At 35.6% G+C, this 72,089-nt stretch overlaps 2 protein-coding genes, 1 long non-coding RNA gene and 1 other non-coding gene across 10 annotated transcripts; 2 read left to right on the top strand and 2 right to left on the bottom strand.

Moving 5' to 3' along the window:
* Positions 1-28,426: 28,426 nt before the first annotated feature.
* Positions 28,427-42,553, bottom strand: LOC113916254. The gene is made up of 3 exons (XR_003517893.1): positions 42,513-42,553; positions 41,941-42,072; positions 28,427-28,649 (listed from the first exon to the last, which is right to left on the bottom strand). It is a non-coding gene; the product is annotated as an uncharacterized LOC113916254 (long non-coding RNA).
* A 161-nt stretch (positions 42,554-42,714) lies between these two features.
* Positions 42,715-67,010, top strand: EIF5A2 (eukaryotic translation initiation factor 5A2). Of its 6 annotated transcripts, XM_027584050.2 has the most exons (11): positions 42,715-42,861; positions 43,583-43,782; positions 44,317-44,421; positions 50,522-50,653; positions 51,209-51,300; positions 56,232-56,422; positions 57,260-57,340; positions 62,517-63,151; positions 64,728-64,820; positions 64,948-65,136; positions 66,749-67,010. In XM_027584050.2, exons 2-5 carry the CDS (start codon positions 43,618-43,620, stop codon positions 51,266-51,268), a joined length of 462 nt encoding a protein of 153 aa, XP_027439851.1. In that variant the 5' UTR covers positions 42,715-42,861; positions 43,583-43,617; the 3' UTR covers positions 51,269-51,300; positions 56,232-56,422; positions 57,260-57,340; positions 62,517-63,151; positions 64,728-64,820; positions 64,948-65,136; positions 66,749-67,010. The 6 variants fall into 6 exon arrangements, with proteins under 6 accessions (XP_027439851.1, XP_027439849.1, XP_027439852.1 ...); XM_027584048.1 differs by lacking the exon at positions 56,232-56,422; XM_027584051.1 differs by lacking the exons at positions 56,232-56,422; positions 57,260-57,340.
* Positions 50,084-50,224, bottom strand: LOC113919099. Its single transcript, XR_003518829.1, has one exon. It is a non-coding gene; the product is annotated as a small nucleolar RNA SNORA67 (small nucleolar RNA).
* On the top strand, positions 63,073-67,010 carry RPL22L1 (ribosomal protein L22 like 1). Of its 2 annotated transcripts, none has more exons than XM_027584058.1 (4): positions 63,073-63,151; positions 64,728-64,820; positions 65,015-65,136; positions 66,749-67,010. In XM_027584058.1, exons 1-4 carry the CDS (start codon positions 63,143-63,145, stop codon positions 66,891-66,893), a joined length of 369 nt encoding a protein of 122 aa, XP_027439859.1. In that variant the 5' UTR covers positions 63,073-63,142; the 3' UTR covers positions 66,894-67,010. The 2 variants fall into 2 exon arrangements, with proteins under 2 accessions (XP_027439859.1, XP_027439860.1); XM_027584059.2 differs by having other exon boundaries at positions 63,109-63,151; positions 64,731-64,820.
* Positions 67,011-72,089: the final 5,079 nt, after the last annotated feature.

Below are 72,089 nucleotides of genomic sequence, written 5' to 3'. Positions count from 1 at the left end.
CAAGTAGATAGTGTACTCTACCAAAACAAAGAAGAAAACCACAAGAGTAAGACATGGAATTCAGCAAAAGGGAAGAAAGAAAGATAAATCTGAGGACACAAGTCATGGGTGGACAGCTAACATCAGGGCCAAGAAAGCAACTGATTCAAATTGAAGTAAGGAAAAGAATGTTCCAGGGGAAAATAGAACTGAAAGATTCTCTGATGTGTTTGGCCATATGAAGAATAATTTTGGATATTTAGGGGGAAAAAATAGTGACAAACACATAGAAAACTAAACAAATGAAGATATGGGGCAATTATGAATTTCTGGAGATAGAGTAAGGTATAAGGAGTGGTATAAAATGGAAACATCAGGGTGGGGGGATGGGTTAGCCGGGTGATGGGTACTAAAGAGGGCATGTACTGAATGGAGCACTGAGTGTTATATGCAAACAATGAATCATGGAACACTACATCAAAAACTAATGACGTAATGTTGGTGATTAACATAACATAATAAGGGCGCCTGGGTAGCTCAGTTGGTTAAGAGACTGCCTTCGGCTCAGGTCATGATCCTGGAGTCCCCGGATCGAGTCCCGCATCGGGCTCCCTGCTCGGCAGGGAATCTGCTTCTCCCTCTGACCCTCTTCCCTCTCATGCTCTCTTATCTCTCATTCTCTCTCTCTCAAATAAATAAATAAAATATTTAAAAAAAAGATTTAAAAAAAACATAACATAAAATGTAAAAAATGGAAACATCATAGTACACTACTTGGCTCAGCAGTGAATAATTATTTACATAATTATGTAAAACACTGGATAATTGCTACAATTTTGTTTCCAAATAAAATTTATAAAGTACAACATTATGAGATATATGAAAAGAAAAGGTGAGAAAGTGTGAGAAAAAGCACTCAATTATTATCATAGTTAGTTGTCAACATATAAATCCATAAAGCAAAAAATATTAGTATAGGCCTATGTGTTGGTAATTTTCCCTGTGCTCTTGCAGATCTATTGTAACCCTTTCTAACCTGCTCTGTGCCTCAGAAGGCTGATCTCTTCAGACTATCATCTGGGTTCCTTGTCTTTAGCTTCTAGTTGGGTTTGCTTAATGGGATGTATTAGTGGGAAATGGGAGGACAGGAAGAACTAGAAAGTAGGCTATTTGTTCCTGTAGCTTCCACCCTCCCACCCTAGGCTGGGCAGTGTCTGCATTCCACCACCTATGGTCACAGCTCTCCAAGGTGGGCCCTCTCTTCCACCTACTGTTCTTACTGTGTTCTGGTAATTACTTCTCTGACCTTGCCCCTGTCAATCCTAGAGTTGATAAGGGCATCCTACTATTATTAGTTCCACTAATACAAGTCCCAGGTGTTTTATCATCCCTTCCTGCTTCCTTAACTTGGCCTTCTCCTTTGTAAATCATCTCTTCATTAAACTTCTTTAACCATCTCTTTTTCTACTGGGACCCCGAACAATACAGAATATGAATTAGAATATGAAAATTAAAGTTTTAAGGGATAGCTAAAAACTTTTCAAGGTTCATCTATAAGGAGATGAATGGGTGGAGAGGAATGGGGCAAGAAACTACTGTGAGTGGTTTTTTAATATGTTTAATATAAGTCTTGTATTACTATTGACCTTTATAGACTTCCATTATTTTATAAAAATAAAAACAATAATTCAATAACATTTTAATGTAAAATATTAAATCTATATAGCACAAAAGCGGATGAGATTATATATACACAATAGATTTTAGATAGATGAGATAGTCTGAGAAAGTAAAAGGGGTAGAAAGAGAGGGAAATAGCTGAAGAGAGAGGGAGGGTAGGAAAGAGAAAGAACAATGTTAACAGAGGTTGATGGTTATCCATGGATGGTAGGATTTCAGGTAGTGTGTGTGTAAATATGTGGTTTAAGTTGTTTTCATTGTGCATGTATATTATGTTTGTAATAGGATAAAAATAAATGTGGGAGAAACTAACTTTCTTTTAGAAATAGATGGTGAGAAAAAGAAGAGAAAGGGGTCTGCAATCTGAAAAACAATATGAAGCTTTATTACAATGGGAAGCATGTGACTAAAAGAAAAATAGAGAAAGAATTTTGTAGACTAAAAGAAAAATAGAGAAAATTTTAGGATGAGAGGAGGATAAGGAGAGCATGGCAAAGTTTGTTACAAAAATCACAGATAGTGATATTAGGAAGGAGGAGACAGAAAGGTGAGAGAAAAGTGAAAAATTAATGAAGATATGGAAACATTTTGGGCCAAAGAATAGAAAAATTGAGGTTGCTTGTATCAAATTAACTGTCCATTTTCAGCAGAGAAAGTGCTAGATGAGTTCATACCCAGAGCAGGAATCCTGGAGATAAATGATTCCTGGACTAACCCCAAGAAATCAATTGCACCCCAATGTTCATAAAGGGTGCACCCCTTGATTATAAAGTTAACAGCTGAGTCATTTTGGGTAGGTTACATAATCTTCTAAAGTGTCAATCATTTGCTCGTATGTAAAATTAAAATTAAAATGGCACAAATTTTGCTTAAATTATAGGATTTTTTGAAACAAAAATAATTGTTTTGAAATTTTTTACCTGAAATTTGCTCTAAAATATGCAAATAGTTTAGCCAGCAAATGGTGTATTAATGAGCTCAGGCTGCCATAACAAAAAACCATAGACTATATGGTTTAAACAACAGAAATTTATTTCTCACAGTTCTAGAGGCTAAAAAGTCCAAGATTAAGTTTCCAACTGATTTGCTTCCTTGGTGAAAGCTCTCTTCCAGACTTGGAGATGATCGCTTTCTCGCTGGGTCTTCACATAGCAGAGAAAGGGCCCTAGTGTTTCTTCCACTTCTTATAAGGCACCAACTTTATCAGTATAGTGTCTCACCCTTATAACCTCCTATCACCTTTATCACTTCTTCAAGTCACACTGGGAGTTAGGGCTTCAACATATGAGTGGAAGGAGTGGGGAGTCGGAGAAGACACAAACATTTAGTCTATGGCAAATGGTAAAGAACTTTTATCTCCAGGATAAAGGGGAAGAGTGGAGTGGGGAAAGGGCCAACTAGCCTCAGAGGAATTAACATGTGGAATTAACATGTTTTAAAATTAGTCTGTTTTGAAGAATGAAATGTAACCCATTTTTGTTTTCTTTTGCTGGTGTAGCCATTAATCACACTTAAATACTTCCCCAAAGAACCTATCCACCCATTTTTAAAGGACTCTACTTAAAAAAAAAAAGGACACTTTTAAAAGGGGGAAAAGACTGGAGGCAACCTGTATGGCTAGATACTAGAATTTAGGGTTGCCAGATAAAATACAGGACACTCAGTTAAATTTGAATTTCAGAATCTCATGCAATATTTGGAACAAACACATACGAAAAATATTATTCATTACTTATCTGAAATTCAAATTTTACTGGGTGTTCTGTATTTTCATTTGCTAAATCTGGCAATACTAAAAAATTATTACTATAAAAGTGTGGCACAGTACAAATACATAGGCTGGCATAATAGAATTAAAAACCCAGAAACAGTCACAACTCCAAAAAAGTAATTAATACTTAACAAAGTAGGAGGGGCACCTGGCTGGTTCAGTCAGTAAAGTGTGCAACTCTTGTGAGTTCAAATCCCACACTGGGCATAGAACTTAGTTTAAAAAAATAAAACAAACAAAACCAAAAAAAAAAAACCCAACTTTTTATTTACCTAAAGAATATAAAAACACTCATTCAAAGGAATACACACACCTCTATGTTCACAGCAGTATTATTTACAATAGCCAACATGTGGAAGCAGCCCAAAGCGTCCATGGACTGATGAATGGATAAGGAAGAGGTGGTATATATAAACAATGAAATATTATACAGCCACAAAAAAAGAGTGAAATCTTGACGTTTGCAATGACATGGATGGAGCTAGAGAGTATAATACTAAACGAAATAAGTCAGTCAGAGAAAGATCAGTATCATATGACTTCACTCACATGTGGAATTTAAGAAACAAAACAAACAAGCGATGGGAAAAAATAAGAGAGAAAGAGAGAAAGAAAAGGACTCTTAATTATAGAGAACAATCTGATGGTTATCAGAGGCAAGGGGGGTAAGGGGATGGGTGAAATAGGTGATGGGGATTAAGGGGTGCACTTGTCTTGATGAGCACAGGGTGAGGTATGGAAGTGCTGAATCACTATATTGTACACCTAAAACTAACATAACAGTGTATGTTAACTAACTGGAATTAAAATAAAAATTAAAAAAAATACTTAACAAAGTAGGTATTTCAAACAAGGGGAAAGTCTATATAACTTGATAAATGTTACTGAACATATTTGCTAGTTAGGAAAAATAGTTAGATGACTACCTCACACTAACCAAAACAATTAGGCAAATGGAAAAGAGTGCTAAATTTAGGAAACAACTAAAAGAGTCAAAAGAAAATGTAGATGAATATTGATCTCACCTTGGGGTGTAAAACATCTTTCTAAATAAAAGCAAAAGGAGAAAAAGTAAGAGAGAAAAAAAAGATAGCTTTTTCTACCTAGGAATTAAACACTTGTGTATGTCTTTTACAAATACATAACAAAGTGGGGGGAAAATGGCCAATTATATAACAAAAGGCAAATATTCTTGATGCCTAAAAAATAAGGTGCCATTTTTTCCTGTCAAATCTATCAAAAATGGTACCACTGAGGTTAGCAAGAGTGCTAAGAAAACAGGGCCCTGATACACTGCTTATGAAAACATAAGTTGGTAAATCTAGGCAAAATATTTTTTAGGAATGAAGGAAAAGCAAAAGCATTTTCAGATGAAGAAAATCCAAGAGATTAATATTGCCGTTAAACCTACTCAAAAAGAAATGCTGAAGACATTTCCTTAGCATTTCTTTAGGCTGAAGGAAATGATACTAAAGCGAAACTTGGAACTTAAGGAATAAAGGAAAAGCTAATGAATTGGTAAATATCTGGGTAGATATTTTTTAAACTATTTCATCTTAAATTCCTTAAAACATGTACAACTGTTGAAAGCAAAAGACATAACATTGATAAGGTTTTCAATGTATAGAGAAGTAATAATACATACATAGAGGTAATAATTGCATTATAACACAAAAGCAGGGGAGCAGAATGACTTATATGGTTTTAAGGCTTATACATTTTACTTGAAGGGGTAATATATTAATTTTAAGTAGTCTTAAATGGTTAGGTATGTATATTGTAATGCCTAGAGCCATCACTAGAAAAATAATATAAAGAAATATAGCCAAAAAGCCCCAATAAATAAAATGGAATATTAAAAATAATTAAGTATATAAAAGAAGGCAGGGAAAAGAAAATAAAAGAAATAAAAGAGATGGGGGGGGCACCTGGGTGGCTCAGTTGTTAAGCATCTGCATTCTGCTCAGGTCATGATACCAGGGTCCTGGGATCGAGCCCCGCACTGGGCTCCATGCTCAGTGGGAAGCCTGCTTCTCTCTCTCCCACTCCCCCCTGCTTGTGTTCCCTCTCTCGCTGTGTCTCTGTCAAATAAATAAATAAAATCTTAAAAAAAAAAAAAGAAAAGAGATAGGAAAGACAGAAAACAAATAATAAAATAGTAGACTTAAATTCAACTACATTAATAATTATAATAAATGTAAATGTCTAAATGACCAATTAAAAGACAGACTGTGAGACTGGGCATAAAAATAAGACTTAACTATGTTCTGTCTACAAGGTATCCACTATAAATATAAAGACACAGATAGACCGAAAGTGAAAGAACTGGAAAACTGTATCATGCAAACACTAAAAAAAAAAAAAAAGGCTATAGTGGCTATATTAGTATCAGATAGACTTCAGAACAAGAAATACTAAGGGAGATAGAAGAGATATTATATAATAAAAGGGTCAATTAGCCAAGATGATACAACAATCCTAAATACATATGCACCTACAACAAGTTTCAAAATATATGAAGAAATAGAAATGAAAGGGAAAAACAGACAAATCCACAACTATAGCTGAAGACTCCAAACCCTTTTCTCAGTAAATGATAGAACTAGTAGACAAAAAAAAAAATCAGTAAAAAAAAAAATGACATTTTAAAAACACTAATCAACATTTAAAAAACACTCTATGTTACAACAGAACACACATTCTTTTCAAGTGCACATGAAACACTCACCAAGATAGATTGTATTCTGGGCCAAAGAACATGTCTTAAAAAATGAAAAAAATTGAAATCATACAAAGTATCTTCTCTAATCAGAAAAAATTAAGCTAGAAATCAATAACAGAAAATGACTTTTTAATACCAACTGCTAGTGAGGATACAGAATAACTGGAACTCTTACTCATTCCTGGTAGGAATGCACAATGGTAGAGCCATTTTGGAAAACAGTTTGGTGGTTTCTTATAAAGTTAAATATATACTTAACATAAGACCCAGTAATCTCACACTCAGGTATTTATTCGAGAGAAATAAAAACTTATGTTTACGTGAAAAAATGGTGCATAAATGTTTATAGTGGCTTTTTTCATAGTCATCAAAAACTAAATACCCATATGCCATTTATATGATGAATGGATAAAGAAACTATAGAATACTACCCAGCCATAAAAAAGACTGAATAACTGAAAATGTGTTAAAAGATAAACTGGGGCTTATTAAAAATTTTAATAATTTGAGGGCACCTGTGTGGCTCAGTTGGTTAAGCGACTGCCTTCGGCTCAGGTCATGATCCTGGAGTCCCGGGATCGAGTCCCACATCGGGCTCCCTGCTCAGCAGGGAGTCTGCTTCTCCCTTTGACCCTCTTCCCTCTCGTGCTCTCTATCTCTCATTCTCTCTCTCTCAAATAAATAAAATCTTTAAAAAATTAATAATTTGAGCAAAAATCAATTAGAATTGGGCAGTGCCAAAAAGGACGTGGTTAGGGGTGCTCTACCAACAGAAGCAGGAGCAAGACTTCATAGAGAAGATGCAGAAACAAAACAAAAAATTATTTGATTGGCTATAGGATTGCTTTATTTGGGAAAGCCTAGTTGGCTGGTTGTGATTGGCCATCCTCAGATTTTGATTTCTCACCCTCTAGGCATTTACAGACCGAGGTTTTGGTTTGCTCATATAGACTGCCAAGGCATTAAAGCCACCGCAATCTGATGGCGTCCTTGTTTAATTAATTTAACACATGCAACGACATGGATGAATCACAAATATATTAGGCTAAATGAACAAAACCAGACTCAAAAGGCTACATAATCTATGATTCCACTAATATCTCTAAAAGGATAGGATAAGACAGGACAGGACAGGACAGGAAATCAGAGTATGGTAGTATGTGCAAAGATCAGGGTCAGTTTGTGAACGGGCTGCATAAGAGAATCTGGGAGAGTAACGGAACTGTTCTTTATCTTGATGGTAGCGGTGGTTTACTGGACTATGTATTTGTCCAAATGCATAGAATTGTATACCAAAAAGAGTGAATTTTACTGTATATAAAATTTAAAACATCAATTTAATGTTTTTAAAAATTTGGATAAAATAAAAGGCAATGAACTTCTTATCTTCTCAGGTTACTTGAGGAGAGATTTTTTTTTTCCATGTTTTCTGCCTATGGTCAGTTATCAAAACATGAACCAAAACCAAACCATTTAAGCCTTGTTTATTCTGTTAACTCTAGGTGATTTGCAGCAGAAGAGGTATATGCCAATCATCAAAATCCAGAGATAATCCTAAAGCACAATTTTAGCTTCTCTTCACAGTCTCTGAGCTACACTCAAAACCTCTTTCCAGAACTGCCAAGGAGGCTCGATTGAGTTTCAGCATTATTTCCAGACCTCCCCAGGTGGAGCCATTAATAATCAGTGAAATGGCCCAAAAAGAGCACTGAAAGGAACATGAGTTTCAAAAATCTGCTAACTGCATCATCAATCTCTGAATGATTGAGAACTGAATATAAAGGCCATGGTACCGCTGCTCATTTCATACACCTACAACACTCTGAAGCAGAAATCAACCCTCTAACAATGACTTCATGATATTGCATAACCCTAAGGAGACCAGGGTGAAGCTGGCTCAGTCTGGAGCTGTGTTCCATCAATCTGCAAAGTCAGGAATGTCTGTATTCAGAGCCTCTGACAACCAGTTCCAGTTTAGACTTGTTCCCAAGGGACACAAGTGATTATTTTTATCTCCTAATGTTATAGTTTAACTAATTCACTAATGATTAAGACAATTGTAAAGACTAAGCAGACCCCACTAGCTAAATGGCTACTGCGCTGTAGTTAACATGCAAAGGGTGTCTGCTGCCTGCAGTTAGCTAATAATGCATTATAATTAATAGTACTTGGGAAAAATGTCCTGTCAGCGGGAGCCCTGAGGTTGTTTTCCTAATGCGCCAAGATGATCTCCATCAGGCCTTCTCCTGTTTCATCAGATAAGTGATTGTGCTGTCCCTACTCTGATTCTTTTAATTCTAAAAGTAATTTGGTTCTGACTCCAAAACCTCACAGAATTTTCATTAGCATTTTCTTGAACTGACATGTGGGTTGCTGTGGTGATAAAAGTGAATAACCACCTTCTTATTTACCCATCTCCAATTCTGCCTTGCAAAAGCACATCTATCTCAGCAGGAGGCCTTCAGCAAGCAAAACCCTGGGGAAGTCAGGACAATGATTCATCCACCGCAGTATAGATTTCTTCATTTGCTTGCACTATCTCATGCTCTTCTCACGAATTGTTTTTTTATTTTTATTTTTATTTCCTTGTGTATAGGATTTGCTTTGCCTCACTATTCTTAATTGGTGCATTTTGTGTGTAGGGAAACCAATTTTGGATGTCCTAGGCAATTAATTATTACATCACCTAACACCACTTTGCTGGAACAAGAAACAGATGATGATGAAATCAGAGCAGTTCAGTGAAAGCCAAGAAAATAACAACAAATAATAGTGTGACAACATAGCCCATGGCCAAAGACCCATCTTCATCTCCCACCTCATTATTATTTTTGGAAATTCAGTGCCCATCTCCAGATGCCCCTTCCCATCTCTGCCATCCGCCATTGCCCACCCACATTCCAGCACAGGGGAGGGATGAATGAGGTACATGTCCCTCACACCACACATTCCAAAAGCAGAAAGCATCTAAATCATGTAAATATGATAGAACTATCAGAAGGGAAAAAATGTGAGATGAGTTATATATATATTATGAAGTAAGAATCATTGTTCTATCGGCTCTGCAAATTATATAAATTTTCATTTTTGTCAAGTTAGAAATTAGGTACAAAGGAAACCTCTAATAACTTTGGCATTGGATCAGCTAACAGAGAGTCTAGCTGTGCGGTCTGTGTCATGGCTTAGAGTGTTCTCTGAATGTCAATCAGGTCAATAGTGTTAATAGTGGTTGATAGTGTTGTTCAGGTCTCCTATTTCCTTACTAATGATTTTTCCTTTACTTGTTCTCTGATTACTGAGAGAAGTATTGAAATCTCCAACTGTAACTGGATTTGCCTAGTTGTATAACCTGTGCCACCACCATAAGTATTCCTCCCTGACATTTTTTACCATTCTAAACTCTATGGTTATTATAATTGCCATTTTAAAAATAAGGAAACTGAGGCACAAGGAAGGGTAAGTAAATGTACAAGGCCACTAGGATTTCATATTGAGGTAGTTTGACTCTGGAGTCCTTGCTCTTCACCCCCATGATATGCTGCTGAACTCTGTCTCATCTATGAATTTCAAGAGCAGGTAAGATGAGGCCATGACTTTATGTGCCCTTTACAAGGTATTCGTGGTACAAGCCAACTTCCGGGGTTGCTCAAGTGCCATCCTAGCCTCCACTCTCTCCCATCTCCACCACCACTCTACACAATCTTATCCTCTTTTCAAGGAGCACTGGAGGGGACACTCTAAAGGTGTGTTGTCAGGAAATACAGCTTTCAGTGGGTCCAAAGAAGGTAAAAGACCTTGCTTTGGCATGTATGACACTATTAACCACTATTAACACTATTGACCTGATTGACATTCAGAGAACACTCTAACCCATGACACAGACCACACAGCTAGACTCTCTGCCAGCTGAGTTATGTCTTTCTTTCCAGCTTCTCTCAGTTCTTAGCTACCTTAGCTTTATTCCCTTCCAGGATGTTCATGTGGATAGGTCTGAATCCTACCTTAAGAGGGTCTGCCTGCCCTGGAGAGGCCTGGAGGTAGGGAGATAAGGCCAGCATTATTCTGGGGTTTAGCAAGTCCTTGCATCTTTTTGTCATCAGTGTGGTAAGACCTTAAAGGTCAAGTAAGAAGTGTGGGCTTTGAGAAAGGGGCAATGAAGACCTATTCAGATTTGGCCTTAGGCTAGAAAGGCAAAAGGAATCCTGCTTCACTCACAGTTCACCTAGTTTAGCAAGGCAAGGATGTCTTGGGGTCAACAGGAGTTGCGGTCAAAGTTATACAGGAAAAAGCAATGTGTATTCTCCTGGAATATGGCTTTTGTATATGGATCTCTTAGGGAGAGTGGTTGGCCACCTCTGTTTTCATCAGAGAAAAATCTAAACCATAAGATTGCTAATGGGAATGGAATAACCATTCCTAACCAAACAAACGTAAATGCTTATTCAGAATATGGCTAAAGAAATGTTCCATTGTATGCCTCAGAGATTTTTTTTTTTTTTTTTCAGTCCTGAGGGTCCTTCCAGTTCAGATTAGGGCAGTCTTTGGGTCCAATGAAAGACAAGCTGAAATCTCAGTGAAGGCCCATGCATTTGATATCTTGAAAGCAAGAGATGACCCACGAGTCTCTTTAGTCAGTTGAGGAAGGACAATGAGATCTAAGTCTTAAGATCAGTGTCTGGCATATAGTTAATGCTATATGAGTGTTATCGCAAAACTAATAAGACACTGGTCACAATACCAGAGTGATAAATTATTTTTCAATGAGGAAACAGAGTTTTAAAGCAACCTGGATACTCCTGTTGACCTGACCTGACCCCAAGGGAAGCCAAACCAATATGGTTCTTAGTGAACAAGGAATGCTAGCAAGTGTGGGGAGTTGTTATGATTTAAGTGTCTGGTAGCATTAGGTTCTGAGATTGTTTCAGACTGGAACATTCCTACTATAGTTATGTTAGTATATTTATCAGGCAAGAATGATGGGCCTAGAAGGTCATCTGGTCTGCACTAATCTATTGTAGCTATTATAATAATGCTATAATAATAACTTGGTAAGTACTTCCTATGTCCTTTATAAAGATAAATATTCTCTCATTTATTCTTCACAACAATCCTATAAACTAAACACTATTACTGATAAGGAAACGAAGATTTAGAGAGATACACATGGTCCCTTTGGGATTTTGCCCTCATAGTTTCCTTGCCAGGAACACACATTTGTCAGTCACCTGATCACTCCTATTCATTCCTCAAGACTTGGTTCTAGTGTTCCCTACTCCAGAAACCAGGCCTCAACTCCCCTTCTTGGAGATGCTTCTGAGCTAGGCATCCTTCCTCTCTTCCTCCAGTTCTCCGCATTACCTCTGCAAAGCACTTGCTACATCATACTAAACTGTTCTCAGCTGTCTCTAAGGCAGGCTGCATCTTGTTATGACTAAATCTTCTTTCTTTCCAGAGATGCTCAATATCTGGCAGAAATTATTATTCAGTAGAATGAGTACTGTGACTGGTATTGAGTAGATGCTCAAGTATCTGGGGAATCACAAATTAGATGATGGTAAAGCCTTTAAGTATTAAATGAGTGACTGGACTAAGGGCTCTTTAAGGTGCCTTCCAATCCTGAGATGCTATAGTTTTGAGACTCAGATTTGAGCCTACCTGGCTTGAACAGATGATGTCAACCTTCACTGAGAAAAGAGAAGTGGTTTCAAGAGGAAGTTAAGGAAGTCAGTTCTGAATTCAAATGCCCCCCCACCCAAAATTGCCCCCTCAGATTTGGTAAACTCATCTAAAAGTAGAAGACCCAAACATTTTCTTAAAGGAAAAAAAAACCCCACAATTATTATAATGCTATATACTATATGACAACACTTCTAATTTTCAAATGTAAATCTCCACATAGTTCTTTTGTATAAATAGCACAATGTAAATAATATCCTCAAAGAATAAGCTGCTTAGTTGTATAATACAGATTATATCCTGAAGGACATGAAAATACTATATAGGAAGAGATAAGAGGCCACAGATTCAGCCCCTCTCTGTTATATACAGATGGCTGCTACAGCAATAGCCGTGGGCTCCTGCTAGGTTCCATTCACAACCCTCATGCACTGTTGACTTCTATTGATTATTCCTGTGACCTTCACCAAGGTGCCTCATGAAGTAGTCATTCTTTTCTGCCATCTAAGGGCTTCCTGAATTGTAAATCAGTTCAAAACTGATAAGCACTCATCAATTTCCACTTAAACTCTGTTCCAAAGCATAGTTGTTTCCCTTAGTCCAAAATCTGTCATAAACCTTTCACCCTAGGAAACCGATGGTGAGAATTTCTCTCAGTAGTAAGCATATTTGTTTCACTTAAACCTTGGAAACAAGCTTAACAAAATGTAAAATGTTCCTTTTGTCTTGTTTTTAATGTCTCTTTATTGCAGGAAAAATATTTTGAAGGATCTCTGGTAGAATGCTGGTTTTGATTGCCAATGCCATATTCTAAATTTTACCACAAATACTGATTGATTCAAAAATAGCAAAAAAGACTGGTCTCCAATTATCTATTATAGAGCCAAGTTTAATCTGAATATTGTGGGCATATAAAATTCATTTGTGGAATTGAATGCAAGATAATACACTCATGTTCTGATGCAAATCTATAATTTCAAGTCGAGTTTGCCAATAACAGTGTTACTGTAGTACAAATTCAAAGTTTAACATGTCTATGTTCACGTGCTTTCCAAACATATTTCAGAGTCCACTTGTAGTACAGATAAGCTCTGAAACCTGCTATTTTGGATTTTATCCAAGGAACTCTCTGCAACTAAAAAGGGGTGTTGTTATTTTAATCACTTCTCCTTAAGTAGTCCATTTCTTTTAGCTCTAAATGTTGAAAACTAGTTCATTAAATTGAGCCAAAATCTGCCTTCCTGAAATGTCTTCCATTTTTCAGGTGAGAAAACCTTCCAGGTAAAAGCTTCAATGGCCCAATTTCAGGCTATTATAAAGAATGATTTTTTGGGGGGGAGGGTGGAGAGGGGCAGAGGAAGAGGGAGAGAGAGAATCCTAAGCAGGCTCCATGCCTAGCATGGAGCCTGATGCAGGGCTTGATCTCACAACCCTGAGAGCATGACCTGAGCCAAAATCAACAATCAGATGCTTAACTAACTGAGCCACCCAGGCATCCTAAGAATGACTTTCTAACAATTCAAAGGCTTCGGTGGACAGTGAGTTCCCTATCAACATGACCACTACATGAATTGAGTACACATGAATTGCACGTACACTATGTGCAAGACACTTTTAAGTGCTTTGCCTATCTTCAATCTTCTATCACAACAACACCTTTAAGTGAGTACTATTATTTATTCCACTTTACAGATGAAACAGGCACAGGGATTTTAAACAACACACCCCCAAATCACACATGCAGTTAGTAAATCAGTAGACCCAGGACTCAAATCCCGACAGTCTAAATCCACTGACCATACTGCAAAGCCCTGTGTTATGGGATCACCACTTGACACAGAGAATTCCAGCAGCAGAGGAGGTTTGAATTAAATGACATTTGAAGTCTTTTCCAACCATGAGAATATGTCACAGAGAATTTTCATGCAATGAACATTTTCACTTAACCACTCCTTCCCCAGAATCTAGAATAGTTAATCTCTCTAATGTGCTCCCCTGGATGCTTATACTTCCTCTATAATGACACCTATCCAATTACTTTATAATTACTTATTGTGTTTCTCCCACACAAAACTAAACTTCCTCATAATAAGACTATTTCTACCTTCTTAATCATTATATCGTGAATATCTAACACAGTGCCTGGCACAAAGTAGGCAGTCAATAAGTATTTGTTAAATAAGTGAATAAAAAATATAATGAATCAATGTGGTAACATCCCATTTTTCTACAATTTAAATTTTGTCAAGTCTTATTGCAGAACTGGACTCTAGAATGAAGACTAGAAGAAAACAGATACACACTAGAAGTTAAGTGTCTTTATTTAAATATTTAAAAAGCATAACCCATGTAATGTATGGTGATTAACATAACATAATTAAAAAAAAAGCCTCACCCATATCCCTTCATGCTTACTGTATGTTGCTTACTAAAATATATGTATATATTTAAAAATAGGAGATTAGTTAAATAAATTACTATCTGTTCACCCAGTAGAATATTAGACTTCTGTTAAAAATGATGTTGAAAATTAATAGTTAAAGACATAGAAACACATTCTCAATGCACCAATTTTTTTTAATTAACCAGTAAACACACTTTTTGCTAATGTGAGAAAAGAAAAAAAGAAAAAAATTAAATGGTATATATACATAAATATTACTGAAACGATGTGTTATAACCCTAAGTAGCAGTAATGCTTTTCTCTGTTACAGAATTAGGGATGAATTTTTATTTTTTGCAGGCAAAGTTTTTTTCTATTTCATTTATCTCTATTTTCTAAATTTTCCACAATGAACATGTAAAGAGGAAAAATAAAGGGCTGTAGGTTTGGTTTTGTTTTTTGCTAATACAAATGAATTACTTATATAAAATGATTAGGAATGGGTTCAACTTCTACCCATGTACTCAATTATCTCTTTTTTCTCAATATTTTAATTGAAATACCACATGTGGGCTTGTGTAAGAGGAAGGGGTGGCTCTTGGGAAATATTTTTCAAAGTGGAAACAAAGGCACAGACCATCCTCACCCAAGCTTGACTAACACATTCAGAGCTGCTGTGCTAGCATGACTTTCCTCATGGTTTTGTCTTTCTCCATGCATTGTAATAATTATACTAACACCCATGAAGTGATTTAAATAATCAAGCAATAACAAATCCTTTCTAATAATGTACCACTAAAAAGAAAAATGAGAGCTAGATGCAGAAATGGAAAAAAAATAAACAGGTGTAAAGTAGTGATGGTTCTTGGCCTAGAACTACATATTTTAGGGGGGAAATTATATACAAAAATTCTAGGCAAAAAAAGATTTTCTAGATGTTTTCTTTAGTTCTTCTTATTTTATCCCTCCAGTGATACCGGATTTGGCAACTTCTGAAAAATGTTATGCCAAGATTCTAACTTCTTAATTTATTCCTTTGCCGTAACAACAAGAAAGAAAGGGTTTTGGAAAGAGACAAGGGAGCAGGATAAGAGAGAAGAGAAAAGGTGGTGAGCAATGCTGGCTGCTGGCCTTTGTAAAAGAATCCAATTGTCAACTGATACAAGTGATGGTTAGGAAATATTTTTTTAAAAAAAGGAGGGATGGGGTGCCTGGGTGGCTGTCGTTAAGCGTCTGTCTTCGGCTCAGGTCATGATCCCACGGTCCTGGGATCGAGCCCCGCATCCGGCTCCCTGCTCCGCGGGAAGCCTGCTTCTCCATCTCCCACTCCCCCTGCTTGTGTTCCCTCTCTCGCTGTGTCTCTCTCTGTCAAATAAATAAACAAAATCTTTAAAAAAGGAGGGAGGGGAGCATGTGTGAAGGAGGGTGTGCCTGCAAGTCATTGAAAACTGGTCCTCTTCCCATCTATTTGTGGAAAGGGTTGAAGTTTGATGACCAAGATTGGGTGTAGGAACAGAAGGTGGTGGAGGTGACACTCCAAATGACAGCATGAGGTAATCACAGGATAAACAGCTCCATCTCTCTATACCTTGGAGTCATATAAACAATAATCTGGGAACCAGGTCCACCCACCCTGAGGACCCATCTCTGTATAGATAGGAAAGTTATGAGGTCCCTTTCTGATAGATTGGACTTAAAATCACTCACATGAGATGTTCAGTTTGCTGGTAGCTTGACTTGACTTGAATAGATTTGGGGCATATGCCTACCAACTACAGATACTGAAATTCTCCAGAGTCTCCCCAGGGTAGAGCACTCCTTGGTGAGATATATACTGAGTATTTAGGGAGATTTCATGTAAATGGCATATTATTTCTAGTTTCTTGATGAACTACAAAATCACTCTTGCCTGCTTCCCTTCTCACTGAGCAACTTTTTTTTTTTAAATTGGCATCATCACATACCATACTAATTTACCTGTTCATATGGGACAGCTCTCCACAACAAAGATATACCTGGTCCAGAATGCCAGGAGTGTAAATGTTGAGAAACCCTAGCTTATATGCATATACGACTTCATTTATATTTTTTCTGAGTGCATTTTACTCACTTGTAAATGGAAATAAAAATACCTCCAAGGTATTTTCTGATACCTAAAAATATACATTTTTTACTCAAGACCACCTACCTCATATGTAATAATAGTAAACATTACTAAATATTGGACCTGGATATCAAAGTGTAGTTTATCTTTGTGCTATATTACAATCTTGGTATTTGCTTGATTTCTATGGTTCTACTTACACTCCTGGCTCCCTTTGTTCCTGAGCATGGTAATTGTACTCCTTGACCCTCATTTTTTTTTCTGCCTGGGTTCCTTACCTATTCTATCTGCTAATATTGTCTTCCTTTGTGTCATCATTGGACCCTCACTGTTCCTTGGCTCTATGTGAAGCCCAAGGAATAGTGTTAGAGCTTGAAATTCCTTCATGCATTACTGAATTTTATGTATACAATAGAATAAATTTTGATATAATTCTTTTATAATTATTTAAAATGAACTTTTCTTATTGTTTACTTAACATAGCTGCTCATTGTTAAAACTTCTAAAAAGATAGCAACAAAGAAATTTGAAACATTTAATATCCAAACCTAAAAATATCTCTGTCATTATTTTGCCTTTTTTCTTTTTTCTTTTTTTTTTAATATTTTATTTATTTGAGAGAGAGAGTGAGAGAGAGAGAGAGTACATGAGAGGGGGGAGGGTCAGAGGGAGAAGCGGACTCCCCGCCGAGCAGGGAGCCCAATGCGGGACCCGATCCCGGGACTCGAGGATCATGACCCGAGCCGAAGGCAGTCTCGCTCAACCAACTGAGCCACCCAGGCGCCCTTGCCTTTTTTCAATGTATATTTTTTCTTCCATTAAAAAGTGTTGTGATGCCAACACTATTCTGTAATTTTTTCCCATCTAATAATACATTGGGAACCTCTTTCCATTCTCTAGCATCATCTTTAATAGCTCCATAGTAATCCATTGTACAAGTATATTAATTTGTTTAACCAATGCTGTATTGTTGGGTAATTAGGCTGCTTCCAATTTTTACCTTTTATAAATATGTCCTTCCAAATATTTTTAAAGCAAATCTTTGAGCATTCTTATCACATTCTTACCAAAAACTGGAATACATGAATCAAATGACATGCAAAAGTTTTGAGTTTTGACATACAGTGTCAAATTGAATGAGAATTTTCCTCAAATTAATGAATTTTTTGGTTAGTGGGAGTTGATAAGCCATGGACATTCTTTATCCAGGTTGGTTTCTCACTATAGTGGCCTCTCATCACGTATCTGTGAAATGAAAGCCAGAGTAAGGCTAGCAATTGGTGGTGATTAGTCAGTACTGTTACCCCTACTGTAAACTAACTTTGAGTAATCCTGAGATTCAATTCCACTGAACTTTAGTGAATATCACATAGTACTAAAAACAACGTGGAGACTATAAACGGCCTACCTTGAAAGTGTTTATAATGGGGTGCCTGGGTGGCTCAGTTGGTTGGGCGGCTGCCTTCGGCTCAGGTCATGATCCTGAGGTCCTGGGATCGAGCTCCACGGCCCGCTCCCTGCTCGGCAGGGAGCCTGCTTCTCCCTCTCCCTCTGCCTGCCACTCTGCCTACTTGTGCTCTCTCTCTCTCTCTCTCTGTCAAATAGATAAATAAAATCTTTAAAAAAAAGTTTATAATTTAGTGTTCACACATAATTATTACATAATATAAAATGTGATAAGTTCAATAAGAAAATTACTAAGTGCTATGGGAAAAACAATATTTCTGAGTAGGATATTTGGGAGGTTTACATAAAGGAAATGACATTTAATCTGGACTTTGATAAAGGTAAGGTCAGACTTTGGCAGTGGGCAGAAAGGCATCTTGGGTATGAAGACATACAAAGCAAAATGCCCAAGGGCAAGAAGATGTGTGACATTCATAACAAAGGGAAGGGGGGCAGCAAATGAGAAGTTTCATGAGTATGGTTAATGCAAGGCAATAATGGTAGATACACCAGGGAAGCAGACTGATAATCAAATTTTAATACATTGCTGAGGAGTAGAAACTATTTGGAGGGAAATGGGGATTAATGAAGGGGAGAGATATGCTGCAGGAAGGTTAGCGTGTCAGCAATGTGGATTACAGAGGCACCTGGTATTGGGAAGTACTGTAGTAGCCCTGTAAGAAATAAATATGGACCTGGAAAGGGAAAGAGGCAGATAAAGAGGCAGACTGTGAGACAAAGAAAATGCATAGCTGAAACTCTTCAAATTACATAGGATATAATAATAAAAGCAAGAGTGAAAACTGGCAAAATCAAAAAGCTGGATTTATAGTCTATGTTCCCCTGCACACACACCCAATTTTTTTCCTAAATAAACATCCAATTGATTGTCAACAGACTGTTCGCCTGCTTATTTAGTTTTATTTGAAAAGCACCAGCACCACCTGGTGACAATAATTCAGCCTGCCCCTCCCCAACAGTCCTGATTCCTTCTTTACTTTGTTGTTTTTTGAAAAAAATTTCACACATACGTAAAAGTTGAAAGAATACTAAAATAAACGTCCCTATACTATCATCTATATTTACCAATAGTTAATGTTTTGCTACACTGGTTTTATCTTTTTCTATATGTGTTCATATACTAAACCATTTGAAAATAAATTGTAGACACAAAAACATTTAAGCTCCAAAATTTTCTGCATGAATCTCCTAAGTAAAGGATATCCTCTACATAAACACAGTATTGTCAGCTGAACTGAAAAATTAACAATAATTTTACATCATCATATAATAAGCTTTATATGTTCAAATTTTCCCAATTTTCATAAAAATGTATGTTTTTAATCCAAGATCTAATCAAGATTTATGCTTTGCAATTGGTTGTTGTTTCTAAGGTCTCTTTTAATCTAGAACAATAGAATAATTTTCACTGCCTTTCTTTTCCACTTCCCATGACATTACCATCTTTAGAACATCCAGACCAATTAACTTATAGAATGTCCCATATTCTGAATTTGTCTGATTATTATCCCCATGATTAGGTTCACAGTAAACATTTTGGCAAGAATAATTCATAGGTGACTCTTCAGGAAAACTTAATGTCAGCTTGTCCTACTACTGATGTTGCTAAGTTTGATCACTTGGTTAAAGTGGTGATTGCAAAATTTACCCCATATAATTAATGTCATGAGTGGAGTGTTACTTTGAGACCATGTGAATATCTTCACCCCAACAAACTTTTACACAAAGGTTTTCACATACATTAACATTCCGTACCTAAATCAGTTATTACACTGGAAATTGCAAAATTATTATTTTCTATCTCTATCATTCTTTTGACATTATTAAAGAGAAACAAAAATAAATTAACCTACCTATAAATCAAACTGATAAAATAAGAAAAGAGAAAATACTGATTCAAGCATATTTTGACCAAGTACTCCATACATCTTTAGTGAGCTATATTTCAAAGACAAAAAGAACTGAAAAAGAAATTTTAAACTTTACTTAGTTGGTACAATAATCCTATAGGTACTGTAATTCTGAAACTTTTTATGTAATTAGAGAATAAAACAAATGGGCAGATATATTCATAAAATTAGGACCCAGGATTTCACTGTAAGAGCAAAAAAATACACATATAAAATAAAATCAGGTGAGGAAAAATGCTATAATATTACATTTGAATTAGAATTATCAATATTAATTCATGATTTAAGAAAAAAATTACTTCTTAGTTAAACAAAGATACTTCTTAGTTAAACAAAGATATTGCAGTAATGATAGTATAGCCAACACCTAGATCTTGGTTTCTCATGTGCTTATTAGCCATTTGTGTATCTCCTTTGTGAAATGTCTGCTCAAATCTTCTACCTATTTTTATTAGATTGATGGAGTAAAAGGACTTCTTTCTGTATTCTGGGTAAGAGTTCATTATCAGATCTATGTTTTGTGAATATTTTCTCTCGTTATATGGCTATATTATTTATTTTCTTAACAGTTTTTTGTTTTGTTTCGTTTTGGAGGGGGTTGTGTGTGAAGGGGATTGGGGGGAGGAGCAGAGGGCGAAGGAGAGAGAGAATCCCAAGCAGGCTCCACACCCAGTGCAGAGCCCAATGTGGAGTTCAAACTCACAACCCTGAGATCATGACCTGAGCCAAAATCAAGAGCTGGACACTTAACCAACTGAGCCACCCAGGCATCCCTTAACAGTGTTTTTTGATGAACAGTTTTTAATTATGATGAAGTCCAATTTACCCATCTTTTTTCTTTTATGGTTACTGCTTTTCTGTGTTCTGCCCAAAAAAACTTTTGCCTACTCACAAATCAGATATTCTTCTAAAATCTTTATAGTTTTAGTCTTAAGAAGTTTTTAAATTTAAGTAAGTCATTTGAATTTCTAAAAAAATCTTTATAGTTTTACTTTTTAGTGTTAGTCTCTGATCTATCTAAAATAAATTTTTATTTATGATATGAAGTAAGCATGAAGGTTAATTTTTCTATATGGATATCCAATTATTCCAAAATAATTTTTTTTAAAAGATTTTCCTTTACCTATTGGATGACTTTGGCATCTTTGTGAAAATCAAATAGCTGTATAAGTGTGAGTCTAATTCTATTCTGTCCTCTGATTTACATGTCAATTCTTATGCTAGTACCATACAGCTTTGATTACTATAGCTTCTTCATTCTTTCGAAGCATCTTGAAAAAGAACAAAGTACTTTTTCAAGATGCTTCGAATATTGTAGATCCTCTGCATTTCCAAGTAAATACTAGAAAAAGTTTGTCAATTTCTACCAAAAGCACGGTGGAACTGTGGCTAGACTGTGTTGAATCTATAATTAGTTTGGGAGGAACTGACATTTTGAGTCTTCCAAACCATGAACATAGTGTATATTTCCAAATAAACTAATCCTTTTCCTCAGCAATGTTTCATAGTTTTCAATGAAAATATCTTGCATTTCTTCTATTAAACTTATTCCTAAATATTTTAACTTTTTTGATGCTACTGTGAGTGAAATTAACTTTTTATTTTCCAGTAGTTTAGGGTAATATACAAAAATAGCATATTAACCCTATATCCTGAAATTTTGCTAACAGTTATTTTGTAGATGCCTTAAAATTTTCTATGTAACACCCGCCCAAAAAACAAGACAACAAAAAACAAAACAAAACAGGTTTTCTCTTCTAATCCTTATGCCTTTTACTACTTTTTCTTGTCTTGTTGAAATGGCTAAGACCTTAAAGACAATGAGTATAAAAAATGAGAATGGGTATTCTTGCCTCGTTCTTAATCTCTGGGAAAGCATTCAATATTTCACCATTATGTAGTACTGTTAGTTTTTCATATATGCCATTTTCATATATTCCATTTATCAGATTGAGGAAGTTCTATTTCTAGTTGGCCTCTTAAAATGAACTGGAAAGTAGCCATTCCTTTATTTTCTGAAGGAGTTTGTTAGGATTGGTTTTATATCTTCCTTAAATGCTTGCCAGAATTAAACAATAAAACCATCTGGGCTTGGAGTTTTTGTTATGGGAAGGTTTTTAATATGAATCCATTTTTAACAGAAATAGGGTTATTTAATCATGTGTCAATTCAAGTTTTCTTTTTCAAAGAATTTGTCCATTTTAACCAAGCTGTCAAATGCATTGCTTTAAAGTTGTTAAAAACATTCTCTAATTATTCTGTTAATTTCTTTAAAGTTTTTAGTGATCACTCCTCTTTAATTCCTAATAATGGTTATTTTGGTCTCTTTTTCTTAATCAGTCTGGATAGGAGTCTATCAACTTTGTTGATCTTTCCAAAGAATAAACTTAGGCTACATAAAATTTCTATATTGTTTTTCTGTTTTGCCCTTTCATTGATTTCTTCTCCAATCTCTAGTTTTTCTTTTTTTTTCTACTTATTTTGGGTTTACTTTGCTCTTCTTTCTCTGGCGTCTTAAGACAAAATCTTAGGTTGCTGATTTTAGACCTTTCTTCTTTTCTAAAATAAACCTTTAAAGCTGTAAATTCCCTAGCTGCATCCCACAATTTTTGATATAGTTCATTTTCATTAACATTTACTTTGAAATATTTTCTAATTTTCCTTGGAATTTTTCCTTTGACCCACAGATAATTTCAAAATGTATTATTTAATTGCAAAGTAATTGGATTATTCCACATATCTTATTGTTATTGGTCTTTAATCGCTTTCTTCTCAAAAAATATTTTCTGTGAAATTTCAATACTTGGGAGACTTTTTTACTTGTTTTATGACCCAACACACATTCCATCCTGGTACACTTAGCAATGTCCACTTGAAAAGAATGTGTATTCTCCAGTTATTTTTGTGAATTGTTCCACTAATGTCAGTTAGGTCAATGTGGTTAATAAGAGTTAGTCAGATCTTCTATGTCTTTCCTGATTTAAAAAATCTATCAATTACTGACAGAAAGGTGTTAAAATCAACTATAATTGAGGAGTTGTCTATTTTTCCATCTAATTCCATCAAGTCTTATTTCATGGTTTGAAGCTCTGTTGTTATACACATACAATTGTGATTCTTATGTCTTCCTGATGAATTATCTCTTGCTTGATTATAACATCTCTCTCTTTATTGCAGTACTATCTCTGAATAATACTTTTCCTTGAGTCTACTTTATCAATATTAATATAGCACCTGAAATTTTTGTTTACTTATTGCATCATGTATATTTTTCTATTTTTACTTTCAAAAACATTGTGTGTGTCCATGTGTGCATGTATGATATTCATCTATAAATATATATGTCATGTAATATATATATTTATCTCCTCTCTTGGAGATAGCATATAGTTGGGTCTTGCTTTTTTACCCAATTTGAAAATCTCTGCATTAGTTGGAGTGTTTCTAGGTGTCTTATTATAATTATTGAATGTGATTACTGATATGCTTTAAGTCTACCATTTCATTACTTTGCTTTCTGCCTGTGCTCCCTGTTCTTTGTTCCCCTATTCCTCCTTTTGTCTGTTTTTGAATGAACCACTGTAAAAACACACAAAATCATTTAATTTATCTGCTCCCTTTTACTTATACCACTTTCCACTAAACTTTTAATGGTCACTATAGAGATTTCAATATATATCAGTCTACTTAACATCAACATTGATCACTTCATATAAAATGTAGTAACTATACAATCTGTGGATTGCCTCTTTTTTTAACAAAATTTTTTAAATTTTCACAAAGTCCAAATTGTCTATTTTTTTCTTGGTGTCATATCTAAGAAATCATTGCCAGATCTAATGTCAGGAATTTTGTCCAGTTTTCTTCTAAAAGTTTTATAGTTTTAGTTCTTACATTTGTGTCCTTGACCCACTTTGACTTAATATTTGTACACGGTGTTAGGTAAGGGTCTACTTCATTCTGCATGTGGATATCCAGTTTTCCCAGCATTAATCAGTAGTTCTAATAATACTTTTATGGACTATTCAGGATTTTCTATATATAAGATCCTATCATCTGTGAACATAATTTTATTTATCCCTGCCTGATATGGATGTCTTTTATTTATTTTTCTTGCCTAATTGCTCTGGCTAGAACTTGTAGTACTTGAATAGAAGTGGTTAAAGTGGACATCCTTGCCTTGTTCCTAATTTTAAAGGAAAAGTTTTCAGTTTTAACTTCAATAATATACAAAAACTCTCCTCCTTTACAACTCTATCCTCACCTCTTTCACTTGTTAAGGTCACAAAACGGTATCTTTATACACTGTGTGCCTTCACACAGTGTATAATCTAATAATAATAATCTAATATAATCTAGTATCATCTAATAATAATCAAGTATAATCTAGCATAATCTAATAATTCTTTTAAATGCATTAATATCTTAAATTACATAGAAAAATATATGGAGTTACAGACCAAAGTTGTAATAATACTAGCTTTTAAACTACTATTTTTAAATGTATTAGTCTCTTCAATCATGTAGAGAACAAAAAGTGGAGTTACAAACCATTGTTACAATAATACTAGTTTTTTATAATTTCTCAGGTATTTAGCTTTACTGAGATCTTTATTTCTCCATATGGCTTCAAGTTACTATCTAGTGACCTTTCATTTCAACTTGCAGTATTTCCTTTAGCATTTATTGCAGGGCAGGCCTAATGGTAACAAATCCCCTCAGCTTTTGTTTATCTGCTAATGTTTTAATTTCTCCCTCACTTTTGGAGGGCAGTTTTGCTAGATATAAAATTCTCGGTTGACAGGATTTTTTGTTTGTTTGTTTGTTTGTTTTTTAGCACATTGAATATATCATCTCACTTTCTTCTGTCATGGCCTCCGAAGTATCTGATGATAAATCTACTGATAATTTCATTGAGGAGCCCTTGGATGTGACACGTTGCTTCTCTCTGAATGCTTTCAACACTTCTCTCAGGCTACTTTCAATATTTTCTGTCTCTGTCTCTTGAAAAGTTTGATTATAATGTGTCTTACTGTGGGTCTCTTTGAGTTCATCTTACTTGGAGTTAGTTGAGCTTCTTAGATGTTTATATTCATGTCTTTCCTTAAATTTGGGAAGTTTCAGCCATTATTTCTTCAAAGATTCTCTCTGTTCCTTTATCTCTCTCTTCTCTTTCTGGGACTCCCAGAACATGTATGTTGGTCAACTTGCTGGTGCCCACAGGTCCCTTAAGTTCTGTTCATTTTTCAATCTTTTTTCTTTCTGCTTCTCACACTTGATAATTTCCATCATCCTATCTTCAAGTTCACTGATTCTTCCGCCTGCTCAAATATGTCCTTCAATCCCTCTTGTGAATTATTCATTTCAGTAATTGTACTTTTCAGTTCTAAAATTCCATTTTGATTTCTTTTTAGATTTTCTATCTCTTTATTGATATTTTTATTTTCATACATCATTCTTGACTTTCCCCACAACTTCCTTTAGTTCTTTAAGGATCTTTAAGACAATTGCTTTAAAGTTTTGTCTAGTAGATCTGCCATCAGGGACAGTTTCTGATACTTTCTTTTTTCCTTTGAAGGAGCCATATTTTCCTCTTTCTTTATATGTCTTGTGATTTTTGTTGCTGTTGTTGACAATTGGGCATTAGAGTCTAAAAATGTGATAACTCTGGAAATTAGATTCTCCTCCTCCCCCCAGAGTTTGCTGTTTTCTGTTTTGTTTTTTAATGTAGGCAGTATCTATGCTACAGATCATATGTCTTTGCTGAGCCTGAGCCTGTACCTGGGCATACATGGTGACTTTTCTAATTTCCACCATAACACGATTGCTTTTGAATGTTCATTTTTAATGTCTGGCTCCAAATAGAGGAACAAGAGAAAAATTAAGAGGAAAGGTGCTGGCCCTTTAAATCCCCTGGATGTCACTTCAACTGTAGGACGAAGGGTTTGCAACAATGAAGGAGGTGAAATAACAATGGCCGCCCAACTCTTTGCCCACACTTCTGAAATCAGTAGCCCCAACCTGTATCAGAGAACAGATACATAATGCCGGAGGTGACAGGGTCCCTTTTGCCCACTGTGGCTTCCACAAGTTGCATGCAAGCTGCTCGGGGAACATGTTCACAACTGCCTGCCAGGGGTCTGGGGATGGGGGGATGGGTCGCTACTACTGTACTAAGTCGAAATTGACAGAACTTAAATGAAGTTTACTGTCTGAGCCTTCCTCTGGAAGTTGCAATCCTTCAATAGACTACAGCGTTCTAAAATAGTTACATCACACAGAGTCTGCCAATGCAATTGTTGTCTAGATAGAGAAAGAGATTCCTGGTGCTTCCTACCCTTCCAACTTCCCAGAATCCTATATGGAGTTCTTAAAACTCAACAGTAAGTAAACAAAGAACTGAATAAAAATGTAGGTAATGGATATGACCAGACACTTCACATTCAAATAAGTATATGAAAAGATGCTTAATACCATTGGTTATTAGGGAAAGAAATGCAAACTAAATTTATAATGAGGTACTACTAAACACAAAATAGAATGACTAAAATAAAAATATCTTACAATTCTAAATGCAAGTCTCATTCATTGCTACTGGGCATGCAAAATCATACAGCCACTTTGTAAAACATTGTGGCCATTCTTTCAAACAAATGACCCAACAACCCCATTCCTAGATATTTACCCAAGAGAAATGAAAACTTATGTTCATACAAAATCTTATATACAAATGTGTATAGCAGTTTTATATTAATCACCAAAACCTAGAAGACATCCTTCAACAGATGAATAAACAAACTATGGTATAACCTGAAAACGAAGTTCTACTCAGCAATAAAAAGGAAAAAAGTATTGATTCATGCAACTACATTACTAAGTGAAAGAAGGCTTAAAACCTTATACCAGTTTGTTTAGATTTATAGTGATTTTATAGATTTATAGTGAATGTGATTTATAGTGAATATTTTCTTTCCTTCTGGGCATAGGGAGCTCCAGAAACTGCATTCACTCTTTGTTTATGTGACTGTCTCCCAATAGAAACTCCGGATTCCTAGGCTCAAGCAAGATTCCCTAGTAGACAACAGTTTGAAAATGCAGTTACAATTCAGTGCTGGAGGAATCAAGTGCATCCTGTAAAATTTCACTGGGAGAAGACTCTTGGAAACTTGCATTTGAATTCCTCCAGACTTCATCTGATGTGCCTTTTCCTTTTACTAATTTTGCTTTGTATCCTTTTGATGTAATAAATCATGAAAATAATGACTTCAGAAGCCTGTGAGTCCTTCTAGCAAAACACTGAACCTGAAAGTAGTCATGGGGACCACGAATGCCGTGTGCATGCATGTTAGTATACTTATACTTATATTCTAGTTTTGTCTACAGAGAGCCTAAAAGCAGGAAGCATGCCTTATAGCAACAGGATCTTGAGCTAGAAATAAATACCATTTGATTCTAGGGCCAAACAGGGAAAAATACAATATGAATCTGTGTATCATATAATCCTAGAAGTAAAGAAGTGCTTTAAAAAAAAAAAAAAGAGGATGAGGAGATGGGGGCATATCAAAAGGACACAGGCTCCCAATGGCCAACACTGGAACAATTTAAACAACAAAATAATGATAGTGTTGATCATACAGCAGTGAGTAAAATAAATTATCCATGAGATCATACTGATGTAAATAAAATAAGCAAACAAAGACAAAGAGAAGGGACAAGTCTTTTTATTTTTTTAAGATTTTATTTATTTGACAGAGAGAGACACAGCGAGAGAGGGGACACAAGCAGGGGCAGAGGGAGAGGGAGAACCGGACTCCCCGCTGAGCAAGGAGCCCTATGTGGGACTCGATCCCAGGACCCTGGGATCATGACCTGAGCCGAAGGAAGACACTTAACGACTGAGCCACCCAGGCGCCTAAGACGGGACAAATCTTTAGAGAAGAATTTCAAATAATAAACAAAGAAAGATGAGGGAAACAGAAATTCACCATTAAAATAACAACAATTCTCCAATTCACCAAGAATAATTGCTGCAGGCAAGATCCACAGATTAATGCTATAATTCTAGGGCAAAATTTTAAGGAGAAACAGAATATGTGCATAACCTTGAAATATCTACCCCCACGTTTATCAAGAATTGTGGTGCTTTTTAACATATGTCCAAAAATTCTTTGATATTTCTCCCATCAAGACGTGGAACTTAATTCCACTTCTCACATGCTAGATTTAGTGATTTGCTTCTATTGAATAGAATACAGAAAGAGAAAAATATTAACTTTATGGCAGAGAAACCTGACAAGCATTACTTTAACCAAATATTCAAGGTTAACATAACCAATAATAAGTCATGTTGGTATCATGTGCTCCTAAAATGATAAGAACACTTTGCTTCTATAGCATTCTTCCCTCTAACTCATAACCGAGTCTCATAATGACAAAATGTATTAAAATGTACCCATGGGATTTTAATTTATGGAGGTGAATAAGTGATGACTTGAAGAGGCTAATACCATTGAAAGAATTTATTACTTACAATTCCCAAGAGAAATGGATAGCCCATGCCAAGCAGGACCACAAAAGGAAGCACCACACTTGGTCAGGAGGCAGAAGTAGGAGCAAGGTGGTAGCATGGCCTAAAACTATTGTATTTTCCATGGAACAGGCAAGATAGGACAGAAGAAACAGCTTAGGACTGGCTACTTCAAATAACTTCAACTGGCTCTGAGCCATAGGAGTGGTCTGGTACCTGGCCCTGGGTGATTTAAAGTGGAGGAAATATTGGCTTGGTATGTGAAAGTTAGATAAAGGCGGTAGTTGAGAGTACAGACCAGAATAGGTTGGAGGGTTTATAGTATGATTTTCATGTACCTGTGAATGCTAGATCAAAGGGGAGATGCAAAGAACTCTGGCTGTTAGTCTGGCCCTGTGATCTACAGATGCCAAACAGATGAATACAGGATCTAAGAAAACACAGAACAAAAGATATTATATAAACTCATATTGAGGAACATTCTACAGAATACCTTGAGCAGTACTCTTCAAAATTATCTAAGTCATGAAAAATAAGAAAATACTGAGAAACTGTCTCATATTGGAGGAGACTAATAAAATAGAAGGGTATGGTATGCAAAATTGGATCTTGGAACAAAAAGAAAATCAAGAAAATTTCTACTTTCATAACAATACCGTACTAATATGAATTTCTCAGATATATGTACAATGATTATATAAAACATAAACATTAGGTTAAGGGTGTATGGAAACTATTCTATCTTCATAACACTTCTATAAGTTTAAAATTCATTCAAAATAAAAAGTTTAAATATAAATAGGTAAAATAAAAAACTTTGCCTTGACTCCATATTTGGCTCTATTATATTTCTCTCCTTCCTTTCTTGACAAAAATCCCTTGACAAAATTACCTGATCTTGAATTTTTTTATAATGTCCTTGTTGATAGTTTTTTAAGCACAAAAACTATTCAAGAGTTTTAAAAATAATTTTTCAATTAATTAAAATTACCAACTCAAAATCCAGTTGTTCCTTAAGAGTTTTTTATTTAGGTAAATTTACATATTGAAATACACGTCTCCACAACATGATGACTTTTGATAAATGCATATATCCAGGTAATCCACATTTGTCTAGATATAGAACACTTTCATCACCAGAAAAGTGCTCTTATGCCCCTTCCTAGGCTATATACCACTCCTCTCCCAGATTAAGTAATTTTTCTGATTCTTTTCCACCATAGATTTGTTTTGCCTATTCTGGAACATCATATAAAGTACATTACAGCATGAATATTTTGTGTCTGGCTTCTTCCATTTAGCAGAATGTTCTGGCTTCTTTCACTCATCCATATTGTTGTGGTTATCAATAGTTTGTTCTATGTTATTACTTAGTAGTATTCAATTTTATGAATACAACAGTTTGTTTATCCAATAAACAATGATGGACTTTTGGATTATTACCACTTTTTAGCTATTATGAATGAAGGTGCTATACATTTTCTGTACGAGCCTTTTTGTAGACATATGATTTCATTTTGAGGGGTAAATATATAGACTTGGAATTGTTCTCTATTATGAGAAACTGTCAAACATTTCCCAAAGTGGTTGTACCATTTTATAACCTCACAAGTAATATATGGGAGTCACACACCCTGACCAACATTTGGTCTTTTAAGTCTTTTAAATTTTAGTTATTCTAGTGTGTCAGTAGTGGTTTTTCATTGTAGTTTTACTTTTGCATTTCCCTGATAACTAGTGATAAGTACTCATGCACTTACCGGGCACTCATATTTTCTTTTGTGAAGTAGCTATTCAAGTTATTTGCCCACTTTTTATTGTTTGTATTTATTATTTAGTAGGATTCCTTTGTCATTTGCCATATACTTTTAATAGACTTTGTTTTTACAAAAGTTTTTGATTTACAGAAAAACTGAGAATATGGTACAGAGAGTTTCCATATACTCCTTCACCCAGTTTCCCCTATTACTAACATCTTACATTAGTATTGTACATTTGTTACAATAAACAGACTGGTATTGTTATATTATTAATAACTAAAATCCATAGTTTACTCAGATTTCCTTAGGTTTTCATTTTGTTTTGTTTTTCTTTTTGTTTTTACCTAACATAGATTGCTGTTGCAGAATCCTATCCAGGCTACTACACTGCATTTACTTGTCATGTCTCCCTGGGCTCCTCTTGGCTGTGAGTGCTGTGAGTTTCTTAGATTTCTTTTATTTTGATGATCTTTACAGTTTTGAGGTGTACTGGTCAAGTATTTTGTAGGATGTCCCTCTAAAGGAATTTGTCTGATGTTTTCTCATGATTAGACTAGATATATGGGTTTGGAGATGAAGACCACAGCGGTAAAGTGCTGTTTTCTTCATACCATATCAAGGTACATATTATTAATATGGTTTATCACTGCTGATATTGACCTTGATCACCTGGCTGAGAGAGTATTGTCAGATTTCTCCCCTGTAAAGTCACTCTTTTTTCCCCCTTTACACACTGTACTCTTTGGAAGGTAATCATTTATGCAGAGTGGAGAATTAAGCTCCTTTAGGGCAGAGCATCTACATAAATCATTTAGAATTCTTCTGTAAGGGATATTTCTCTCTTTTCCTTCACTCACTTCCCTATTCAATCATTTACTTATATCCCTATAGACTTGTGATATTTATTTTCTTGCTAACAGAGCAAGAAGGTAGTTTTATACATTGTAATAGTTACATTCTCTTGTCACATCTGCATTTCTTCCTGGATCCCCCCAATCTCCTAAATGATTTCTTTTAATGCATACATTATGTTTCATTCTAGTGCTGTGAAGCTGTATGGGTTTTAACAAATGCATAATGTCATGTATCCACCATTACAGTATCATACAGAATAGTTTCAGAGCCCTAAAAATGTTGCCTGTCTTCAACTATTGAACTCTCCTTCCTTCCCCAAAAGCCCTGGCAACAACTGATCTTTTGCTGGTTGTATAGTTTTGCCTATTCCAGAAGGTCATGTAATTGGAATCATTTTCAGACTGGATTCTTTCACCTAGCAATATGCATCTAAGGCTTATCCATGTCTTTTAAATGGTTAATGGTTTTGTGGGGGGTTTTGCCAGTAAGTAATATTCCATTGTATGAAAATACCACAGTTGATTTATCCATTCACCTGTTGAAAGTATCTTAGCTACCTTTTATTTTCTTATTTTCTTCCACTCTGTAACTTGACTATTCATTTTGATAAGAAATTTTATATTTGATGAAGTTTAACATATGATTTTTTTCTTTTATGGCTATTGCTTTCTATGTCTTCTAAAAATTCTTTGCCTACTCCCAGGGTACATAGATATTTTCCTATATTTTCTTCTATAAATTGTATTTTATGTTTATGTCCACAATCTATTTTCAATTCATTTTTGTGTAGCATATGAGGTAGATACCGAGTTTCACTTTTTTTCGCTGATGTAAAATTCATGTAACAAAATCTATCATTTTAAAGTGTACAAATCTGTGGTATTTAGTACCTTTCACAATGTATGCAACAACTGCCTCTATTAATTTATAACATTTTCATCACCCCAAAAGACAACCCTGTACCCATTAAGCAGTTCTTTCCCCATTCATTCTTCTTTCCAGCCCTGGCAAACATTATTCTGATTTCTATCTCTATGGTTTTACTTAATCTGGATATCTCATATAAATGTAATTACAGAATATGTGTCTGGCTTCTTTCCCATAGCATAATTTTGAGATTCACTCACACTGTAGCATGTACCAGTACTTTATTCCTTTTCATGGTTGAGTAACACTTCAATGTATGTATGTACCACATTTGTTTATCTATTCATCTGTTAATAAGACTTTTGGGTTGTTTCCACTTTTTGCCTATTCTGAATAGTGCTGCTATGAAATTTGTGTACAAACATTTGTTTGAGTATCTGCATTCAATTCTTTTGAGTATATACCTAGGAGTGGAATTGCTGGTTTGTATGATAATTCTGTATTTAACTTTTTGAGAAATCATTAAACCACTTTGCACAGTGGCTGCACCATTTTACATTCTCACCAGCATGTACTGTGTTCTAATTTCTCCACATTCTCATCAATACTTGTTTCTTTTTTAAGTTATGGCCATTCTAGTGGGTGTGAAGTAGTATCTCATTGTGGTTTTGATTTTCATTTCCCTACTAATTATGTTGAGCATCTTTTCATGTGCTTTTTGGATATTTCTATATTGTCCTAGGAGAAATGTCTATTCAAGTCTCTTGCCCATTTTAAAAAATGGCTGTCTTTTGCTATTTGAGGTTTTTTTTTTTAATTACTATAGCTTAATAATAAACCTTGAATTTCTTCAACATTTTCTTATTTTTATAAATTATTTTTGTTATTATAGGTCCTTAGAATCTCCAAGTAAGTTTTAGAATGATCTTATCACTTTCTATACAAAAATCTACTGGGATTTTTATTAAGATAGTATTTAATCTATGGATCAATTTAGGAAGCACTGACATTGTAATAATATTATGCCTCATGATCCATGAACATGGTATATTTCTCCAATTGTTTAGGTCTTCTTTAGTTTATCCTCAGAATACTTTGAATATTTTGTAATTTTCAGTATCTAGGCCTTATGCATATTTTATTTGTAAGTATTTAAATATTTAGTATTATAAAGGTTCCCTCTTTTAAAATATTTAATTTTCCATTGTTTGTTGCTAACATAGAAACACAAGTAACTTTCCTATTGGCCCTATATCCTCACTTATTAATTCTAATAAACACACTTGTTAATTCTAGTCCCTGTTTAATGGATTCCTTGGGATTTTCAACAGAGTTGATCATGACATTATGAATAAAGTAACTTCTGATCTGTATACATTTTATTTCTTTTTCTTACCTTGTTGCACTGGGTAGGATCTCTAATACAACATTGAATAAAAGTGGTTACAGTGAACATCCTTCCCTTGTTCCTGTCCTTAGAGGATATAGTAGACAGAATTCTAAAAATGTCCCCCCAAATTCCCATTCTCCCATTATTCAATCAAATACTAATCCAGGTACTGCTGTGTAGACTCTGAAGATGGAATTAAGGTTACTTATCAGCTAACCTTAAATTAGGAATATTATCCTATTAGGCCCAATGTAATTACATGAGCCCTTAAAAGTAGAAGAGAAAGGCAGAAAAGTCAGAGAGATGCTGAAGAAGTAGCAAAGGAAAGTCAGAGAGATTCAAAGCACTAGAAGAATTTGACTTGCCACTGCTGATTTTGAGGATGGAAGAAGTGGGCCATGAGCCAAGGAACACAAGTGGCTTCTACAAGCTGAGAACAATCTCCAAGTGACAGCCAGCAAGAAAACAGGGACCCCAGTACTACAGCTGTGTGGAACTGAATTCTGCCAACCACCTGAATGATCTTGGAAGCGGATTCATCCTGAGGGCCTCCAGAAAAAAACACAGCCCTGCTGGTACTTTCAATTTGGCCTGCTAAAATCCAGGGCAGAAAACAGAGCCACACTGTTCATGGACTGCTGATGTACAGAACTGAATTTTTAAGTAGGTGTTATTTTAGGGCACTTAATTTGTGTTAATTTTGTTATGGCCACAATAGAAAAGAAATATAGAGGGAACATATTCAGTATTTCACTGCTGAGTATTATGTTAGTTGTTGGTTTTTTTCATGGATGTCTTTTTTTTTTTAATGTATGTCAAAAATCTAATTTTTAAAAAATTTTTTTATTGTTATGTTAATCACCATACATTACATCATTAGTTTTTGATGTAGTGTTCCATGATTCATTGTTCGTGCATAACACCCAGTGCTCCACGCAGAATGTACCCTCTTTAATACCCATCACCAGGCTAACCCAACCCCCACCTTCCTCCCCTCTAGAACCCTCAGTTTGTTTTTCATCATCTCTCATGGTTCATCTCCCCCTCTGTCTTACTCCCCTTCATTCTTCCCCTCCTGCTATCTTCTTTTTCTTTTTTCTTAACATATGTTGCATTATTTGTTTCAGAAGTACAGATCTGTGATTCAACAGTCTTGCACAATTCACAGCACTCACCATAGCACATACCCTACCCAATGTCTATTACCCAGCCACCCCATCCCTCCCACCCCCTACCACTCCAGCAACACTCAGTTTGTTTCCTGAGATTAAGAATTCCTCATATCAGTGAGGTCATATGATACATGTCTTTCTCTGATTGACTTATTTCACTCAGCATAACACCCTCCAGTTCCATCCACGTCGTTGCAAATGGCAAGATCTCATTCCTTTTGATGGCTGCATAATATTCCACTGTGTATATATACCACATCTTCTTTATCCATTCATCTGTCGATGGACATCTGGGCTCTTCCCACAGTTTGGCTATTGTGGACATTGCTGCTATAAACATTGGGGTGCACGTACCCCTTCGGATCCCTACATTTGTATCTTTGGGGTAAATACCCAGTAGTGCAATTGCTGAATCGTATGGTAGCTCTATTTTCAACTGTTTGAGGCACCTCCATACTGTTTTCCAGAGTGGCTGCACCAGCTTGCATTCCCACCAACAGTGTAGGAGGGTTCCCCTTTCTTTGCATCCCCGCCAACATCTGTCGTTTCCCGACTTGTTAATTTTAGCCATTCTGACTGGTCTGAGGTGGTATCTCATTGAGGTTTTGATTTGGATTTCCCTGATGCCGAGTGATGTTGACCACTTTTTCATGTGTCTGTTGGCCATTTGGATGTCTTCTTTGGAAAAATGTCTGTTCATGTCTTCTGCCCATTTCTTGATTGGATTATTTGTTCTTTGGGTGTTGAGTTTGATAAGTTCTTTATAGATTTTGGATACTAGCCCTTTATCTGATATGTCATTTGCAAATATTTTCTCCCATTCTGTCGGTTGTCTTGGTTTTGTGGACTGTTTCTTTTGCTGTGCAAAAGCTTTTTATCTTGATGAAATCCCATTCACGGATGTCTTTTATTGTGTTAAAGAAGTTCTTTTGTATTCCTAGTTTGCTGAAATTTCTCAGGAATGGGTATAGAATTTTGCCTCAGATGCTATTTCTGTATCTATTGAGATGATCATATAGTTTTTCAACACTTTTCTGTTAATGTGGTGAATTACATTGATTTTTTTCTTTTTAATTAATATTTAGGAAAGTTATGATAACAAATGGAGCTTTTCATATAAGGATATAAAGGAATAGGTTTGTGAAAGAACCTTTACTATGGCATGTCAAAATTATTTATGCTGAGTTGATGAATACTGATGCTTACTTTTTTAAATAACAGCTTTGAGGCATAATTCATATATCATAAAATTCCCCTTGTAAAGTATACAATTCAGTGATTTTTTTTAGTATATTCAGAGTTATGCAACCATCACACTAATTTTGGTACATTTTCATCACCCCAAAATGTACCCACTGGCAGTAATTTATTCTCCTCTCCATCCAGGTCCTGGCAACCAATATCTACTGTCTGTTTCTATGGACTTGCTTAGACACTTCATATAAACGGGATTATTCAATATGCAGCCTTTTGTGACTGACTCTTTTCATGTAGCATAGTTTTGCAAGGCTCATCCACATTGTACTACTATTAATAAGTACTTCATTCCTTTTTATTGTGGAATATTTTCCATTATATAGGATATAATGGAATATTATATGACTAGGTGTGGAATTGCTCAAATGCTGACTCTGTTTTTAACATTTTGATAAACTGCCAAGCTGTTTTCCAACGTGGCCGCACTATTTTACAGTCTTCACTAGCAATGTATGAAGGTTCTAATTTATCCACATCCTATCAACAGTTATTATTGTCTGTGTTTTTCATTTCAGCCATCATGTGGGTGTATAGTGCATTTTGCTGGTAACTAATGATGTTGATAATCTTTTTATGTGCTTAACTGTCATTTCTGTATCTTCTTTGGATAAATGTCTATTCAAATCCTTTGCCAATTTAAAAAATTGGGTCATTCATCTGTTTATTAAGTTGAAGAGTTCTTTATTATATTCTGGATACAAATCTGTTATCAGACATATAATTTGCAAATATTTTCTCCCATTTCATGGGTTTTCTTTTCACTTTCTCGATGGTGTTCTTTGAAGTACAAATATTTTTTAACTTTGATGAAGTCCAATTCATCTTTTTAATCACTTGTACTTTTGGTGTCAAATCTAAAGAAACCAGTGCCTAATTCAAGGTCATAAAGATCCATTTACTACTACACTGGTTAATTTTTAAATATTGAACAAACCCTTGCATTCCTGAGGTGAATCCCTCTTGACTTCTTCATCATAATGTATTACCCTTTTTTATATATGGTGGATTCAACTTGCTAATATTTTGTTAAGGATTACAGCATCTATCTTCATGAAGAATATTGGATTGTAATTTTCTTGTAATTGTCAGGAGTTGGAAACAGATTTATGCTGGCCTCAAAAATGAGTTGGGGAATGTTCACTTCTCATTTTCTAGAAGAGTTTATGTGAAATTGGCATTATTTCTTCCTGAAAATTTTGATAGAACGCAGTAGAAGATATCTGGATATTTCTTTATGAAAAGGTTTATGATAATGAATTTAATTAAAAAAAATAAAAATAGGGCTATTTTGATCTTCCATTTTACCTTGTGTCCATTTAGATATATATTGCATTTTTCAAGGATTCGTCCATTTCATCTAAGTTGTTAAAAATATTGCCATAAGTGGGTTATAATACTACTATCTTTTTATTATGTATAGGATCTATGATGATATCCCTTCTGTCATTCCTGATGTTGGTCATGTGCATATTCTTTCCTTTTTTTTTTTTAATTTACCAGTCTAGCTAGGATTTTATCAATTTAACTAATGTTTTCAATAACAAACATTCATCATTGGCTATTTCCTCTTTTTTTAAATACCTCATGGATCTCATGCTGATATTTTTGTTTTCCTTCCTTCTACTTACTCTAGATCATGGGTTTGCAAACTACATCTCACAGGACAAATCTAGCCCACTTTTTGTTTTTGTAAGTAAAATTTTATTGAAATAAAGCCATGCTCATACATTTATATTTTGTCTACGCTTTAAGTTGAGTAGCTCCAATAGACAGTGTATGGCCTACAAAGCATGAAGTATTTATTGTCTGGCCTTTAACTGGAAAAGTTTGCAGACCTCTGCTATAGATTTACTTTGCCTTTCTTTCACTAGCATAAGGTGGAAATCTATGCCATCGATTTAAAAATTTTCTCCTTTTCTAAAATAAACACGTAAAGCTATCACTTTTTTCTCTAAAGGTATTTTAACTATAGCCCACAAATTTTAATATATTGTATTTTTGTTATTCAATTTAAAATATTTTTCTCATTTTCCTTGTTTTTTCTACTTTAATCGACAGGTTACATTCAAATATCTTAATTTCTAAACATTTTCAGTTTTTAAATATATTTTATTGATTTCCAGTTTAATTCCACTAAAGTCAGCCAATGGTTTTGGAAAATTGATCAAGCATATTTTGGATGATGATCAATGTGTACTTGAGTTTAATATATTCTACCAGTTTGAGGTTCAGCACTCTAAAAAAGATGTCCATTAGATCAAGCTGGATTATGATGTTCAGTTATACATTCTTAATGATGCCGTGTCTATTCTTTCATATATTTCTGAGAGAAGTATTTTAAAATACCCAACTATGATTGTAGACTAGGCTATATATTTAGTTCTTTCAGTTTTTGCTTCAGGCATATGACTAATATACACACTTAAATTAGATTTTCCTAATGATTTGATCCTTTTATTATTATGCAATGTCTCTTTTCCTATTATGTAATACTCTTGTCTTGAGGTCTACATTATCTGGTATCAGTAAAGCCACTCCAACTTTTTAATGCTTACTGTTTGGCATCTTTTTTAAATCCCTTTATTTTCAACCTATATGTATCTTTATTTTTAAAGTGTATCTGATAGACGGCATATAGCTGGGTTCTCCAGTCTGATAATCTCTGCCTTTTAACTGGAATGTTTAATCCATTTATATTAATGTAATTATTGATATGGTTAAATTAAATCTCTTTGTTATTTCTTCCTATTTGCCCCCATCTAATTCTTTTGAAATTGATGACATATATTTAATCTAACATATCCAAAATATCATTTCAACATGTAACCAATGTAGGACATTATTAGATAGTTTATCTTTTTTCAACTTTATTGAGGTATAATTGACAAATAAATTGTACGAAAATTAAATTGTACATCATAAGATGATATACACATACATCATTTTGAAATGATTCCTTCCTCTAATTAATTAACACACCCATCATTTTTCATACTTAGTTTTTGGGTTTTTTTTTTTTTCTTTTGGTGAGAACATTTAAGTTCTACTCTCATACAATACAGTGTTATCAACTGTAATCACCATGTTGTACATTAGATCCTTAGACCTTATTTATCTTATAGGTGAAAGTTTGTACCCTTTTACCAATTTCTTCCTATTTCCCCACCCCCCATCCCCTCGCAATAATATTCTACTCTGTTTCTATGAGTTTTTGATTCCACTCATAATAGAATGTAAATGCAGTATTTGTCTTTCTCCATTTGGCTTACATCACTTAGAATAATGCCCTCGAGGTCCATCTGTGTGTTGCAAATAGAAACAGTTTGGGGTCTTACGTTCAAATCTCTAATCCATTTTGAGTTAATGTTCTGTGTGGTATAAGATAGGAGTTCAGTTTCATTTTTTTGCATGTGGCTACCCAGTTTTTCCAATACCAATTGTTAAAAAGATTATCCTTTACCCATTGTATATTCATGCCTTTGTTATAAATTAATTGGCCATATAGACATGGGTTTATGCTGGCACCTTCTCTAGTCCATTGATCTATGTATCTGTTTTTATGCCAATACCATAGAGTTTTGATTACTATAGCTTTGTGATAGAGTTTGAAGTCAAAAAGTGTGATGCCTCCAGCTTTGTTCTTGTCAAGATTACTTTAGCTACTTGGGGTCTTTTATGATTCCATGCAAATTGAAGGAGTTTCTCTTTATGTGAAAAATGCCATTGGAATTTTGATAGGATTTGCATTGAATTTGTACATTGCTTTGGGTAGGATGGCATTTTAATAATACTCATTCTTCTAATCCATGAACACAGAAATATTTCCATTTATTTGTGTTTTCCTCAATTTCATCAACATCTTATAGTTATCAGTGTATAGGTCTTTCACCACTTTGGTTAAATTTATTGCTAAATATTTTATTATTGTGATGCAATTAGAAATGGATCATTTTCTTAATTTCTCTGATAGTTCATTGTTAGGGTACAGAAACACAACTATTTTTCTATATTAATTTTGTGTCCTACAACTTTACTGAATTCATTTATTCTAACAGTTTTTTGGTAGAGACCTTAGGGTTTCCTATATGCAATATAATATCATCTGTAAATAGAGATAATTTTGCTTCTTTTCCAATATGGATGCCATTTATTACTTTTCTTACCTAATTCTCTGGTTAGGACTTCCAATACTATGTTGAATAAAGGTTGTGAGAGTGGGTATCCTTGTCTTGTTCCTGATTTTAGAGGAACAGCTTACAGTTTTTCACCATTAAGATATTAACCATGATGCCACAATTTCCTCATCTATAAGTCTTTATACCCCCAATCCCTTTGCCTAAAATGCTCTTTCCAAAACCCTCCTCATTGCCAACTTCTACTCATTTTTCTCATGTCAGATTAATATATTCACTCCTAGAGAAGCAGTCTTGAAATCTTTTAGACCTGTGATGTCCAATGTGATAGCCACCAGTCATAAATACCTTCCGAGCACTTAAAATATGAATAGTCTGAATTGAGATGTGCTCTACACAGGACATTGAAGGCTCAGTTTAAAAAATTATAAAATTATCTTATTAATAATTTTATATTGGCTATATAGGAGATATTTTGGCTATATTGGGTTAAATAAAATATATTATTGAAATTTATTTTTATCTCTTTTTTAACATTTTTATTATGGCTACAAAAAAACTCAAAATTACGTGTGGCTTACATTATATTTCAATTGGACAACACCTAGACTAGATGAGGAGGAGACCCTTTTTTCAATAACCTGTAGTTTTTTCTTTAGCAGTATTTATTTTATGTGTTAAAATTGGTAAATTGTATCCTGTAATAGACTGCAAGCACCTAATGAACAAGGGGCTGTCTTGATCAACACGGTAATTTCAGGGCTGAGGGTACTAAAATAAAAACAGTGACTCCCCATTATTCATAGACCTCATATTTGTGAATTTCCTTTGCATTCAATTTACTTGTAATCAGTACTAGCACTGTTTTCAGAGTCATTTATGGACAAGCACAGAACAGCAAAAGATAGAAGCCATCCAATGCATATTTTCCTAGCTGAGGTCAAGCGAGGTGATGTTCTGCCTTCTTATTATAGCTGTCAAATTAAACAAGTGTTTCTTTTCAGTCTATTAGTGCCACTTCTCACATTTTTGTGACTTCTGTTGGTGACATGGCTATTTAAAATGGCCCTGAAGCATAGCGCTAAAATGCTGTGTTTCTAAGCACAAGAAGACTGTGATGTGCCTTACAGAGAAAATACATGTGTTAGATCAGCTCCCCTCAGGCATAATTATAGTGCTGTTGGCTGTGAGTTAAATGTTAATGAATCAATATATATTAAATAAGGTGTTCTTAAACTAAAACACACATAAAATTATAAATTGGTCAGTTGACAAAAATGTTGTGACCAGAGGCTCACAGGAACCTAACTCTGCATTTCCCTTAGGAGCAATGGTTCAGTATTTGCTGATTCAGTCTTCCAGCAACTTCACTAGAATTGACTGTATTTGTTGAATGAATGAAGCCAGATCATTTGATTCCAAATCTAAATCTTATGCAAATGCAGTAATGATGGCAGTTAAAGCAGTGATTGTGGAGCCAAACTGCCTAGAGTTCAATCTTGGCTCTCTGATTTGCCAGCTGTGTAATTTGGGGCAAATTATTCTTCTCTGCTTTTTTCTCACAATTAAAAATGTAGATAAAACAGTAGTTGTTAATGGCTGCCAGGGGCTGGGTGTGGGGGGAGGGGATGACCACAAAGAGGCAGGAGGAAACTTTTGGAATGAGGCAAATATTCTTTGATTATTGTGGTAGTTACATAACTGCCTATGTTTTTTAAAACTCACAGAACTAAAAAGGGTAAATTTTACTTTGTATAAATTATAACTTAATAAACTTGAGGTTAAAAAAAGAGTAACAGTTAAGATTAAAGGAATAATGCACATAAAACATTTAATGCCCTACCACTCACATAAATGCTAGCAATCATTCTAATAACATTAGGGAAAATTAGGTGGTATAAGGAAAAGCAAAGTGGACTCATGAACCAGGGTTCTAATTTGACTCTTTCAAATATTAGCTACAGGCTGAATTCAGTTTATGGGAGTTCTCTTGCTTATTATAAAGGTTAAATTCCACATGTGTGAAATATCTGTGCAAACGGTAGAGCCACATAGTAATGTGAGAAAGGGGACTAACTATTCATGAGACAGCAATACAAAATTACAGAAACACATAAACTGGGGAAGTGTAGGTCACCTCTCCAAAGTAGAATGTAGTGCACTGTGAAATGGACCATAAAGGAGCACATTTCTTTTAAGAACTTTGGTCCTTAATCCTAGTCTAGTCTCTATTGGCTCCTGGTCGATTATGAAGACAACCAACTGCTCTAATGGATTATGAACATACCTCAAACTCAAAAGGAATGCCAGTGCCAAGAGGAAAGAAGAGCCAAGTTTGTCAGAACTGGACTGGTCTGTTTCTGGACGGGATTATGCAGTAGGAGTCGGACACCCATTCACCTCCAACTCCACAACAAGCCTAGTGTGAGGAATGGACTGGGTCATTTCACGCTGCTGTTTGGTTCCGGGATGTCTCAGCAGTTCCCACCCCTGAGGGCACTGCTGACCCTGCTCAGACACCCAGTGGCAGTTACTGCCAGAATCTCATGGACGTCTGGGGTGCCGTGAGTCGGTGGGGCTGAGCCGGTAATAAAATACTGCATTTGGGCTCTTCCTCGAGGAACAAGTGTGGTTTCGACCACCAACCTGGGCCAGAAGTTCGACCCCAAAGTTCCCTCCATAACCACGCAGGACACCCATTGAATTCGCTTGCCTCGGGCGTCCGGACCACAGTCACGTGACAACCACCAGGCACCTGAAGGCAAGGGCCACCAAGGGCGTGGTTTGGTTCTCGTTTTAACTTCAGCTGGGACCAGAGCGCAACGAAACCCGAAAGTTTGAGGTAGCAAGTTTCCTCACCATTGAGTTCACCCTCAGCAACCGGACTCCAGAAAGTGCTCTCCACGCCGGAAATGCACTAATCCGCAGCACGTGGGGTTGCCAGGGCGCGCTTCACGTGACTGGGCGGGGCCTCAGGAACATTGTAACCAATGGTAGCCCGAGAGGGCGGTGCCTGTGACGCGCCGGGACCTATCCCGGAAGTGGGGCTGAGGTGGGGGCGGGAAAGGGCGGGGAGGCCGGGGTGTGGAAAGTGTGGCTGCCCCGCCCCGTCTCTTGGAACTGCTGGGGCCGCCACCGCTGCCGCCGCCGCAGCTGTAGGGAACCGGCGCCGGTGCGCAGGCGAGAGGATCTCTTCCCCTGCTGAAAGGTAAAGACAGGGGAAAAGCTGGTGGGGCCGGGACCAGAGCGAAGCAGGGCCGGAGAAGGCGGCGGGAGAAGGCGGCCAGAGCCGAGTCCTGAACGAGGGAAGGAGGAAGGATGGATGGGGGAACCGAGGCGAGCGCGGGACCCGCCAGGGCTCAGGCCCATGCGGGGCCGGGCCCGGCCCGGCCGGGGATGCCGGCAGGACAAGGGGGCGCCTGAGAGGCCGGGGCCACGGCGCCGCAGGCTGGAGGGCGGAGTGCAAGCCCGCTGCCCGAGGGCCAGGTGCCGTTGGCCAAGTCCCGTTATCCCCATCCTTCACGGGGACGTGCGGCCTGGGCTGGGTACCCCGCAGTGGGATAAGGGCGGCGGCGAAGGGCCGGGTGGCGCGGCGCGATGCGGGAAGGTCGCCGGCTCTTCTTGCGGTGGGACAGTGGGGGTCAGGATTTGCTGCCTCCAGCGCGGGTGAGTGCCCAGGGCGGGTACATCCCCCACCCCCAGCGAGCTCATCTGCGACTTCCCTCCCCATCTCCCCACCTCCCCACCAATGGTTAGAAAAGTTTATAAGGAGGCCGGAGTTAGAAAGTGCCCACTATTCTTGGGTGGGTGTTTTATAAATGAAAAAAATCTATTGATCCCATGATGCTTGGTACGTAACCTGTTCGAAATGAGATGTTTCCCTGCCTGCGTTCCCGTTGTTAAAAAGCAAACACAAACTTTTTGCGTAGTTCCCTCGGAAAAGCTACCATCTCCCCAGCCCACCATGGCGGATGAAATTGATTTCACTACTGGAGATGCTGGGGCTTCCAGCACTTACCCTATGCAGTGCTCGGCCCTGCGCAAAAACGGCTTCGTGGTTCTCAAAGGACGACCATGCAAAATAGTGGAGATGTCAACTTCCAAAACTGGAAAGCACGGTCATGCCAAGGTAAGTGCCCTTCCAGATCTCTCTTTGCGTTGGGATTTTGGTCATTTGCATTCCAGTACGGAACATGAGATTTCCATATTTATAACTTTGTAATAATTACATTTTTTTTCTTACCACAATTTCGCAGTGACCAGCTATTGCTTTGAATACTGAAAGGTAGCATTTCCTTTTGCGGCCTTTATAATGTTTCATTAGCTGGTAATTGAAACTTACCTGAATCCTAGTGACTTGGAATATCCAGTTTACAGATGAGAAAACCTGTTCTAACACAACTGCATTTCTCTTATGTACTCTTATAATTGAATTACTGGGCTGTGTATGATATTGGGTCTTGATATGTCATGAAACTGTTTAGTTGTTCACTGCTTCTCAATTCTATGACCACTGCAGTTTTTTTTAAGAAAATAAAATTAGATGACCTTGGAAAGAGAAAGAATCTGTCATGATCAGCTTTGGTATTGTGCTCTTGTGTATATAATGAGTGATATACTTGGCAAAGATTAAACAGGTTTCCTGTTCTCCCTTCTTTGTTAGGTTCACCTCGTTGGAATTGACATTTTCACCGGCAAAAAATATGAAGATATTTGCCCTTCTACTCACAACATGGATGTTCCAAATATTAAGAGAAATGATTATCAAGTGAGTACTAACTTCCTTTAAAATGCTGCTTTGTTTCTTAAAGTTGCAAATACATACTACTATCAACTGTAATTTGACAAAACCTGGTAGTAGTTTTGTAGATTTTTCTAACCAAATATTAGGCACCACCTAGCTTAGAAGTTGGAAAAATAGTGATATTTAACCCTTGTACCTTATCTAGAATTATGACTAATTTGCTGGGTTTTTTTTTTTTAACATTTTTGCGTTTTTAAAAAAGTTGAGCATGTCTTATTATTTCTCAGACCACATGATTGCATATTGTGACTGAATAAGCTCAATGTTTAATGAAACTGCTATTCAGTTTGTTGTAAAATATTTCCAATTTAGATAACTCCCTCCTGGATGTTTTATTTCTTTTTACTTCTCAAACCCAAGACTTTTAAGAAATCATTGGAATTCATGTTCCAGCAACCAAGTTTGTGTATTAATGATTGTGAATCAGAATTTGGTATTCTTAAATAGGGAAGTAAGTTGAAAGCCATTAATATAAAGAAAGTATATGGCCACTACATGTGGTTAAGAAAATGCAAAACTATGTAATTGTTTCATTTACATTCAGTGACCATGCTGTGACCTTTAGTTGAATTATAGGTATAGACTTCCAACTTTTAGTTCCAATTATGCATTTGGATAGGTCATGTTTAATGATAGCATTTTGTTGTTTTGGAGTATTGGTGGTAACCAAACCATTGACCTCATAGGATGTAGGAGCTCAAATTAATCATAACTAAAGTCTTTCTTGTAAGTCTTCAATCTCACTGTTAAGCATACTATACATAGAATTCTGTTCGTTTTACACAGTGAAAAATATATGTGTGACACTTAGATTTTTTTATTCTTTTTAAACTGATTTCTTACTATACCTTTTATTGTGTTATATAATTTTTCAAGCATGTTATCATCAACTGCAATTAACATATGATTTCCTTTTACTCTTGTCCACATGTAAAAATATTTTTACATAGTTTTAATCTGGTAAGCAGTTTTATATTTTCACTTTCCCACTTATGTTTTCTAGGTTGCTTTGGAGTCTTTGTAGAAATTTGAATTGTCTTATTATAACAATAGCATATGGGTTTTTTTTAGTCAGACAGTTGGGTTTGGATCTAGTTCTGTCACTTTCTAGCTGGATGACCTTATTTAGACATGGCTTATAGTGGGTGCTCAATAAACATTTGTTAAATGCATAAGGCTAAGCATACACTTTTCTTTTGCCAAAAATGGATGTCTGTTTTCATCCTTGACATGTGAATGCTTTGAATGTTCAATATTCATTATATACATTAATATGCATTCAATATAGAACACTTTTGTCTTTGAGTGTTTCAGAAAGATAATATCAGTGATTCATCAGTAATTATTACTATGATCAAATTAATCATTGATTGAAGCTCAAGATTTAACATAAAGGAAAAATTTGGTTTGGGTTTTATTTAGGGATACAGCAGGGTATAGGGGAATGAGATATGTGAGCACAAGATTTTAAATAAAAACAAGACCACTAACAGTGTCAAGTCACATAAGGAGCCTTAGGCAAAAAGGAAAAATCAGTAACTCAAATTGTCTTTATTTAAAATTTTGATATTTTGTTCATGGAATTTTTGTATTCTAATTTTCTTTTTTTCTTTTTTTTTAAAGATTTTATTTATTTATTTGAGAGAGAGAGAATGAGAGATAGCGAGCACGAGAGGGAAGAGGGTCAGAGGGAGAAGCAGACTCCCTGCCGAGCAGGGAGCCCAATGCGGGACTCGATCCTGGGACTCCAGGATCATGACCTGAGCCGAAGGCAGTTGCTTAACCAACTGAGCCACCCAGGCGCCCTTAATTCTAATTTTAAAATATTTGTTTGATCACTGATGAATTTTTTTGGTGCCACCTTAAATTTTGCACTCAAAATTAGTGCCTCACTTGCTTTATCCTGTTTCAGCCTTTGGTATGTGGTCTACACTGTATCATGGATAATAAGAGAATGACTCAAGCCAGACAGGCTGGGTCCCAATCCTTACTTTAACACTTATTAATTATGTGACCTTAGCTGGCAAGTTACTTAACCTCTCACCTTTTTTTCTTTATTTATAAAATGAGGATAGGAATAATAAACTCCTCATGGGATCATTGTGAGGTTTAATTAGTTATTACTTAGAGCAGTGCCTTGCATGGTAAGTACTCAGTAAGCACACCCCTTCGTTATCAAGTCAGCCTAGAATACTTATTTCTGTTCATTTAAAAAATTTAGCTCTGTGAGCCTTTTCAATGATATTTATTGTGCTGTGGTGGTCTTCATGCACCTATCCACACCAAATAAATACAAGGTATGAACCTGGAGTTGGGAGGAAAAATTTCTATCAAAGACAATATTGGAACAATTGGCAAATTTGAATGGACTATATATTAAATAATATTTTAGCAATACTGTATTTTTTAACTTTGAAAAATAAGCTGATTATATGAGTTTGTCTTTTTAGGAAAATACACAAATATTTATTGCTAAAGAGTCGTGATGTTTAAAACATACTCTCAAATGGTTCAGTAAAAAGAAGAAAAGAATAAGAAGGTATATTGTATGTATTTTATGTATTCCTATACACAGAAAGAGAAAAAATGCACATGTTAAATGTTAACAGTGGGTGAGTCTGGGGAAAAGATAGGGGATTTTGATGTATTACTTTTGCACCTTTTCTGTATATCTGAAAATTTTTAAATAATTTATGTAAGAAGGTAAAATAATTTTCATTATTCTATTTTTCTATAGTTTAGTTTTATTTTTGAAAATTTTAATTTTATTTCACATAACAATTTATTTTAATAAGATGTTTAATTTTTAAAATATGTTGTTTTACTAGATGTTTTATATTGTCTATACATTTTTTATTTGAAATGCTTTTTCTTTCATCCTATAGTTTAACTCATGAATTCTTAACTCTTTAGAAATGAAAATCACCATTATATAAATAAATACCAAGTATCAGTATTATTATATGGCTTTTATGTTTCCGTCACTAAATGACAGTGGAACTTTTAATTCTTGAAATAGACAAGTTCTACTTCAGGGAATTGCTAAAAGGGCCAAAATCAAAAAGATCTATCTTGTAAGCCTGTGGCTAATTGTTTAAAATAATACAATAAATGGTGTTGGGAAAACTGGACACCCACATGCAAAAGAATGAAACTAGACTATATCACACCATACACAAAAATTAACTCAAAATGGGTTAAATACTTGAATGTAAGACCTGAAATCATTGAAGAAAACATTGGTGGTAAGCTTCTTGACATTGGTCTTGGCATTAAGTTTTTGGATCTGACACCAAAAGCAAAGGCAACAAAAGCAAAAATAAACAAGTGGGACTGCCTCAAACTAAGAAGCTTCTGTACAGCAAAGGAAACCATCAAGAAGATGAAAGGCTGTCTACTGAATGGGAGAAAATATTTGCAGAACACATATCCAATAATATCCAAAATATATAAAGAATCCAACTCAATAGCAAAAAAAAAACCCCAAGCAATTTGACTTAAAAATGGGCAGAGGATTTAAATAGACATTTTTCTGAGGAAGAGATACAGATGGCCAACAGGTACAGGAGAAGAAGTTCAACATCACTAATTGCCAGGGAAATTCAAATTAAAATCACAATGAGATATCACCTCATACCTGTTAGAATGGCCATTATCAAAAAGACAAAAAGTAATGAGTGTTGGAGAAGATCTGGAGAAAAAGAACCTTCATGCACTCTTTCTGGGAATGTAAATTGGTGCAGCCAGTATGGAAAACAATATGGAGGTTCCTCAAAAAATAAAAGTAGAACTACCATATGATCCTGGTATACCACTTCTGGGTATTTATATGAAGAAAATGTAAACACTAATTTCAAAAGATATATGCATCCAGAAGTTCATTGCAGCATTATTTATAATAGCCAAGATATGGAAACAATCTAAATGTCCATTAATGGACAAATGGATAAGATGTGAGATATATATATATATATATATCATACATCATATATACATACATACATACATACATACATACACAGTAGACTACTACTCAGCCATCAAAAAGGAAATGCTGACATTTGCAACAATCTGGATGGAACTTGAATGTATTATGCTAAGTGAAATAAGTCAAAGAGAGAAAGATAAATAGTATATGATTTTACTTACACATGAAATGTAAAAAACAAGTGAACAAAAGCAAAACAAAACTTATAGAGCAGATTAGTAGTTGGTTATTAGAAAGGAGGGTGGTGGGAGATGAGTGAAATGGGTAAAGGGGGTCAATTGTATGGTGACAGATGGTAACTAGACTTATTGTGGTGATCACTTTGTAGTATATACAAAGATTGGTATGATCAAAAAAAACTGCACTTCTGCCTCAACCTGCTTGTTTCCCACTTCTACCAACCACATTACAAATGTTTGAGTGATGTAAAGATGAATTTAAAGTATTTGTGGTTGCATTGTAGGGTAGTTTTTTGTTTTTGAGATTTTAGACATGTGCAAAAGCTGAAATCTCTTGTTGGGGTATCTGTGGAAAGCCATAGCCAGATTTGGTTGGTAGTGCTGTAGAAGAGAGCTTTGAAAACTATGTCTGTGGTAGTTTTCAATTTTTTGAAAAATTTGAAAAAAATTTTTTCAGTTTTTTTTTCAAAAAAAACGAATTATAGGGAGGTAAGGATCATATCTGTGACCCCTTTTGTAGTTGTCAATGTTCTGAACAACTGCCTTTTATAAAATCTGTTAGAATTATAGGCATACTGATGGTGTACATGCTTTGAGAATAAATGAGTACAGCCTGGCCATTTCCTCATTCCTATAATAAAAAAAAATTGAGTGATATCAAAATTGTGCCTTTTTGAAGGTTAGACTGGGTTTGTCTCATTAATATCATCAACAAGCTAGTGTTTGTCTTTTAAAAAATCTAATGTCCTCATTGAACTGAAGACCAAAAGTTTTCCACTGAAGTTTGTTCATAATCAAATTATAAAACACATTGTAATCATAGAAAACTAAAATTAATTTTATGCCCATTAATGGGAAAACAGTTAAATCAGTTACAATCTATCTATGCAGTTGTGAAGCGGTTAAAGAGACTAAAGTAGGTCCATAGTTTCCAAGTTGGAGAGATTTCTAAGACATACTGTTAAGTGAAAACAACTTGCTGAAAAATACCTGTAATGTCCCATTTATTTTTGTTCTTTTGCCTCAAAAAGTACATTTATTCAAAGAAAAAAAAATGACAAGATGTCCATCCCATGGCTCCCTTCCCTCCCCACTCCTGCTTCTCTTCAGCTTCCCATGGACTGAACCCTGGGTAGGGCTAGATAGCCGGGCAGCCCCTCAGATGAGGTCAGCAACAGTGAGGGGCATCTCCTCAATGGAGGTGTTGTAGAAGGTGTTGATGTCTTGAAGAGTTCTCTTGTCATCTTCTGTCACCATGTTAATGGCCACACCCTCACAGCCGAGTCATCCACCATGACCAATTCTGTGGATATAGTTTTCCCCTTTGGTGGGAAGGTCATAGTTGGTGACTAAAGAAATCTGCTACCCATCAATGCCTTTGGCCTAGTGTTAAGGGAGAGGACAACTTCAGCATGTGAATGAGAAGAGGGCACAATCTATCCAGAAGGGATTGAAGTATATGTGTAGGTAGCCAAAGGAAGGCAAAGGGAAAAACATCCCTTCTCCCCCAACAGCCTAAGGCATGCCAGATTTATTCCAAGTTGCTACTTTCCTGAAGAGGGGCACAAGCAGGCCCCTTGGAAAGGGAATCACTTTAGATTCCCATTTATTTTTTTTAAAGCAACCATATTTGTATTGTGTACATAAATGTGAATTCTTCAGGACATACTATGTATATAGATTTGGGGGAAGGTGGTGTGCAGGAGGAAGTGAACTTACACTTTTAGTCTATACATCTTTTATACTTTTATATGTTTAACATTTTTAAGCTCTAAGAGTATATTAATGTATTACTGTGCAGCTGTACAAATTAATGTGGATTGCAACTGAACTATGTAAATACTACAAAGAGTGAATATAGTCTAATCAGTGCAAATGATATAATTTCTTTTAATAGCTAATATGCATTCAGGATGGTTACCTTTCCCTGCTGACAGAAACTGGTGAAGTTCGTGAGGATCTTAAGCTGCCAGAAGGTGAACTAGGTAAAGAAATAGAAGGAAAATACAATGCAGGTGAAGATGTACAGGTAAAGACCTATGGGAAGATTGCTTTTTATAAAAACTTTGTCCTAATCTAGTTAGCAAAAAATGCCAACTATGAAATGTAGTTCTTAAATACTGCTGAAATTGAGAATGATCTCTATAAGACAGTTTTCCCATGATACCCTTAGAGACCCATTACCAAAGAAAGTATCAAAGTTCACTTTTTGCTAGGTAGACACTGCCAGCCCCAAATTTGTTTTGAAGATCAGCATATGAGCTATTAAGTATGAAAAAGGATGTTATGGGAATACTAAAGCGTGAAGGTGATTTACTCTGTTATAACTCTCAGAAGTATAATATCTAATAAGTACTGAGGCATTTATAGCTCTTTTTTCCCTGTTCCCTGGAAGTTACCTTAAAAACCACAATTTGAGAAATTTTACTTCAGAAAACTATAAAGAAAATAGATTATCTGGACTTAGGATACCTCTTTCCAAAGTCAATGTGTATAAAATATCCACAAATATCCAGTATATAATAAATTAAATATATATGTATTGCTTTCTGAATAACTTTTTGCCTTCATTTTTCCCTTCTAGGTGTCTGTTATGTGTGCAATGAGTGAAGAATATGCTGTAGCCATAAAGCCCTGCAAATAAATGGGAACATCAGGCATGAGCAAAATGTTTAGGTCTGGATCAGCCACAGATCTAAAGTTTGGTTCTAAGTTGTCACCAAAGCTATGGCCTTCATAAGCAACCTCATTTCTTTTTTAATTGTTTTGAAATAATTGTGCTGAATTAGTTTTGCAGGCAATTGGTAATTTAAAATAATCAAGCTGTGTAATTCTGGGTTTTTTTAATTTTGTAGGTGTCTTCCTTATAACTTTGTTGCGGTTTTCAGTGAGTCCAAGAAACAGATAAGATGGCTTTAGCAGATATGATTTGTCTGAGCAAATCATTCCTGAATTTTAGTTGATAATAAACCAGGGTTTTAAATCAGACAATGTAGCATCTAGTGGTATTGAAGTACCACATTTAAGTTGAATTGCTCTGTAATAATTTCAGACTTAATAGAGAATAAGTAGATTATGGATTGGAATTGTCACAGCTTCAGCCTGTGTATGGCAAGAACAAGTCCTTAAACAGAAATCATGTTATCAAAAAGTGTCGGTTATCTTAATAGGCATGTGCAGCCACCTGTATTACCTGTATTACCTCAGTCACACTTTTCTTTGCCAAATTGTTGGAGGACTAAACATAACCTTCTATGTAGTAATTTTGATACCTGCTTGTGGTTGACAGGGAGGCATTGAACTGTTGGGTGACTATTCTTAGCTAGTCAGATTGTAAAGGAGTCTGCAAGGGACAGTGGCACAGGTGTTGGTTAGAGCTATAGGTCTTTACTGGAGGCCTGTGTAATCAGCATAAAAATAGGAAGTTTCTAGTTATGTTTTTGCTTTTCCCTTTTGTTCTCTCTCTGTACTTAAAGGAGTGACCTGCTTTCTAGGGTACGATATAGTGCTTTTTATTACTTACGTTGAATAAATTGTTGGTATTTATAGTAGTCCCTCCTTTCCAACCATTTTTAAGGAGATTTTTTTTGACATTAAAGTATTTAGTTGTCAGACAAAAACTGGAAATTCTTACTTTAAATTGATTTGGAACATTTGTTAAATTTATGTATACTTTTTCTAAAGTGAAATGAAAGTAAATCATGGAAGAAGAGTTACTTTATGTGATAAGTATTATTTTACTTATTTTAAGAAGTACATGTATTTTTTCTGATTGTTATGTACTTAATTCAGTTACTGGTATGAAACATAACTAGGAAAGAGTTCTGCAAACCGAATTATTTTAAAAACTATTCTAGGAGACACAGCTACATTTCTCTTTAGTCTTTTGGATCATATATATCTTATTTCCAGGACTCTGGACATGGTCACAGGGTTTGTGAGGACCTTTGACTTAATAACAATCATATTGAAATGAAACTTAGAACAAAATCATTACTTCAATAATACCTTCATTCTCTAAGACTGAGTATGAGACCTTTCCCATCATCCCTTGATCTCTGAAAGGCCTTTGTTTCTATCATCTAGAGGAAAACACATATGATGCTGTAACTGATCTAATCAGTGACTGAATATAGCAGTAGGAATAGAAGATTCCAAAGGTTTTAGTTACTTAATTTGTGCACATTTTTAAATCTTGTATTGGCTTCAGCAAACGCATTTGGAAAAGAAACAAGAAATGCAAGGAGAATTCTAAAGCACAAGAAATACTGAGATTGTAGTTAATAATTTTAGTGTAACATTTTAGCTTTTGCCCATCTAAAGCACAATTAGGAATTAGGCTAAATTCTTTCCAGTATTCCGTTTAAATATCTACCACATACTGCTCTAGTTTTTTAGTACTCTGTACTGTGTGTTTTACTTGTTGCTCGTTGCATTGTTACCCACAGGAATCCCGGGAAGTTCTCAATCTGTGCTACTTGCTGGTCACTCATATGACCCCGGTTAACCATATTAGTGTTCTAGTTTACTATGAATTCTGGATTAGCATGCCCTTGTTGTTGTTCCTAACTTGTCAAACTTCACATAAATACATTTTCAATTGTGAGGTAAGCATATGTAAATTATAATAATGCATCTCTATCTTCATACCTTGAATGGCAAAAGCTTTTATGCGTAAATATTTTAAGTACTATAATGAAGTGTAAATACTCTTCTGATATATAATTATAAGTATAGATTTTAAAGATATGGGACTTTATTTTCACATAAGTCAATACATGTTTCTCTAGAATAAAATATTTCCTTTAGTAAAGCTTTATAAATTATATTAAAAGGAAGCAGGTAAACATATTTTTTAACATAGAACAGAAGTGACTTCATTCTTTTTTGACATCAGAAATATTAAAAGTTGACTCCTAGTATTTGTTGTACTTTTCTGTAGCAAATGTTAAATATCACAGGTTACCATGTATAGAGTGTAGACTGTCCTGTTGATAGATTATACAATGATACACCATTTTTGTCTGCAGGCATTTCACCAATTTATATACAGTATAAGCAAATGGAATATTTGTTTCTTTCTAGAGCAAAGTATTTTATTTCTACTGTGAAGACTTTGTTATATCTTATTTGCTACTACAAAGTTGTATACCCTCTGAAATAGATCAAATCATTGCTACTTTGACTTAGCATTTGCATCATAAACATAATATGATGTTTCTTTCATTCTCCCCTCCAAGGGCTGTCTGTCACTTGAAATTGTTGCTAACCAAGCTCTTGAATCCGTTACCATTTATGGTACAAAATTCTGTACCAATGCTTTATAATGATTACCAAAACTCTCCTGCAGCCAGAGCATGATATCTTTAATAGGAGATGCTGTAATAAAATGTTTAGGCTATAAAATTTGGGGACACAATTTTTCATTATAGCACAATGTGAGTATGTGCATATGCACACATAGCTTTGTATGTTTATTCTTTTTACAAAGTCCTTCCAACTCTTAAAAGTACTGTAGTCTGGTAGTGCCTCAAATGTTGGTAACTTTTTTTTTTAATTTACAACTTTTCCAGAATTTGTTTTTGTAACTTCAAAGTTTCTCAATTAGATTATTTCTAGTTGAGCTGTAATTTGAATGCATTGTTCTCAGGGCTGTTTGTGCTAAGAGCTGAAGTTGCATTATTTTAAAGCTAACTGCCTGAAAGTATATTGCAAAATTTTCCCAAATCGTAATACAATGATACATGCAAATAAAAAAATCCTTAACATCAACATACTTAACCTATATGCTAAGTATTAAAGAAAAAAATGGGAACATTGGTAACATCTATACTGGAATCTTGCCATATTTTTTTCATTTTAGAATAGAATTTGGTAGTCTTACCTTAGAACTCAAACCTTAATGATGTATCTGAAAGCATTCCTTTGGCATGGACCCCAAAGGTAGTTTTTAGAGCCAGACAAAGTTGTAGTGGTTCTCAAACATATTTAGGGACAATAGATCAAAAATTCATAATGCTTTTTTGTGTACATGAAAATGTTTACATACTGAATTCTATAATATGAACTGGAAACAAATTTACTATGAGAAAATGTGGCTCTTAAGCAGTATAAGAGCAAACTATAAGCATATTTCCATAAACTGTATGTTATACTGAACTGATCAACAGTTTAAAATTTTCTAACTTAGGTATAATATTTTATAGTTTTTAAGCCTTTTTTTCTCCTAGCATTCAGAGAAGTATAGACAACAAAGGCTATGAAAAATTTATTGTGGAAAAATCTTAAAATTGAGAAAATTCAATCTATTAACTTTAATCTATTAAATTTTTTCCCCTGAATTGGATATATGGCATCATTATTTGATTTTAGCAGGGAACATTTGGATTTAGCTTATGGAACACAGATGTTCTGTGAGAACATGACTTGAAGTCACTATATAATGTTTCTCCATTAAGTATACATCTGGACATCAACTTAAGTACCAAGTGAGGTCAAGTGCCTGAAAAGTGCTGCCTACATCTAATTAGCATGTTTTCCTTATGTGAAAGATGCATCTTATAGCAATGCATATCAGGCTTTCACCTGCTAGAAACATACTTGTTGCCAAACTTTACCAACCACCACTCTTCCTCTCGCCTTAGAATTGGGTGAAACCCCTATTTTACAATTGAGAGAAAGGTTCTTTTATTTATATGAAGTCCCTAAAACTATTTCTTGGCGTTGGTAGACTTAGATTTATCTTAGGTTGAGATTATATTTTTTAAAAACTCTAGACATTAAACTATATTCAGTGATGACTGTACAGCTTCTCATAAGTCATAGTTATGATCTTTCTTGAGAGGAATTATTACGGTTAATACCTAATAAATAAGCACTCTTGTGCTTGTTATAAAATATAATGCAAATTACTAGTTCTATGCTAGTATAATGAAAATGACTAGTTCCGCACTATTATGTACCTGTGTTCTCTCCAAAAAGGAAATAGTTGAAATGGCATTGTTTAATCCAGTGGCACTTTATTAGTAACACATTTTATTTGTTTTAGGTATAAAAGAATTCTTGCTTTTATCTACCGAGACTCATGTTTTAGCTAAAACTTTAAAATTGTAAGACCTGTAGTATGGATATTATAATTGTGCATTTTACATTTCAGAAATGGGTAAAATTCAAATATTGTCTTTGGCTATACTAAAATGTTGAAATTCTTTATATTATAGATGATGAACATCAATTATAACTTTTTGTTACATTAAGATATATTTGTCTGGTAACTACATCAGTTATATTAAATAAAAATAAAGTTAACTTAATAGCTTGCCCTATTCTTGTACATATATATTCCTAAAACTATTTTCATACTAGAAAATAGTATGGATTAAGGTATTTAGCACTATTAAAAGAAAATGTCACTTGTTTTTACCATGTTTTTATAGTCTAGGTCCTTACTAGAAAGCACCTAGCTTTATGGCTGAGAATGTTATTTTTTAAATTTTTAAGTTTTTAATATTTTTAAAATATGTAAAATAGTCCCATGGTTCAAAATTCTGTAATTACAAGAGTAAGAACATATTCCCATCTTCATCCTTTTCCTTGCATACTTCCAGAGACATTTAATGTAAGAGCAGTTTATGGTCCCTCCTCTACCCCTGACCTGCCAGACTCAGGTGTTCTCTACCAGCATTGCTGTTCTCTTTCCACAATGATATGAATGGTGTGATGAGTCCCTGAAGCAAACCCTTCATCCTTTTTCCAAGCCTATGTGTAATCAACACCATCTGGACATTTTCATCCTTAGGTGGCTCAACCATTTCTTCCTTTTACACACTGTACCATTCTAGAACATTTCCCACTCCAACATGTGAGCCATGCCAAAAGACTACCATGGCAGTTGTAACCTCATATCCATGGCCAGTATTACTGATATCCATACCCTTCCAAATCCAGTGAGATAATTGTGCAATACACAAAATACCAGATTAGAGTCTTCCAGCTCTTAGTCCTACTCTTTTTGCCATTTGCAGATACCAGTAGCCTGGTCTCCCAGAGGGAGGCATGGGAGGAAAAAGAGTGAAAAGGCTAATTATTTGTTATGTGTCAACTGTCTTAATCTCCTCTCCTCCATCCCCAACCTTATAATTAAGCATTCTATCCAAATAGGAGGTGTCCTGTAGAATTGCCACATTTAGAACTCCTACTGTCTGTCTAAAGTGTGTGCTCCCCTGGGAATTTAAAACATCTATAGGCATACCACAGAAATATTGCAGGTTTGGTTCCAGACCACTGCAATAAAGCAAATATCAAAACAAAGTGAGTCAAATGTTAAATTTTTTTGTTTCCCGTACATATAAAAGTTACGTTTACATTATACTGTAGTCTGTTAAGTGTGCAATCCCATTGTGTTTAAAAAGGCAATGTACATACATGAATTAAAAAATACTTTATTGCTAAAAAAAATGCTAACCATCTGAGCTTTCAGCAAGTCATAATCTTTTTGTTGGTGTAGTTTTGCCTCGATGTTGATGGCTACTGACTGGTCAGATTGAGTGTGGCAATTTTTTAAAATAAGGCAACAATGAAATTTGCTGCATTGATTAATTATTCCTTTCATAAACTATTTCTCTTCTCTTGATAGCATTTTATGTAGTAGAACTTCTTTCAAAATTGGGAGTCAGTCCTCTGAAACCTCAAACACTGCCGCTACTGTATCAACTAGGTTTGTTATATTCTAAATCCCTTATTGTCATTTCAGTAATCTTTACAGCATCTTCACAAGGAGTAGATTTCATCTCAAGAAACCCATTTTCCTTGCTCATCCATAAAAAGCAATCCCCAATCCATTAAAGTTTTATGTGATTTCAGCAATTCAAATATAATAATGAAAAAGTGAAATATTGTCAGAATTATCAAAATGTGTCACAGAGATATGAAGTAAGCAAATGGTGTTGGAAAAAATGATAGGTTTGCTGGACTCAGTTGCTATAACCTTCAATTTGTTAAAAAAACAAAAAACAAAAAACACCAAAAACCAATACCTGTGAAGTGCAATAAAGCAAAGCACAAGATGAGGTATGCTAATATTCCCATGATACATTCAGCAGGATCAGTTGCAACCACTGAGTGTGTTTTGGGTAAAAAGGACCACCTACAAGGTTACATCAATTAATTGTCCAATTTGAGATTTATTTCTGGATCCAGTCAAAATAATTTTGCGGGCACACCCCTGGGGACGTCCCAACATCACAATGACTTGTGTCCAACCTCAGTTGCCATCAGATCCCTAGCACAGATTCTAATTAGCAAAATGAAAGCTCACCTACCTAACACTGATAGTATGTCTGCCCTTCTTTGTTCACAATTATGTGTATGAGTTTCACTTAAAAAATTGCTGTCCTCTAGTTCATTTTAATTGCTGTGCAATCAATGAGATAAATCTTTTGGAGATATTGCATACGTATCACTAACACCCTGATGTTAGAGAACATACCTTCCTTTCAAAGGCAAATGGAGGGACACCTGGGTGGCTCAGTCCTTAAGCGTCTGCCTTCAGCTCAGGTTATGATCCCAGGGTCCTGGGATCAAGTCCCACATCGGGCTCCTGCTCAGTGAGGAGCCTGCTTCTCCCTCTCCCTCTACTGCTCCCCCTGCTTGTGCTCTCTCTCTCTCTCTCTCTCTCTCTCTCTCTCTGACAAATAAATAAAAATCTTAAAAAAAAAAGGCAAATGGAAATTTCATAATACAGAATAGGGCACAAAGAGAACAGTAGTTTCTATAAGGTAGAAATATTTAAAATAACACTCTGATACCAATTCCAAGTGAAATTAAAAACAAAATTGAAAAATAAAACTCTTCTACCTGGAAATTTAAGGACCTGTTACGTAATTCTGTGTTGAAAGGGGAACTACAAACAAGCAATTCCTGAAAGACAATGATAGTGAAAACACTATATATCAGAATCTATATAAAGCAGTAGAAAAAAAATATGTAGCCTTCTTAACATCTATATCAATAAAAATGAAAGAATGAACATAAGTGAACTTAAAGTCCTAAATCAAACTAGAAAAATAACAGCAAGATAAACCAAAAGAGAGCACAAGAGAAGAAATGATAAAGATAAAAGCAGAAATTAGTGAGGTGAATAGAAAAATAGCACATTTAAAAAATAAAATTCTGGTCCTTTGAAAAATTAACAAAACAACAAATCCCTGGCTGATTTATTTAAGGTGGAGGAAGAAAACACAAATAGAAAAAATGAGAAATACTAGGAGGAATGACTAATAATGCAGAGGAAATAAAAATAAAACATTCAAATAAATTTGAAAATCTAAATGATATAATTTCTTAGGAAAATGTGGTTATTAGAATCAACCTCAGTAGAAATAGCCTAAACAGAACAATTTTAATAAAATAAAGAAATGAAAAGGTTATCAAGAAACCATCCCACAAAGATTTATAGATGTAGATATAGATGGAGGGAAAGAGGAAAAACAAATGATAAATTAATGGGGCAAAGTGTTAATAATAGGTAAAAATATGAAAAAAGGATATATAGATACATGTATGTATCTTTTGTCCAGATTTCATGTATTTATGTGTATGTGTGTGTTCTTTGAACTATTTTCATAATTTACAATTTTAGGTACAGTAATTATTTCTAAAACTTAATTCAGAAAACATGTATAGTACCATCTAATTTTTATAAATGAATGTAATTACTTGTGTAATCTGAATGATTTATATTTATACATTCACATTCACAAACATGCCCACAAAGCATTAGCCATTTCCAAACAAGTGGGATTTTAGATATTTTTATGCATTATCTTTTTTGTTTCTCTGTATTTGTTTCCATGAGCATTTCTTTTGACTTAAGATACTAATTTTGTTAATTTAAGAAGTTCCTTAAAGCAATGTTTATAATAGTGTAAAAGTAGAAATAATTTAAATGGCCACCAATAGATGAATGACAAGCTAAAAACAAGACAAAAATGATAAAAATTAAGCAATTAAAAAAGATACTTATTCTCATTTTAAAGTTTGATCAATTATTCAGAATTCCTGTGGCACTAACAGGAAAATCTTACTTCTGAAATTGCTATTGTTAGAAATAATGAGAACAAATTATCACTTAAGTTTTTCCTAAATACACACTGAGAGAAAAGATACATTGAAGCAAGCATAAATTTTTAATCATAGTTTTAAATGCTTTCTAATCAAATTAGTAAAGAAAGGACAAGCATTTCAGTTCCTATTGATTTCAGTTCCTATTTCCCCTACCTGGTGCTCTTAACTTTCATTTATGAGTATTTGACAAAGAACATTCAAGGTTAGAAGAGTTAAAAGCAATATTCTTCAGTGGTAATGAGTTTTCTCTTAGTGCCTCATTGTTTGCACAGTTGGGCTGAACACATCCTTCGTCAAAGCTGTGCAGTTTGCTTCCATAGGACTGTTTGTGCTATAATGTCGTTTGAGTATTATTTTTCTGGAGATGGGTAGTGCTTTCCTATGTTGCATTCTAAGTGATTTCCCATTCACTAATTTTTTCTGCAGCTGTGGCTACTCTCCTGTTTAACTCATCCACTGTTTCTGAGGTTTTCTATTTTTAATTTCTAGAACTTATTTTCTTTAAGTCCTGGCCAATTTGATTGTTCCTGTTTCCCTTAACATATTTTAAATACTTTTAGCTTTTAAATATGTTCAAGACACTTATTTTATATTTTGTCTAATTCCAATGTATATTGGTCTGATTTCATAGATTTTGGGGGGGGTTGATTTTCATTCATAGTGGCTTTTTTTCCTGTGTATTTAGTGATTTTAAAAAAATTGTCAGCTCATACTTCTGTAAGTTTATCACAGGGAATCCTTTGTGCCTGGATCAAAAGTGCATTTCTACAAATAGCACCTGTATTTGCTTCTGCCTAGCACTACCAGTCCAAGCACACTTTAAACAACATTTTTAGATTGAAGCTTTTCCATGCTATTTGAGCTGAGCTCATCCTAGTTCCAGACTTATAGGAGCATGCCTTGTCAATTCCAAAAAATTTTTACTTTCCACCAACTTAATCATACATTAGAAATTATAAAACTGTGTTTTAGCCAGTTTTTCAGGGTGGCTACATATGGAGGGGTTTCTCTGTGAATCTAATCTGCCATATTGTTCTTCTATATTTTATTTTATTGACTTATTCAAGCTCCAGAATCATGTAGATCAAATGACGGAAGTTTATATTAGAAATATATCTCATATATTACAGTATCTTATATTTGAATACCTGGAAAGGCAACTTCCCCTTATTCTAAATTGTCTTGACTCTTTTCAGACATTTAATTCATTTGTTTTAAAATCCATTGTCAAAATTAAAATATCTGGGAGAGGGGTGTTGACAGGCATTGTGTTCATACTGTATGTGTAAAATTTGGGAAGCACTATGTGCAATATTTAATCTTACCATCTGCACATTTCTAGTTAATATTCTTTTTAGGGTTTTCTCCCTAATTTGGAGAAATCTTTTTTTCCCCACTATAGTTTCCATCTAGTTATTTTGAGATTACTAGCTATTTTGAAACACATGTTTTTAATATCTCCTTTGTACAAATGACTTAACAATTCTTTAGGGTTTTTTTTGTTTGTTTGGTTTTGGTCATAAGATGGAAGTCTGCCAAAAACAATGGAAATAAAATAGTGCCTCAATTATTGGCTTATTTTCAAAATAGCTAATAGTGCAAGGATCATTTCTGCTCTGCAGCCGGAGCAGCCCTGAGAAAATGCCAACTGCCTTTTTTCCCCTTAATGTTCGGAAAATAAGTGGAATTATTATGGTTCTTGAGGTAAACAACCAAAAAAAAAAAATCTTCTTGAAATGGATTTCTCCCAGGAATTCAATACCTTTATGCAGACCCTACACATTATATGCTTCATTAAAGCATAGTTTCCACTATTACTAATCGCTGTCATAAAAGATATATACAGTTGTCACTTTCTATGGTCAGTCTCCAAATTAACAACAAAAGTCCACCCCATCCCTACCCCTGACCCCCAGTATGATAGTTTCACCTCCATATAAAAAATTGCAAAACATTGAGAAGCATATCACTTTTCTGATCTGATGTCAACTTGTAATTCTTCAAAGTTCAAAAGCTATTTTTTCCTTTTGTCATCTAAACTGTCACCATCCCACATCCACCCTCATGTGCTTTGTCCATTTTAGTAGTTAGGCCTCAGCAAACATTCATTGAATTTTAATTGGGAAGCATTTTGGATGGAAGTCAAGAGTCCTAGGGTGTCATGAGCACACTATAAAGGTGCACACATGAGTTATGTCTTTCCATAATGGCAGCTTTTTTCAATCATAAAGCAAGGTTAACATAATTATAAAGCAGGTTCAGGATTCCAAACTCAATGACATTCATTAGTGTTTAACTTGTTTTCTTACACATCACACAAATTAAAGCACAAGAGAATCACATAACAAGATAAAACAAGGGGTAGGAAGTTAAATGAACCAAACGCAGTCATTTTGTGAGTGTGCAGTTGAGATAAGGCCTCCCTTCGGTCTAAGTCAGCACTCAGCACTTGGTACTTAAATATGTTCAAGCGGTGAAGGATCTCTGTTCTGTCCCGAAACCATTTGGGCAGGGTCTTCAGGGCAGTTGCCTTTTTGATGTGGTCAGAAATGAAAGGGTCAGCATCTGGAAAGTCTTGAGAGTTTGCTGCAAAAATCCTCCCTTTTTAAAGGAATTCAATCAGTCTTGGACCTTTGTAAACCTCGTCTGGTTCTGCTGGTTATCAGTTTTTGGTATGGTCAGCCTGCGCTGGCTTCCAAGACATCTGGTCTTAGCTGCAATGCCCTTGGCTGCTTACATCACTGCTTAACCTAAATTCTGCTTCACAGGAGTAACTCCATCTTAATTTCTACTAAAACCCATGATAAAAGTGAAGCAACAGTGAACTCAAGTGAACAAGTAAGCAATACTTTTTTTTTCTTAAGAGTTTTTTCCTCGAGAATCTAGTTTATTTTGGCTCCCTCAGTTATTTCCCTCAACGGTCATTTAAAAAACAAGACTCATAGACAAAACACAAATACAGAAGTAACTTTTTCGCTGTGGGGTCGTAATTACAATGTAAGACAGGAGATCCCAAAGCAACCTGAGAGCCTTGCCCTGATTGTTAAGATCTAGGCGATTAGTGAAAGATGATTCCTCCATCCCTCGGTTGTGTTTATCTGGGAACCACCTCCCGTAACTGCGGAGACCTTTGTAGTCAACGGACGAACGTCGTCATTGGCGGAAAACCCTGAATCATTTTACTACGGCCGCTAGCCGGCGCGCTCAGGAAACCTGACCGCATCCGAAGCCTATCCTCCGCCGCACGCCCGGGTTTCCTGGGTTACGGGCCTCCCCACGCTCTCTTCCGGGAGGCGGCGAGCATACGCTCTCGGCGCGTGACGCAGCACGTTTTGCTATAAGTACGTGGCGCGCGACGGTCGCTTTCTCTTTGATCGCCCGACCGCGTTTCAAAATGGCGCCGGTGAGTGAGGGTGGGATTTGGGTGGGAGTGTGTTACCCCAGCGTAGATGATTTTTGCCATCTAGCAAGTTGGGGGATCTCATTTGAGATAAAGGGAGGGTAGAAATGGAGACTGGGTCAGGAACACAAGCACGATGTTAAGGTTCTCAGTTGTTTTTTCGAGACACCTGGCGACTGCTATGCGGTCTAGTGGAGTTCTAGGTGGGCCCGGAGTTTGGATGAGTGGCGCTGGCAGCGCAAGGAAGGAGGTACAACGATGAACCGGACTAATGGGACAGCATTGGGCCATTTCTTTTCAATCTCGCTTCTAATAATGCCAATGCTAGCCTATTCGTTTGCGCTAGGAAGGAGATTGGGTAATCGGACCGGTCTGATGGCCTTGCCAGAGCGAAGGGAGCTCCGAGGCTACCAAAGTTTCAGAGAACTTTGGAACTAAGTTGAGGAAGAAGTTTCTTTAATTCCTCATGAAGAAACTTTTTAAAAAGATAAAAGTCAGGACTCGCAGATGTAAAAGCGTGCACCAAAGATATTATGTTCTTAATTAACAAGGGAATCAAGATATTTAAAACCAATCCAAAGAGCATTTGAAAAGGTAGGTATATGTCGACAATTTACCAGTTCTAAGTTTTGGATATTTGGGGCGGGGGGAGAGGGGTACAAGTTACTCGGCTACTTAAAACCAAACTGGCATTAGTACCTGGTGTCCCTGGGGTGGATCTAATTTGGAGATGGCATCCTCTGATACTGATTTGTCTGTTTTCAGTATATTGTCTGAATGTAAATGATAGTAGCCACAGCAGCATTTTACTTGGATAGCCCGATTATGTGTATTCGTCTAAGTTTTGGGTATGAAAAGCTAAAGTTACATAATTTTTTCAAATTGAAAGTCTTTACAGGACCTAGGGTCCCCCTCCCCTCTCTCACCTATAACAACATAAGGATTTAATTCTCTAGACTTGAGTGGATAGAAGATCCTATTCTGGCACATAATTGAGGTTGGGCAAGGTAGTGTATACTACCTGTGTCCCATAGGGCCTGGCCTATGGTAAACAGTATCTGATAATTTAAAATTGAATGTCAGTGGTCTGGAAAATATTAAAGGCCCATAAAACTTAACTTGATGATTGGAAAAGAATGGGCTTCATTAGACATTCAGTGGGTTTCAGTTTTAATTTACAGTAGAAATTAGATTGATCCTTATATTAATCTTCTCTGGTTGTAAATACAGGATTCTTTGGAATTTACTGATGAAGGGAACTAATAGTGGCTTGCCATATGCTTCGAGCTTTCTTGAGTATTGCACTTTTGAGACACTTGGACAGTGGGCGGGGAAAATTTCCGTTGGATTTTACAAAAACTTGGTTTAAACCAAGGAGTGTATCTCTTTTCACACAGCCTGAATGAGGAAAAGGGTATATCCAATAGAAATGAAGCAATTTTTTAGAATTTTGGACCATTTCATATATATATGTATATAACATCACAGTACATGTACATCTTTGGGCTGCTACAGATTTTAAAGTTTTGTATATAAAGTGAGCAAATTGAATAGTTGTAATTATGTTAACTATCTGTAGCAGAAAGACAAGAAGCCTAAGAAGTCAACCTGGAAATTTAATTTGGACCTTACCCATCCAGTAGAAGATGGAATTTTTGATTCGGGAAATTTTGTAAGTATCACTCTCCTCAGCTTGTTTTTATCATTGTAACAGAGTTCTTTTTTTTTTTTTTTTTGTAACAGAGTTCTTAATGATTAAAGTATGTAATATTTGATTTTAACCTAAGCTCTATTCCTAGGGTACCTTCCCTAGTGACTATCTAGGGTTTTCTTCCCTAGTTTTGCATGTTTTCTGTTTTAAAATAGGAACAGTTTCTACGGGAGAAGGTTAAAGTCAATGGAAAAACTGGAAATCTGGGGAATGTTGTTCACATTGAACGCTTCAAGAATAAAATCACAGTTGTTTCTGAGAAACAGTTCTCTAAAAGGTTGGTATTTGTTTACCATAATACTTTAGTGAAATTATGGTAATTGTGAATATTTCATAGAATACATAAACCTTGTGTTTTCATAGGCAGGAGTAGATGTGTTGATGATTAGAGAGATACAAACAGAAGTGTTTTGAACTTATTAATGGCCTATGTGAATGGAAAATATGTTCAGTAACTGGGTGAGTTACTTAGGCTGGTTGTCAGTAAGCGTAATTTATTGCTGGAATATAGGCAAGTTATATACAGGGCTCCTGTCCAGTGCATGGTAGTCCCTGAAACCCAAATTATGTATGAACTTTAACAATGTTAAATGTTTTAATATTAGAATATGTTGCAAGAAACATGTCTAATGTGTAACATGAAAGTAATGTCCTAAATTAAGTAATATAAATGTTTTCTTATACATGTGGTTTTAAGGTTTTGGTGGTTTATTTAGTAGAGGCAGCCAGTCAAAGGTAACATTTTGCCAGTTTTAGTTCGTTTAATTTACTAAGTATTTACATGGCAGCACTCTTGTAGGACTGGATAGCCAAACAGGCAAGTACCTACCACTAAGGAGCTTAAATTCTAGTGGAAAGAGACCAATGAAATATTAAGTAGTTGATAAGTGCTGTGTAAATGCATAAAGAGGATTTCAGGGTTGATATTTTTAGATAAGTGGTCAAGAAAATCTCATCGAAATGAAGTGCTGGAGTGAGGCATGCAAATTAGGGAATTCCCAATTGTGGCTGGAAAAGACTGATGGTGGAAGCTGAAGACTACGAACCTGTTGTGAGAATAGGTGAGCCAGTGGTGTTTTGGACTTAAGGAACAGTGCATGTTAGCTGTGGTTATGAATTCACCACTAGGGATTTGGGGATGAAAGGTAATGTTCTCAGGGATCTTCACAGACATGCCCATAATTATTATAAATGCAATGCTGTTAATTGCTGTGTTGAAGGTAAGAGATAGGGCATAAGAATTTGCAGAGAACCTGAGATGGAATGAAGTATTCCTAGCAGAGGGAACAGCGTTAAGAAAGGACAGGGAAGCTCAAGTATTGCTTGATAGTTCAGAATTGATGTAAAGTGTAAATGAAAGAGTGGCTGGAGTGATGAAATTAGACCATGTTTCAAAGCTTTTTATAAGGACTGAGCCATATGTTAGTTGAAATTGTGTCGATAAACCTGTAAATGGATTCAGCCCTGTTGATAGGTTTCCTTTTGTTGATCGTGGAATTGAGGTTAGGGATGTTGATAGTGGTGAAAGGAATGTTGACAATTTAGTACATAATACATTTAAGGAATAAAATTGTTCATTAAAAGGTAATCTGATTATGGCAGTAAAACTGAAGGGGAAACTACTATTGCTCTTACTAGCTTCAACATAAAGGATGTTTATGTTAGGGATATGGGAGAATAGGGTTTGTAGGAGAATCGGCCTATTGTAATTGGGGTTGAATGGCCACCTTATTCTTAGATCCCCAACAACCTTGAACAATGTTGGATACAAATGAAATATTTTGGAGGGAACATTAAAGATGAATGAATACAATTGCATATCTTTTATATAAGCCTTTGCATAGTAGATAATTGTATTTCTTAATGAAATTCATGTCTTTATTTTAAAGGTATTTGAAATATCTTACCAAGAAATACCTTAAGAAGAACAATCTTCGTGATTGGCTTCGTGTGGTTGCGTCTGACAAGGAGACTTATGAACTTCGTTATTTCCAGATTACTCAAGATGAAGATGGATCTGAGTCTGAAGACTAGATGAAGCTGCCCCTTACAGGGTTTTGCTTGTTAATAAAACAAGTGAAGCATGGGAAAGAAAGAAACATCTAGAAATGGACTTTTAGTTTATTGGTAAATAAAAAGCATTGTACTCTGTTTCCGCCTCTTTTATTTAAGTATATGCCATTTACATGATTCTGGGCTTTCCTTTGATAGTAGTTATAAGCAGTATTTAAATAGCTGATAGCTGGTAGAAATTTTTCAGGATTTCTGAAATTCATCCTTTTATGGGTGTCCTCAAGTTAAAGTATGTAGTGTTGTATAGGAAATAATGAAACACTGTATTGGGTATAACTTTATATAGTGAAATACTCAAAATTCTCTTGACAGTCTTAAACGTTTTTATAGTTTGTAAATGCAATTCTGAGTGCCCAGAACAGTTCTTACACATAGGTGCTCTTACTGAGTCACTCCTGCCCTCTGCTTCAGAGATGCTGACTCCTAGTTAGTATAAAAGCTATGGGTGAGCATGGTACTGCTCTAAACCAATGTTTAATTGACTATCAGACATCTCCAACCAGATGCCTTGTAGGTACTATAAATTCAAAACCTTCAAATCAGAACTTGGTATCTTAACAGATCCACTTCTGTGTTCCTTGTCTGTCCACCTCAGCCAGTTGGAATCTCATCTCCTTTCTCAAGCTTCTCCCTGCTGGTAATAATAAAAGTAGTGGTCATCTACTGCTTAGTTCTCAGTGGATGGACCCTTTCCCCCAAATAAAGTAGCCTTTGAGCAAATAGAATGGTTTGGCAAAATCCAGATTGCGAGAGATGAGAGAATAATGGGAGGGAGGTACTGGAGCTGCATCAGTTTTCTGGGTTTTCCAGTAGTCCCAAGTAATGTGTCTCACTTCTACTTTTAACCTGAAAGTGGTGTCAGTACCTCAGATACTTGGGCCATGGGCCCTGATAGCAGTAGAAATAAAATAATGTCTTGGCTATTACAACCTAATGTACAGATTTACATAATTGGTTTGAGGAGTGTTGGGAATAATTTCATCAAGAGTGTCAATTCTCTTGATAATTAAGAACTTGAGGTGCTCCCCAACATTAATGTACTGCTCTAGTGCAGCAACTCCTTTGTTCTTTCCTAGCTGTAATAAACTCTTAACCACCCTGTTTGAATAGTTCATGTTTTCTACGAATAGTTACCAAGATCCTCCTGTCATTCCTTTGTTGAGCATTGTGGATACAAGGGAGTAAAAACAACCTACTAGTATGGTTAGGGAAACACCAAATAATGCTATACAAACTTTTAAGTACAACAAAGAGGAGTTTCTAAAAGCAATTTGATCTAGTCAAGGTGATGAAGTATTTGAGCTGACTTAAAACATGGTAGTAACTGGGTAAAGGGAAAAGGGAGTTTTGGGCAGAACAACATAGGTAAAGTTCTCAGCACTTTGAGAATCTGGTTGGTATAGAGTACATCTGGAATAGAGTGGTGGTTGTGTTGGAAAGGTAAGGTGGAAACCAGCCCATGCAGGACAGAAAAACTTTTTAATCTTGAGAGCAATGGGAAGCTACTGAATTTTAAGTGAACAGTAATACCCAATGAGATGTGCATTTTGAAAAAGATCTATGGCTGCATTGTGGAAAATCGTTTTCAGAGGGGTCATAGTAGATGCAAGGAGACAGGAAGGTATATGGCAGTATCCTGTGGTTATGGTAGGTAGCACCGGGGTGTTGGAGGAGATGGGGAGAAGACAGATTTTAAGAGATTTCAGAGGATAAAATCTGGGACTTGGTGGTGGACATTGGTGGTAGGGAGAGGTGTTGAGGGTGACATAATTGACTAGATTGCATATGCTGAGTTTGGTCACAATAGGGGAAGGCAGGAGTAGGGGGAAGTTCATTTTAGGCCAGGCTGAAGTTGAGGTCTACAAGATGTCCTTCTGAGGAAGGGTCTAGGTGAAGATGTCCACTAGTCTGTGCATAGGTGATGATAAACAGTGGGGAGGGGTGAAATTGCCTGTGGGGAGTGTAGAGTGAGGATTAAGTGTTGGAGACACCAAATGCCTCTATTCATCCCCTAGAGTGATCCTTCCAAATGATCTGATTGTGTTATTCAGATGTTTAAAATTATTCTTCAAAGTTAATTTAACATTAACGTGTGTTCAAGCCTGTGTACACTATACCTTTAAGGAGTTGGCAGGTTAGTTGAGACAAGCGAATTTATTTAACAATTTATTGAAAGCCAGCTGCATAATGCAGTATCACAAGTAGAAACACTTGTCTTTGTGAAGCTTATACTCCAGTGGAGGAAGACAGACAGTAAAGTAAAATGTATGGTACATGGTAAATATGAGAAAAATAAGGGAGATAGGGAATGTAAGGAGGAAGGAGTGTTGCCCTTGTAAATAGGGTCAGGAAAGGCTTTACCAAGAAGGGCTCAGCGTAAAGACCTAAAGGAGCTAGTGGATCCAACTAGATACCTATGGGAGAAGCATGCAGGCAGGCAGAGACTAGCAGAACAAAGGCCCTGAGGCAGGGGTGCCTCTGGTATATTCAAGGAACGATAAGATTTCTGTGATCTGAGCTAAATGTGTGGTGGAGAGTAGAAGGAGGTGAAATTAGAAAGGTGAAAGGGGTATGTGTGTGTGCTTGGCAGAGGGTGGGTGGAGAGTGGAGGATGGGGTGTTCCATTAAGCCAAAATGTAGCAGCTTAAAACTCAACTTATGGTTTCTGAGGATCAAGAACCTAAGAAGCAGCTTAGCTGGGTGGGTCTGATTGAGGATTTCATGAAGTGAAAGGCTGTGAGCCTTGGCTACAGTGGTGCAAAAGTTAGCAAACTACTGCTTGTCTTTGTAAATAAAGTTTTATTGGAACTGCAGTCCTGAACATTATTTTTCATATTGTATAAAATGGCAGAGTTGAATAGTTGCAATAGGGACCATAGGACCTGCAAGACCTAAACTATTTATTATCTGGCTCTTTAAGAAAATCTTTCTTTTGGGCTTGACTGGCGCTAATGATCTACTTCCAAGGTTGTTGGTAGAATATGTTTCTTGCCAGGTGCATTCTGCATGGAGCTGCTCATGACATAGCAGCTGGTTTTTCCTAGAGTGAGTGATCCAAGCCAGGAGGAGAAAGCAACCAAGATGGAGGTTCCAGTGTTTATAACCTAATTTCAGAAGTATTATGCCATTGCTTCTCCTTTATTGATCACACAGACCAAAGTTGGAAGAGTGAGAAGGGATAGCACAAGAGTTTGAACACCAGGAGGTGGGGATCTTTCCAAGACTATCTTGGAGGCTGGCTACTACAGGAGATATCAAATAGGGAGAGCTGTGCAGACCATCTGCTTCAGCTATCTTCCTGAGTACAATGAGGAACTACTAGTAGACTTGAGCTGAGAAGTGTAAGCTGACATTTTAAATGAATGATTATAGTGGAGTATTTTGTTAGTCTATGGTAAGAAGTTACGGGGATTCAGAGAATCTCAGACTAGCCATTCTGTCACGTGACTTCACAGTTTGGAAGCTATGAAGAATAAAGTCATTCGGAAGGGCTAAAATAGTCTCTCATTTTCTTTGCCTTGCAGCATCTCTACATGAACTGAAAAGTTTTTTAACTTGATTGGTTTTTGTTTTTTAATTTTTTAATTGGTACATATTTTTCCATTCAATTCTATATGTATTTATATCCATAAATAATGTATAACATTGTTTTGTGTCATTTTATAATTTACAAAGTGGTCCCAACCTATGTATATCCTTTTGAATTTATACACTGAATACAATTGTTCATGAGATTTGTGTTGATACATACAGATCTGGTCAGGTTTTTTTTTATTTCTATGTAGTTTTCCATTGTATGAATATTTACATTCCCTGTGATTACCAATATTATTTGAATTTATTTTTACTATTTTTATTTTGTGTTTTTTCTGTTTATACTTTTCCCTTCCTGCCCTTATTTAGGGGGAAAGGGAGTATCATGTGTTCTTCTTCTTTTTTAGTGGTTAACCTTATCTCCCAACCCCTACCTGCTGGCCCTCCACACATACAACCTCTGGCAACCACCAGTCTGTTCTTCATATCTATGGTCTTGGTGAATATATATATATATATATATATTATATATGTGGAATATATATATTATATATGTGGAATATATATATATATATATATATATATATATATTCCACATATAAGAAAGATCATATAGTGTTTAACTTTCTGGGACTTATATTTCATTTAGGATATTGCCCTCGAGGGCCATCCTTATCAAAAATGTCAAGATTTCATTCTTTTTTATGACTGAATAATATTCCATTGTGTGTGTGTATCACAATGTCTTTATCCATCGATGGACGTTTAGGTTGTTTCCGTATCTTGGCTATTATAAGTAATGCTGCAATGAACATGGTGGTGCATCTATCCTTTTGACTTAGTGTCTTCATTTTCTTTGGGTAAATACCCAGAAGTGGAATTGCTAAATCATATAGTAGTTCTATTTTTAATTTTTTGAGGAATCTCCTTACTGTTGTCCATAGTGGCTGCACCGGTTTACAGTGCTACCAATAATGAATATCTTCACCAATACTTGTTATTTCTAGTCTTTCTGATAACAGCCATTTAACAGGTATGAGGTGATATCTCATTGTGGTTTTGATTTGCATTTCCATGATAATTGTGTAGAGCATCTGTTCATGCCCTTGTTGGCCATTTGTATATCTTCTTAGGAAAAATGTCCATTCAAATCTTCTGCCCATTTTTTAATTGGATTTTTTTTTTTTTTGCTATTGAGTTGTATGAGTTCATTATATATTTTGGATATTAAGCTCTCACTAGGTATATGATTTGCATATATTGTCTCCCTTTCACTATGTTGCTTTTTCACTTTGTTCATTTGTTGTTCATTTCATCCATAAACTTCTGTTTCTCTAAATTTTAGTGTTTAAAAAATAAGGATTCTTAAAGCATAACTATTCTACCATTATCACACCTATACCAAATGAACAATATTTTCTTATGTTATTCAATGTTCAGTCAATGCTAAATTTCCCCATGTACCTCATAACTTTTAAACTGTGCAAATCAAGGTTGTAATAAGATCCAAGTGTTGCAATGAAATGATGTCTCTAAAGCTGTCTTTAACCTAGAGATTCTGATTCTCTCTGTCTCTGTCTCTCTCTCCCTACCCCCTACTCCCCAATTTCTTTGTTGATCAAA

This window comes from Zalophus californianus, chromosome 1 (genome assembly GCF_009762305.2).
Source record: "Zalophus californianus isolate mZalCal1 chromosome 1, mZalCal1.pri.v2, whole genome shotgun sequence".
Taxonomy (NCBI): Eukaryota; Metazoa; Chordata; class Mammalia; order Carnivora; family Otariidae; genus Zalophus; species Zalophus californianus.
This window is presented reverse-complemented; position numbering and strand designations above follow the sequence as displayed.

Bases quoted from the DNA above. Each gene is read 5' to 3' on its own strand.
- EIF5A2 (XM_027584051.1), top strand. From the start codon at position 43,618: ATGGCGGATGAAATTGATTTCACTACTGGAGATGCTGGGGCTTCCAGC. The intron at 44,422-50,521 runs GTGAGTACTAAC...TTCTTTTAATAG, and splicing joins TTAAGAGAAATGATTATCAA to CTAATATGCATTCAGGATGG. The intron at 50,654-51,208 runs GTAAAGACCTAT...TTTCCCTTCTAG, and splicing joins ATGCAGGTGAAGATGTACAG to GTGTCTGTTATGTGTGCAAT.
- RPL22L1 (XM_027584058.1), top strand. The intron at 64,821-65,014 runs GTAAGTATCACT...GTTTTAAAATAG, and splicing joins TTTTTGATTCGGGAAATTTT to GAACAGTTTCTACGGGAGAA. The intron at 65,137-66,748 runs GTTGGTATTTGT...TTTATTTTAAAG, and splicing joins GAGAAACAGTTCTCTAAAAG to GTATTTGAAATATCTTACCA.